Below are 72,089 nucleotides of genomic sequence, written 5' to 3'. Positions count from 1 at the left end.
TCTGAGATGGTGGATTCCAGTGGGGACGAATTAATAATCTGTGAGGAGGGGGATGTACACAGTGAAAGGGGTGAGGAATCGGAGGATGATGATGAGGTGGACATCTTGCCTCTGTAGAGCCAGTTTGTGCAAGGAGAGATTGATTGCTTCTTTTTTGGTGGGGGCCCAAACCAACCAGTCATTTCAGTCACAGTCGTGTGGCAGACCCTGTCGCTGAAATGATGGGTTCGTTAGAGTGTGCATGTCCTGTTTATACAACATAAGGGTGGGTGGGAGGGCCCAAGGACAATTCCATCTTGCACCTCTTTTTTCTATCATTTTTCTTTGCATCATGTGCTGTTTGTGGACTATTTTTTTAAGTGCCATCCTGTCTGACACTGCAGTGCCACTCCTAGATGGGCCAGGTGTTTGTGTCGGCCACTTGTGTCGCTTACCTTAGTCACACAGCGACCTTGGTGCGCCTCTTTTTTTCTTTGCATCATGTGCTGTTTGGGGACAATTTTTTTGAAGTGCCATCCTGTCTAACACTGCAGTGCCACTCCTAGATGGGCCAGGTGTTTGTGTCGGCCACTTGTGTCGCTTAGCTTTGTCACACAGCGACCTTGGTGCGCCTCTTTTTTTCTTTGCATCATGTGCTGTTTGGGGACTATTTTTTTGAAGTGCCATCCTGTCTGACACTGCAGTGCCACTCCTAGTTGGGCCAGGTGTTTGTATCGGCCACTTGTGTCGCTTAGCTTAGTCACACAGCGACCTTGGTGCGCCTCTTTTTTTCTTTGCATCATGTGCTGTTTGGGGACTATTTTTTTGAAGTGCCATCCTGCCTGACACTGCAGTGCCACTCCTAGATGGGCCAGGTGTTTGTGTCGGCCACTTGTGTCGCTTAGCTTAGCCATCCAGCGACCTCGGTTCAAATTTTAGGACTAAAAATAATATTGTGAGGTATGAGGTGTTCAGAATAGACTGAAAATGAGTGTAAATTATGGTTATTGACTTTAATAATACTATGGGATCAAAGTGACCCCCAAATTCTATGATTTAAGCTGTTTTTGAGGGTTTTTTGTAAAAAAAACACCCGAATCCAAAACACACCCGAATCCGACAAAAAAATTTCAGGGAGGTTTTGGCAAAACGCGTCCGAATCCAAAACACGGCCGCGGAACCGAATCCAAAACCAAAACACAAAACCCGAAAAATTTCCGGTGCACATCTGTAGTGGTAACCAATGGGGAAGCCCTCCCCATGCTCACCGCAAACTACCTCCACCACTGCCAGCCAGCCAGAGTCCAGCCCAGGTGCGGAGTTCAAATGCCAGCATCGAGTAAGACTGTTACTTATGACGGCGCAAAAGGCTTCATCAGCCCTCACTGCACCGCACATTTTCCCAGCGCTTCCTCCTCCACTTCCTTTACCGGGTGGTATTCATGTGACCGCCGGTCAGCTGACCGACAGTCACATGACCTCCTCCACCAGCCCGACGGGTCACTGTCCCGATGGTCGGCATGCCGACCAACAGGGACTATTTCCACTCGTGGGTGTCCACGACACCCATAGAGTGGGAATAGAACCCGTGGCGACCACAGGTCGCCACCGAGCCCGCAGCGTGGCGAGGCGCAGCGAGCCCGCAAGGGGCTTGTTGCACTCGCCCCTCCCCGCCGGGATCCCGGCGTCGGTAAGCTGCCGGGATCCCGGCGTCTGTAAGCTGATCGGCGGTCAGGAGACGCCGGTCAGCCGTACTACACCCCCTTTACCACCATGCTAGGTGCAGTCACACTCAGCCTCAGCTTTGAGAAGGCGGCCCGTGTGATTGTGACAGGGCTGTCCTGCAGATGTCTTATGCTGCTTGTTGGCGATCCAGCTGGCTGCTTCTGCTAATCATAGATGGATAGTTCGTGTCCTGCAGTCTGAGTCTCAGTGCAGTGCCCAAAACAAGGTATGCTGCACCTGCCACCACCAACTAAAAACTATAATAATTACCTTCCAGGCTCCCATACCTAAAGGAACAGGGTACCAATGAAACATTGGCAATAGACCAGGATGCACTCCTACAACCAATCATTACCTGATGGCGTATTCTGTGAGGCCACACCCCCTGTGATACCACACCCCATCTGGGAGCACACGTGCCTTAGGTGAATGTAAATATAACTATTACCGTTACCCTATCATGGTGCCCCCCCTTTCATTTTCTCCTGGATCCGCCCCTGCCCATGGCAATCAATATTTTATCTTCACTGACAAACCCACACTAGGTAGACCAAGTCAATTGCAGATTGGCCATTATGGTAAGGCTAGGGACCCACTTGGCCACAAGGAGACTGCAGAACAGGATCCGTGTGAACACAAAACCCCCCTCCCGGCCAAGTGGGTCCCTTTCAGTGGGACCCGCTTGGCCGCTACATGTGGCCCTAGCCTAAATCGTTCATTTGCTCATTGGGCCATGGGCCTAATTCAGACCTGATCGCAGCAGCAAAATTGTTCTCTAATGAGCAAAACCATGTGCACTGCAGGGGGGGCAGATGTAACATGTGCAGAGAGAGTTAGATTTTGGGTGGGTGTGTTCAAACTGAAATCTAAATTACAGTGTAACAATAAAGCAGCCAGTATTTACCCTGCACAGAAACAATATAACACACCCAAATCTAACTCTCTCTGCACATGTTATACGATCAGGTCTGAATTACGCCCCTTATTCAGAATTTAATTGTCCTCCGAGAACAATACACGTCAGGACCCATTCTGCGCATGTGCAGGATAGGTCCTGCATCGTCACACGCAGTGCTCCCTAATTCGCAGCCAGATTGACAGGCTGTGACCGTTTGGGGGCGGGGAGGGGGTGGTTCCAGGAGTGCCGAGGCCAGTGTCGGCATCTTCAACTTCAACGCAGATTTACTGGCTTCGGCTACAGATTTGTGATGCCCACATGAGTAACCTGAGAGTTACTCAGATGGCCGATGTTCTTGCAGATGATGCGACTCTTCATCCTTGGGTGTATCTGTGAATCACAGATGCTGGAATGAGGTGTTTATAAACACAAGACACCTCCTGCACCATTAGCATATATACACAAAGTCCATCTCTGAGTCAGGCACATTGTTAGTAAAATAAAACTCCTACTGTTGCTAAATCCTAAAGTTGCATTGCTCTATCTATGTATAAGTAACTTATGCTGCAATCCAGGCACTACTGCCTTGGTTGCTCTGTACAGGGACAGGGAACTACAATATCTACCACAAAAGATGTCTCTTGCTTGGATACCTTACTCGTATGGGCACAGTACGAGAGCAAAAGGGAACAGAGATACACAGCGTGATTTGCAGGCATGCTAACCGTAACAACACAATATACAAGCTGATTCAGAGGTGGACGCAGGGTCGGACTGGCCCACAGGGGTACCAGGGAAACCACCGGTAGGCCCCTCTGCCTGAGGGCCCACTCCTTCCTCTAGGGATGCACTTGTATTATACATGGTAGATATGTTGCATTACACTGCTCTAGACTATTGTGTATTTCAAGCCTCTTTGTAGGCTGGCCACACCCCTAAGTATGGGCCCCTATAACTGCATTCTCCCGGTGGGCCCTTCATGTCCCAGTCCAACACTGGGTGGATGCAAGTAAAACATCAGACACAAGCGCCCAATATTTTACTTCTGCACATGTGTCCCGATGGTTACCTCCGGGACACACATATCGAAAATTTTAAAGGATATTTCTGGGCAGTGACTGGGAGGGTGGATATAAGCAGCGGGCATGTCTGGGGTGTGTTGGTATCAGAATGGAAAGATTAAGTTTCACAGGCACCGGTGGCCATGTGCCTTCAGACATTCTAAGCATTCATAGGATCTAGAGTGAGCAACCTAGTGCAGGGGCAACACACAGATGACTGAATGGTACAATCTCCTATGGATTAGCAGAAATGGGGTAAATTTAGATGTGGTCGGAGTGGCTATTGCTGCTGCTTCCTTGGAAGAAGCAGCGATAATGTAGTTCTGTGTGTTAAATGCACTAGGAGGCGTCTATTGCAAGCAGATGTTTCCTGCTGTAGTAGTGATCTGAGCTGCGTCCTAGCACCCAGGCATCTAATCACTGGCTAACTTATCATAGGGCAGTTTGTAGAACCTATCACAGATGCCAGGAAATCTCTGTCCAATGACGGGGATCCTTGGCCTCTTACCTCCACCTAAACGGCGGCGAAACACCTCCATTTTCACAAATGGAGGACATCCAACCGCACCCTCCCCATTCCCAAAACGGCACCAGACTGTCAATCATTGACAGTCTGATGTTGGTCTGCTTCCTACATCCCAGGACCGGTTCTCGCACGAACATCCGTGCTTTGCGTACCAACAAGCAGATCCAACGAGATCTGAATGAAGACAATGGTGCCGGGGTTGCAATACAGAAAAAAGACGCATGACTCCGAAACTAAGGACTAGTGCCCAGTACTAGAGACCGCAGTTCTATTTGCTGAGATTGTGGCAGGTGCACAGACAAGGCATGGAACGGGCAGATTCACTTGGTCCATGAAAAAAAAATTGGGAGTTGCCACAGAAATACTTGTTCACCACTGCTAACTAGTTAAATGATCACCCACTGCCAGGCATCTCTCCACATTGCGTATTTGGGGGTCATTCTGAGTTGATCGCTAGCTGAAAATGTTCGCTACGCAGCGATGATGCAAAAAACCGGCACATCTGCGCATGCGCATGCGGCACAATGCGCATGCGCGACGTACTTTCACAATGGCCGATGTAGTTTTACACAAGGTCTAGTGATGCATTTCAGTCGCACTGCTGACTGCAGAGTGATTGACATGAAGTGGGCGTTTCTGGGTGTCAACTGACCGTTTTCAGGGAGTGTCCGAAAAAAACGCAGGCGTGCCAGGAAAAACGCAGGCGTGCCAGGAAAAACGCAGGGCGTGTTTGTGACGTCAAATCCGGAACTGAATGGTCTGAAGTGATCACAAGCGCTGAGTAGGTCTGGAGCTACTCAGAAACTGCACTATATTTTTTTGTAGCCGCTCTGCGATACTTTCGGTCGCACTTCTGCTAAGCTAAGATACACTCCCAGAGGGCGGCGGCTTAGCGTTTGCACGGCTGCTAAAACCTGCTAGCGAGCGATCAACTCGGAATGACCCCCTTTATTTGAAAAGAAAAAAAGAAAATACTTACATCTCTCCCAGCAGGTCTATATTGCCTCCTATAAAATTTAAAAAATTAAAAACTATACAAAAAATGAATAAAGAAGATACATGCCTTTTTCATATAGTTTGTAGAGATGTGCACTTGAAATTTTTCGGGTTTTGTGTTTTGGTTTTGGGTTCGGTTCCGCGGCCGTGTTTTGGGTTCGACCGCGTTTTGGCAAAACCTCACCGAATTTTTTTTGTCAGATTCGGGTGTGTTTTGGATTCGGGTGTTTTTTTCAAAAAACACTAAAAAACAGCTTAAATCATAGAATTTGGGGGTCATTTTGATCCCAAAGTATTATTAACCTCAAAAACCATAATTTCCACTCATTTTCAGTCTATTCTGAACACCTCACACCTCACAATATTATTTTTAGTCCTAAAATTTGCACCGAGGTCGCTGGATGACTAAGCTAAGCGACCCTAGTGGCCGACACAAACACCTGGCCCATCTAGGAGTGGCACTGCAGTGTCACGCAGGATGGCCCTTCCAAAAAACACTCCCCAAACAGCACATGACGCAAAGAAAAAAAGAGGCGCAATGAGGTAGCTGTGTGAGTAAGCTAAGCGACCCTAGTGGCCGACACAAACACCTGGCCCATCTAGGAGTTGCACTGCAGTGTCACGCAGGATGGCCCTTCCAAAAAACACTCCCCAAACAGCACATGATGCAAAGAAAAAAAGAGGCGCAATGAGGTAGCTGTGTGAGTAAGCTAAGCGACCCTAGTGGCCGACACAAACACCTGGCCCATCTAGGAGTGTCACTGCAGTGTCACGCAGGATGGCCCTTCCAAAAAACACTCCCCAAACAGCACATGACACAAAGAAAAAAAGAGGCGCAATGAGGTAGCTGTGTGAGTAAGCTAAGCGACCCTAGTGGCCGACACAAACACCTGGCCCATCTAGGAGTGGCACTGCAGTGTCACGCAGGATGGCCCTTCCAAAAAACACTCCCCAAACAGCACATGACGCAAAGAAAAAAAGAGGCGCAATGAGGTAGCTGTGTGAGTAAGATAAGCGACCCTAGTGGCCGACACAAACACCTGGCCCATCTAGGAGTGGCACTGCAGTGTCACGCAGGATGGCCCTTCCAAAAAACACTCCCCAAACAGCACATGACGCAAAGAAAAAAAGAGGCGCAATGAGGTAGCTGTGTGAGTAAGATAAGCGACCCTAGTGGCCGACACAAACACCTGGCCCATCTAGGAGTGGCACTGCAGTGTCACGCAGGATGGTCCTTCCAAAAAACACTCCCCAAACAGCACATGACGCAAAGAAAAAAAGAGGCGCAATGAGGTAGCTGTGTGAGTAAGCTAAGCGACCCTAGTGGCCGACACAAACACCTGGCCCATCTAGGAGTGTCACTGCAGTGTCACGCAGGATGGCCCTTCCAAAAAACACTCCCCAAACAGCACATGACGCAAAGAAAAAAAGAGGCGCAATGAGGTAGCTGTGTGAGTAAGCTAAGCGACCCTAGTGGCCGACACAAACACCTGGCCCATCTAGGAGTGGCACTGCAGTGTCACGCAGGATGGCCCTTCCAAAAAACACTCCCCAAACAGCACATGACGCAAAGAAAAAAAGAGGCGCAATGAGGTAGCTGTGTGAGTAAGCTAAGCGACCCTAGTGGCCGACACAAACACCTGGCCCATCTAGGAGTGGCACTGCAGTGTCACGCAGGATGGCCCTTCCAAAAAACACTCCCCAAACAGCACATGACGCAAAGAAAAAAAGAGGCGCAATGAGGTAGCTGTGTGAGTAAGCTAAGCGACCCTAGTGGCCGACACAAACACCTGGCCCATCTAGGAGTGGCACTGCAGTGTCACGCAGGATGGCCCTTCCAAAAAACACTCCCCAAACAGCACATGACGCAAAGAAAAAAAGAGGCGCAATGAGGTAGCTGTGTGAGTAAGATAAGCGACCCTAGTGGCCGACACAAACACCTGGCCCATCTAGGAGTGGCACTGCAGTGTCACGCAGGATGGCCCTTCCAAAAAACACTCCCCAAACAGCACATGACGCAAAGAAAAAAAGAGGCGCAATGAGGTAGCTGTGTGAGTAAGCTAAGCGACCCTAGTGGCCGACACAAACACCTGGCCCATCTAGGAGTGGCACTGCAGTGTCACGCAGGATGGCCCTTCCAAAAAACACTCCCCAAACAGCACATGACGCAAAGAAAAATGAAAGAAAAAAGAGGTGCAAGATGGAATTGTCCTTGGGCCCTCCCACCCACCCTTATGTTGTATAAACAGGACATGCACACTTTAACCAACCCATCATTTCAGTGACAGGGTCTGCCACACGACTGTGACTGAAATGACGGGTTGGTTTGGACCCCCACCAAAAAAGAAGCAATTAATCTCTCCTTGCACAAACTGGCTCTACAGAGGCAAGATGTCCACCTCATCATCATCCTCCGATATATCACCGTGTACATCCCCCTCCTCACAGATTATCAATTCGACCCCACTGGAATCCACCATCTCAGCTCCCTGTGTACTTTGTGGAGGCAATTGCTGCTGGTCAATGTCTCCACGGAGGAATTGATTATAATTCATTTTAATGAACATCATCTTCTCCACATTTTCTGGAAGTAACCTCGTACGCCGATTGCTGACAAGGTGAGCGGCGGCACTAAACACTCTTTCGGAGTACACACTTGTTGGAGGGCAACTTAGGTAGAATAAAGCCAGTTTGTGCAAGGGCCTCCAAATTGCCTCTTTTTCCTGCCAGTATAAGTACGGACTGTCTGACGTGCCTACTTGGATGCGGTCACTCATATAATCCTCCACCATTCTTTCAATAGGGAGAGAATCATATGCAGTGACAGTAGACGACATGTCCGTAATCGTTGTCAGGTCCTTCAGTCCGGACCAGATGTCAGCATCAGCAGTCGCTCCAGACTGCCCTGCATCACCGCCAGCGGGTGGGCTCGGAATTCTGAGCCTTTTCCTCGCACCCCCAGTTGCGGGAGAATGTGAAGGAGGAGATGTTGACAGGTCGCGTTCCGCTTGACTTGACAATTTTCTCACCAGCAGGTCTTTGAACCCCAGCAGACTTGTGTCTGCCGGAAAGAGAGATCCAAGGTAGGTTTTAAATCTAGGATCGAGCACGGTGGCCAAAATGTAGTGATCTGATTTCAACAGATTGACCACCCGTGAATCCTTGTTAAGCGAATTAAGGGCTCCATCCACAAGTCCCACATGCCTAGCGGAATCGCTCCGTGTTAGCTCCTCCTTCAATGTCTCCAGCTTCTTCTGCAAAAGCCTGATGAGGGGAATGACCTGACTCAGGCTGGCAGTGTCTGAACTGACTTCACGTGTGGCAAGTTCAAAGGGCAGCAGAACCTTGCACAACGTTGAAATCATTCTCCACTGCGCTTGAGACAGGTGCATTCCACCTCCTATATCGTGCTCAATTGTATAGGCTTGAATGGCCTTTTGCTGCTCCTCCAACCTCTGAAGCATATATAGGGTTGAATTCCACCTCGTTACCACTTCTTGCTTCAGATGATGGCAGGGCAGGTTCAGGCGTTTTTGGTGTTGCTCCAGTCTTCTGTACGTGGTGCCTGTACGCCGAAAGTGTCCCGCAATTCTTCTGGCCACCGACAGCATCTCTTGCACGCCCCTGTCGTTTTTTTAAAAATTCTGCACCACCAAATTCAAGGTATGTGCAAAACATGGGACGTGCTGGAATTTGCCCATATTTAATGCACACACAATATTGCTGGTGTTGTCCCATGCCACAAATCCACAGGAGAGTCCAATTGGGGTAAGCCATTCCGCGATGATCTTCCTCAGTTGCCGTAAGAGGTTTTCAGCTGTGTGCGTATTCTGGAAACCGGTGATACAAAGCGTAGCCTGCCTAGGAAAGAGTTGGCGTTTGCGAGATGCTGCTACTGGTGCCGCCGCTGCTGTTCTTCCGGCGGGAGTCCATACATCTACCCAGTGGGCTGTCACAGTCATATAGTCCTGACCCTGCCCTGCTCCACTTGTCCACATGTCCGTGGTTAAGTGGACATTGGGTACAACTGCATTTTTTAGGACACTGGTGAGTCTTTTTCTGACGTCCGTGTACATTCTCGGTATCGCCTGCCTAGAGAAGTGGAACCTAGATGGTATTTGGTAACGGGGGCACACTACCTCAAGAAATTGTCTAGTTCCCTGTGAACTAACGGCGGATACCGGACGCACGTCTAACACCAACATAGTTGTCAAGGCCTCAGTTATCCGCTTTGCAACAGGATGACTGCTGTGATATTTCATCTTCCTCGCAAAGGACTGTTGGACAGTCAATTGCTTGGTGGAAGTAGTAAAAGTGGGCTTACAACTTCCCCTCTGGGATGACCATCGACTCCCAGCAGCAACAACAGCAGCGCCAGCAGCAGTAGGCGTTACACGCAAGGATGCATCAGAGGAATCCCAGGCAGGAGAGGACTCGTCAGAATTGCCAGTGACATGGCCTGCAGGACTATTGGCATTCCTGGGGAAGGAGGAAATTGACACTGAGGGAGTTGGTGGGGTGGTTTGCGTGAGCTTGGTTACAAGAGGAAGGGATTTACTGGTCAGTGTACTGCTTCCGCTGTCGCCCAAAGTTTTTGAACTTGTCACTGACTTATTATGAATGCGCTGCAGGTGACGTATAAGGGAGGATGTTCCGAGGTGGTTAACGTCCTTACCCCTACTTATTACAGCTTGACAAAGGCAACACACGGCTTGACAAATGTTGTCCGCATTTCTGTTGAAATACTTCCACACCGAAGAGCTGATTTTTTTGGTATTTTCACCAGGCATGTCAATGGCCATATTCCTCCCACGGACAACAGGTGTCTCCCCGGGTGCCTGACTTAAACAAACCACCCCACCATCAGAATCCTCCTTGTCAATTTCCTCCCCAGCGCCAGCAACACCCATATCCTCCTCATCCTGGTGTACTTCAACACTGACATCTTCAATCTGACTATCAGGAACTGGACTGCGGGTGCTCCTTCCAGCACTTGCAGGGGGCGTGCAAATGGTGGAAGGCGCATGCTCTTCACGTCCAGTGTTGGGAAGGTCAGGCATCGCAACCGACACAATTGGACTCTCCTTGTGGATTTGGGATTTCGAAGAACGCACAGTTCTTTGCGGTGCTTTTGCCAGCTTGAGTCTTTTCATTTTTCTAGCGAGAGGCTGAGTGCTTCCATCCTCATGTGAAGCTGAACCACTAGCCATGAACATAGGCCAGGGCCTCAGCCGTTCCTTGCCACTCCGTGTGGTAAATGGCATATTGGCAAGTTTACGCTTCTCCTCCGACAATTTTATTTTAGATTTTGGAGTCCTTTTTTTACTGATATTTGGTGTTTTGGATTTTACATGCTCTGTACTATGACATTGGGCATCGGCCTTGGCAGACGACGTTGCTGGCATTTCATCGTCTCGGCCATGACTAGTGGCAGCAGCTTCAGCACGAGGTGGAAGTCGATCTTGATCTTTCCCTAATTTTGGAACCTCAACATTTTTGTTCTCCATATTTTAATAGGCACAACTAAAAGGCACCTCAGGTAAACAATGGAGATGGATGGATACTAGTATACTTATGGATGGACGAGCGACTGCCGACACAGAGGTAGCTACAGCCGTGGACTACCGTACTGTGTCTGCTGCTAATATAGACTGGATGATAATGAGAAAAAATTAAAATATATATATATATCACACTAGTACTGCAGCCGGACAGGTATATATATTATGTAATGACGGACCTGCTGGACACTGTCTGTCAGACTCAGCACTGCAGACTCCTAAAGTAAGCTACTAGTATCAAGAAGATAGAAAAAAAAAACCACGGGTAGGTGGTATACAATTATGGATGGACGAGCGACTGCCGACACAGAGGTAGCTACAGCCGTGGACTACCGTACTGTGTCTGCTGCTAATATAGACTGGATGATAATGAGATAAAATTAAAATATATATATATATCACACTAGTACTGCAGCAGGACAGGTATATATATTATGTAATGACGGACCTGCTGGACACTGTCTGTCAGACTCAGCACTGCAGACTCCTAAAGTAAGCTACTAGTATCAAGAAGATAGAAAGAAAAAAAAACACGGGTAGGTGATATACAATTATGGATGGTTGAGCGACTGCCGACACAGAGGTAGCTACAGCCGTGGACTACCGTACTGTGTCTGCTGCTAATATAGACTGGATGATAATGAGATAAAATTAAAATATATATATATATCACACTAGTACTGCAGCCGGACAGGTATATATTATGTAATGACGGACCTGCTGGACACTGTCTGTCAGACTCAGCACTGCAGACTCCTAAAGTAAGCTACTAGTATCAAGAAGATAGAAAAAAAAAACCACGGGTAGGTGGTATACAATTATGGATGGACGAGCGGCTGCCGACACAGAGGTAGCTACAGCCGTGGACTACCGTACTGTGTCTGCTGCTAATATAGACTGGATGATAATGAGATAAAATTAAAATATATATATATATATCACACTAGTACTGCAGCCGGACAGGTATATATATTATGTAATGACGGACCTGCTGGACACTGTCTGTCAGACTCAGCACTGCAGACTCCTAAAGTAAGCTACTAGTATCAAGAAGATAGAAAGATTAAAAAAAACACGGGTAGGTGGTATACAATTATGGATGGACGAGCGACTGCCGACACAGAGGTAGCTACAGCCGTGGACTACCGTACTGTGTCTGCTGCTAATATAGACTAGATGATAATGAGATAAAATTAAAATATATATATATATCACACTAGTACTGCAGCCGGACAGGTATATATATTATGTAATGACGGACCTGCTGGACACTGTCTGTCAGACTCAGCACTGCAGACTCCTAAAGTAAGCTACTAGTATCAAGAAGATAGAAAGATTAAAAAAAAACACGGGTAGGTGGTATACAATTATGGATGGACGAGCGACTGCCGACACAGAGGTAGCTACAGCCGTGGACTACCGTACTGTGTCTGCTGCTAATATAGACTGGATGATAATGAGATAAAATTAAAATATATATATATATATATCACACTAGTACTGCAGCCGGACAGGTATATATATTATGTAATGACGGACCTGCTGGACACTGTCTGTCAGACTCAGCACTGCAGACTCCTAAAGTAAGCTACTAGTATCAAGAAGATAGAAAAAAAAAAAAACACGGGTAGGTGGTATACAATTATGGATGGACGAGCGACTGCCGACACAGAGGTAGCTACAGCCGTGGACTACCGTACTGTGTCTGCTGCTAATATAGACTGGATGATAATGAGATAAAATTAAAATATATATATATATCACACTAGTACTGCAGCCGGACAGGTATATATATTATGTAATGACGGACCTGCTGGACACTGTCTGTCAGACTCAGCACTGCAGACTCCTAAAGTAAGCTACTAGTATCAAGAAGATAGAAAAAAAAAACCACGGGTAGGTGGTATACAATTATGGATGGACGAGCGACTGCCGACACAGAGGTAGCTACAGCCGTGGACTACCGTACTGTGTCTGCTGCTAATATAGACTGGATGATAATGAGATAAAATTAAAATATATATATATATCACACTAGTACTGCAGCCGGACAGGTATATATATTATGTAATGACGGACCTGCTGGACACTGTCTGTCAGACTCAGCACTGCAGACTCCTAAAGTAAGCTACTAGTATCAAGAAGATAGAAAGAAAAAAAAACCACGGGTAGGTGGTATACAATTATGGATGGACGAGCGACTGCCGACACAGAGGTAGCTACAGCCGTGGACTACCGTACTGTGTCTGCTGCTAATATAGACTGGATGATAATGAGATAAAATTAAAATATATATATATATATCACACTAGTACTGCAGCCGGACAGGTATATATTATGTAATGACGGACCTGCTGGACACTGTCTGCAGAATGCATTTATAAAAACACCACACGACGAGTGTTTAACTTTTTCAGGCAGACAATCACAATATACTGGTGGTCAGCAGACAATCACAATACTGGTGGTCAGTGGTCACTGGTCAGTCACACTGGCAGTGGCACTCTGGCAGCAAAAGTGTGCACTGTACTTAAGTGCAGTCAGATAATGATATACAGTATATGATGCAGCACACTGGGCTGAGCACAGATATGGTATGTGTGACTGTGTCACACTGTGTATCGTTTTTTTTCAGGCAGAGAACGGATTAATTAAACTGGTGGCACTGGTCACTGGTCACACTATCAGCAGCAAGTAGTACTCCTCCTATATGCTCCCCAAAATTTGTGTCTCTCTCTAGTACTCTAGTCACTCTAAACGGAGAGGACGCCAGCCACGTCCTCTCCCTATCAATCTCAATGCACGTGTGAAAATGGCGGCGACGCGCGGCTCCTTATATAGAATCCGAGTCTCGCGATAGAATCCGAGCCTCGCGAGAATCCGACAGCGGGATGATGACGTTCGGGCGCGCTCGGGTTAACCGAGCAAGGCGGGAAGATCCGAGTCGCTCGGCCCCGTGTAAAAAAAACTGAAGTTCGGGCGGGTTCGGATTCCGAGGAACCGAACCCGCTCATCTCTAATAGTTTGTCCAAATTTTTTTAGAACAAAAATATTTACTTTGCTGTTCTAAAAACAATAAATTCTTGTAAAAGTATTTTTAACTGTAGTTTAACTGTCCCCAAGAAAAAAAGACATCTAAAAACCGTAAAATGATGTAGAGGAGGAGGGAACAATTTAGTTTTGAATTAGATTTTTCTGTAGCAATGTCAAATCTATTTTTTTTTCTAAAGAAAAAGTAGAAGAACTCTAGAACACTTCATTGAAGTAAAATAAAAAAAACATACTGTACATACTGCACTATTGCAAATCATTATCACAGTTTAACCCCTGAGACCCTCTTCATGCAGAGATTGAAAAGCACTGCCTGTTAAAAAGCAAAGGCAGAACCATTGGGCTTTGTCCTCACTATAAACAGACTGTACAGAGTGGGTTCTCAAAGCCTCCGAGCTGCAGCATAGCGTACTATACACTTAATGAGCTTTCCCATAGATTTCCATTGTACAGAGTAATAATGCTTTTGAATGCTGCAGGCATAACTGAAATTGACTCAAAGTGAACGATTGTCAGAAAATATGTGTGCGCAGGTCCATTCACTTCATCTCTTGAGCTGTCGGCATTAAAGGACGCCTAATAGGCTTTAAGAATGAGCCAGAGTATCAAAGGCTTTTTCAATATACAGTATGTGAATATTGAAGTTAAATGATCATGCTAAATTCCGTTCTGAAATTCATTGCAGATATTTAATAGAGTTGTTACTGGGGAATGGAAAACCAAATTATTCTTGTTCGCTGCTTATCGCAGCAAAAGGAAATCACATATAGACATGATTTATCAATAAGGCAGCACTGAAGCAGCTGGCGATACTAGTCTAGAGTAGTAAGAGATAGCTTATCGCTTTATGGGTCAGCCACAGGGGATAAGTGACCTGTATGTCGCCTCAGATGTAGAGATGAGCGGGTTCGGTTCCTCGGAATCCGAACCCGCCCGAACTTCAGTTTTTTTTACAGGGGTCCGAGCGACTCGGATCTTCCCGCCTTGCTCGGTTAACCCGAGCGCGCCCGAACGTCATCATCACGCTGTCGGATTCTCGCGAGGCTCGGATTCTATCGCGAGACTCGGATTCTATATAAGGAGCCGCGCGTCGCCGCCATTTTCACACGTGCATTGAGATTCATAGGGAGAGGACGTGGCTGGCGTCCTCTCCGTTTATAGAGATTCGAGAAGAGAGTGAGACAGAGAGAGACACAGTAGTAATTTTGGGGAGCATTAGGAGGAGTACTACTACTACTAGTACTTGCTGAAGTGATAGAGATAGTGTGACTGTATTATCTGACTTGTGGGGGAGACACTGACAGTGGGGAGCAGTTAGAGTCTGAGAGCAGGACTCAGGACTCAGGAGTACATATAACGTACAGTGCACACTTTTGCTGCCAGAGTGCCACACTGCCATTGTTTGTGACCACACTGACCACCAGTATAATATATATTGTGATTGTCTGCTTAGGACTCAGGAGTACTACTTGCAAGTTGCTGATAGTGTGACCAGTGACCTGACCACCAGTTTAATAATCACCACCAGTTTATGAGTTTAATATATATATATATATATATATAATTGTATATAATATATATATAATATTGTATACCACCTAGCACCTACCCGTGTTTTTTTCTTTTTTTTCTTTCTTCTTTATACATACTACTATAGTAGCTTACTGTAGCAGTCTGCGGTGCTGCTGAGCTGACAGTGTCCAGCAGGTCCGTCATTAGTCATTACATAATAAATATATATACCTGTCCGGCTGCAGTACTAGTGATATTATATAATTATATATATATATATATATATATATATTGATTTCATCTCATTATCATCCAGTCTATATTATCAGCAGACACAGTACGTTAGTCCACGGCTGTAGCTACCTCTGTGTCGGCACTCGGCAGTCCATCCATAATTGTATACCACCTACCCGTGGTTTTTTTTTTCTTTCTTCTTTATACATACTACTATAGTAGCTTACTGTAGCAGTCTGCGGTGCTGCTGAGTTGACAGTGTCCAACAGGTCCGTCATCAGTCATTACATACTAAATATATATACCTGTCCGGCTGCAGTACTAGTGATATTATATACACATATATATTGATTTCATCTCATTATCATCCAGTCTATATTAGCAGCAGACACAGTACGGTAGTCCACGGCTGTAGCTACCTCTGTGTCGGCACTCGGCAGTCCATCCATAAGTATACTAGTATCCATCCATCTCCATTGTTTACCTGAGGTGCCTTTTAGTTGTGCCTATTAAAATATGGAGAACAAAAATGTTGAGGTTCCAAAATTAGGGAAAGATCAAGATCCACTTCCACCTCGTGCTGAAGCTGCTGCCACTAGTCATGGCCGAGACGATGAAATGCCAGCAACGTCGTCTGCCAAGGCCGATGCCCAATGTCATAGTACAGAGCATGTCAAATCCAAAACACCAAATATCAGTAAAAAAAGGACTCCAAAACCTAAAATAAAATTGTCGGAGGAGAAGCGTAAACTTGCCAATATGCCATTTACCACACGGAGTGGCAAGGAACGGCTGAGGCCCTGGCCTATGTTCATGGCTAGTGGTTCAGCTTCGCATGAGGATGGAAGCACTCAGCCTCTCGCTAGAAAAATGAAAAGACTCAAGATGGCAAAAGCAGTAGCACCGCAAAGAACTGTGCGTTCTTCGAAATCCCAAATCCACAAGGAGAGTCCGACTCCAATTGTGTCGGTTGCGATGCCTGACCTTCCCAACACTGGACGTGAAGAGCATGCGCCTTCCACCATTTGCACGCCCCCTGCAAGTGCTGGAAGGAGCACCCGCAGTCCAGTTCCTGATAGTCAGATTGAAGATGTCACTGTTGAAGTACACCAGGATGAGGAGGATATGGGTGTTGCTGGCGCTGGGGAGGAAATTGACCAGGAGGATTCTGATGGTGAGGTGGTTTGTTTAAGTCAGGCACCCGGGGAGACACCTGTTGTCCGTGGGAGGAATATGGCCATTGACATGCCTGGTGAAAATACCAAAAAAATCAGCTCTTCGGTGTGGAAGTATTTCAACAGAAATGCGGACAACAGGTGTCAAGCCATGTGTTGCCTTTGTCAAGCTGTAATAAGTAGGGGTAAGGACGTTAACCACCTCGGAACATCCTCCCTTATACGTCACCTGCAGCGCATTCATAATAAGTCAGTGACAAGTTCAAAAACTTTGGGTGACAGCGGAAGCAGTCCACTGACCAGTAAATCCCTTCCTCTTGTAACCAAGCTCACGCAAACCACCCCACCAACTCCCTCAGTGTCAATTTCCTCCTTCCCCAGGAATGCCAATAGTCCTGCAGGCCATGTCACTGGCAATTCTGACGAGTCCTCTCCTGCCTGGGATTCCTCCGATGCATCCTTGAGTGTAATGCCTACTGCTGCTGGCGCTGCTGTTGTTGCTGCTGGGAGTCGATCGTCATCCCAGAGGGGAAGTCGTAAGCCCACTTGTACTACTTCCAGTAAGCAATTGACTGTCCAACAGTCCTTTGCGAGGAAGATGAAATATCACAGCAGTCATCCTGCTGCAAAGCGGATAACTGAGGCCTTGACAACTATGTTGGTGTTAGACGTGCGTCCGGTATCCGCCGTTAGTTCACAGGGAACTAGACAATTTCTTGAGGTAGTGTGCCCCCGTTACCAAATACCATCTAGGTTCCACTTCTCTAGGCAGGCGATACCGAGAATGTACACGGACGTCAAAAAAAGACTCACCAGTGTCCTAAAAAATGCAGTTGTACCCAATGTCCACTTAACCACGGACATGTGGACAAGTGGAGCAGGGCAGGGTCAGGACTATATGACTGTGACAGCCCACTGGGTAGATGTATGGACTCCCGCCGCAAGAACAGCAGCGGCGGCACCAGTAGCAGCATCTCGCAAACGCCAACTCTTTCCTAGGCAGGCTACGCTTTGTATCACCGCTTTCCAGAATACGCACACAGCTGAAAACCTCTTACGGCAACTGAGGAAGATCATCGCGGAATGGCTTACCCCAATTGGACTCTCCTGTGGATTTGTGGCATCGGACAACGCCAGCAATATTGTGTGTGCATTAAATATGGGCAAATTCCAGCACGTCCCATGTTTTGCACATACCTTGAATTTGGTGGTGCAGAATTTTTAAAAAAACGACAGTGGTGTGCAAGAGATGCTGTCGGTGGCCAGAAGAATTGCGGGACACTTTCGGCGTACAGGCACCACGTACGCCGAAAGACTGGAGCACCACCAAAAACAACTGAACCTGCCCTGCCATCATCTGAAGCAAGAAGTGGTAACGAGGTGGAATTCAACCCTCTATATGCTTCAGAGGTTGGAGGAGCAGCAAAAGGCCATTCAAGCCTATACAATTCAGCACGATATAGGAGGTGGAATGCACCTGTCTCAAGCGCAGTGGAGAATGATTTCAACATTGTGCAAGGTTCTGATGCCCTTTGAACTTGCCACACGTGAAGTCAGTTCAGACACTGCCAGCCTGAGTCAGGTCATTCCCCTCATCAGGCTTTTGCAGAAGAAGCTGGAGACATTGAAGGAGGAGCTAACACGGAGCGATTCCGCTAGGCATGTGGGACTTGTGGATGGAGCCCTTAATTCGCTTAACAAGGATTCACGGGTGGTCAATCTGTTGAAATCAGAGCACTACATTTTGGCCACCATGCTCGATCCTAGATTTAAAGCCTACCTTGGATCTCTCTTTCCGGCAGACACAAGTCTGCTGGGGTTCAAAGACCTGCTGGTGACAAAATTGTCAAGTCAAGCGGAACGCGACCTGTCAACATCTCCTCCTTCACATTCTCCCGCAACTGGGGGTGCGAGGAAAAGGCTCAGAATTCCGAGCCCACCCGCTGGCGGTGATGCAGGGCAGTCTGGAGCGACTGCTGATGCTGACATCTGGTCCGGACTGAAGGACCTGACAACGATTACGGACATGTCGTCTACTGTCACTGCATATGATTCTCTCACCATTGAAAGAATGGTGGAGGATTATATGAGTGACCGCATCCAAGTAGGCACGTCACACAGTCCGTACTTATACTGGCAGGAAAAAGAGGCAATGTGGAGGCCCATGCACAAACTGGCTTTATTCTACCTAAGTTGCCCTCCCACAAGTGTGTACTCCGAAAGAGTGTTTAGTGCCGCCGCTCACCTTGTCAGCAATCGGCGTACGAGGTTACATCCAGAAAATGTGGAGAAGATGATGTTCATTAAAATGAATTATAATCAATTCCTCCGTGGAGACATTGACCAGCAGCAATTGCCTCCACAAAGTACACAGGGAGCTGAGATGGTGGATTCCAGTGGGGACGAATTGATAATCTGTGAGGAGGGGGAAGTACACGGTGATATATCGGAGGATGATGATGAGGTGGACATCTTGCCTCTGTAGAGCCAGTTTGTGCAAGGAGAGATTAATTGCTTCTTTTTTGGTGGGGGTCCAAACCAACCCGTCATTTCAGTCACAGTCATGTGGCAGACCCTGTCACTGAAATGATGGGTTGGTTAAAGTGTGCATGTCCTGTTTATACAACATAAGGGTGGGTGGGAGGGCCCAAGGACAATTCCATCTTGCACCTCTTTTTTCTTTAATTTTTCTTTGCGTCATGTGCTGTTTGGGGAGTATTTTTTGGAAGGGCCATCCTGCGTGACACTGCAGTGCCACTCCTAGATGGGCCCGGTGTTTGTGTCGGCCACTAGGGTCGCTTATCTTACTCACACAGCTACCTCATTGCGCCTCTTTTTTTCTTTGCGTCATGTGCTGTTTGGGGAGGGTTTTTTGGAAGGGCCATCCTGCGTGACACTGCAGTGCCACTCCTAGATGGGCCCGGTGTTTGTGTCGGCCACTAGGGTCGCTTATCTTACTCACACAGCTACCTCATTGCGCCTCTTTTTTTCTTTGCGTCATGTGCTGTTTGGGGAGGGTTTTTTGGAAGGGCCATCCTGCGTGACACTGCAGTGCCACTCCTAGATGAGCCCGGTGTTTGTGTCGGCCACTAGGGTCGCTTATCTTACTCACACAGCTACCTCATTGCGCCTCTTTTTTTCTTTGCGTCATGTGCTGTTTGGGGAGGGTTTTTTGGAAGGGACATCCTGCGTGACACTGCAGTGCCACTCCTAGATGGGCCCGGTGTTTGTGTCGGCCACTAGGGTCGCTTATCTTACTCACACAGCTACCTCATTGCGCCTCTTTTTTTCTTTGCGTCATGTGCTGTTTGGGGAGGGTTTTTTGGAAGGGCCATCCTGCGTGACACTGCAGTGCCACTCCTAGATGGGCCAGGTGTTTGTGTCGGCCACTAGGGTCGCTTATCTTACTCACACAGCTACCTCATTGCGCCTCTTTTTTTCTTTGCGTCATGTGCTGTTTGGGGAGTATTTTTTGGAAGGGCCATCCTGCGTGACACTGCAGTGCCACTCCTAGATGGGCCCGGTGTTTGTGTCGGCCACTAGGGTCGCTTATCTTACTCACACAGCTACCTCATTGCGCCTCTTTTTTTCTTTGCGTCATGTGCTGTTTGGGGAGGGTTTTTTGGAAGGGACATCCTGCGTGACACTGCAGTGCCACTCCTAGATGGGCCCGGTGTTTGTGTCGGCCACTAGGGTCGCTTATCTTACTCACACAGCTACCTCATTGCGCCTCTTTTTTTCTTTGCGTCATGTGCTGTTTGGGGACGGTTTTTTGGAAGGGACATCCTGCGTGACACTGCAGTGCCACTCCTAGATGGGCCCGGTGTTTGTGTCGGCCACTAGGGTAGCTTATCTTACTCACACAGCTACCTCATTGCGCCTCTTTTTTTCTTTGCGTCATGTGCTGTTTGGGGAGGGTTTTTTGGAAGGGACATCCTGCGTGACACTGCAGTGCCACTCCTAGATGGGCCCGGTGTTTGTGTCGGCCACTAGGGTCGCTTATCTTACTCACACAGCTACCTCATTGCGCCTCTTTTTTTCTTTGCGTCATGTGCTGTTTGGGGAGGGTTTTTTGGAAGGGACATCCTGCGTGACACTGCAGTGCCACTCCTAGATGGGCCCGGTGTTTGTGTCGGCCACTAGGGTCGCTTATCTTACTCACACAGCTACCTCATTGCGCCTCTTTTTTTCTTTGCGTCATGTGCTGTTTGGGGAGGGTTTTTTGGAAGGGACATCCTGCGTGACACTGCAGTGCCACTCCTAGATGGGCCAGGTGTTTGTGTCGGCCACTAGGGTCGCTTATCTTACTCACACAGCTACCTCATTGCGCCTCTTTTTTTCTTTGCGTCATGTACTGTTTGGGGAGGGTTTTTTGGAAGGGCCATCCTGCGTGACACTGCAGTGCCACTCCTAGATGGGCCAGGTGTTTGTGTCGGCCACTAGGGTCGCTTATCTTACTCACACAGCTACTCATTGCGCCTCTTTTTTTCTTTGCGTCATGTGCTGTTTGGGGAGGGTTTTTTGGAAGTGCCATCCTGCGTGACACTGCAGTGCCACTCCTAGATGGGCCAGGTGTTTGTGTCGGCCACTAGGGTCGCTTAGCTTAGTCATCCAGCGACCTCGGTGCAAATTTTAGGACTAAAAATAATATTGTGAGGTGTGAGGTATTCAGAATAGACTGAAAATGAGTGGAAATTATGGTTTTTGAGGTTAATAATACTTTGGGATCAAAATGACCCCCAAATTCTATGATTTAAGCTGTTTTTTAGTGTTTTTTGATAAAAACACCCGAATACAAAACACACCCGAATCCGACAAAAAAAATTCGGTGAGGTTTTGCCAAAACGCGGTCGAACCCAAAACACGGCCGCGGAACCGAACCCAAAACCAAAACACAAAACCCGAAAAATTTCAAGTGCACATCTCTACTCAGATGTAGCTACAAAGGTAGGTCTGTCTCATAATAAAGCTGGGAAAGAGTATCCAGTCTATGGGGGTCATTCCGAGTTGTTCGCTCGCAAGTGAATTTTAGCAGATTTGCTCATGCTAAGCCGCCGCCTACTGGGAGTGAATCTTAGCATCTTAAAATTGCGAACGATGTATTCGCAATATTGCGATTACACACCTCGTAGTAGTTTCTGAGTAGCTTCAGACTTACTCGGCATCTGCGATCATTTCACTGCTTGTCGTTCCTGGTTTGACGTCACAAACACACCCAGCGTTCGCCCAGACACTCCCCCGTTTCTCCAGCCACTCCTGCGTTTTTTCCGGAAACGGTAGCGTTTTTTCCCACACGCCCATAAAACGGCCTGTTTCCGCCCAGTAACACCCATTTCCTGTCAATCACATTACGATCGCCAGAACGATGAAAATGCCGTGAGTAAAATTCCTAAGTGCATAGCAAATTTACTTGGCGCAGTCGCAGTGCGGACATTGCGCATGCGCATTAAGCGGAAAATTGCTGCGATGCGAAGATTTTTACCGAGCGAACAACACGGAATGACCCCCTATGGGCGTAATTCCAAGTTGATCTCAGCAGGAAATTTTTTAGCAGTTGGGCAAAACCATGTGCACTGCAGGGGAGGCAGATTTAACATGTGCAGAGAGAGTTAAATTTGGGTGTGGTGTGTTCAATCTGCAATCTAATTTGCAGTGTAAAAATAAAGCAGCCAGTATTTACCCTGCACAGAAACAAAATAACCCACCAAAATCTAACTCTTTCTGCACGTTATATCTGCCTTCCCTGCAGTGCACATGGGGGGTAATTCCAAGTTGATCGCAGAAGGAATTTTTTTAGCAATTGGGCAAAACCATGTGCACTGCAGGGGAGACAGATTTAACATGTGCAGAAAGAGTTAGATTTGGGTGGGTTATTTTGTTTCTGTGCAGGGTAAATACTGGCTGCTTTATTTTTACACTACAAATTAGATTGCAGATTGAACACACCCCACCCAAATCTAACTCTCTCTGCACATGTTAAATCTGTCTCCCCTGCAGTGCACATGGTTTTGCCCAATTGCTAAAAAAATTCCTGCTGCGATCAACTTGGAATTACCCCCATGGTTTTGCCCAACTGCTAAAAAATTTCCTGCTGCGATCAACTTGGAATTACCCCCTATATGAGCAGAAAATGGAATGGCCACTAGAAGAAATATAGTATCATAGAAAAAAAGTTTGGCAATTAAGTAGGTATTAGAAATACTCATAGGCTACCTCTTTGGTAGACAGTTTAAGCTAATTACTGGACATGATATTTCGAGATGGATGTGTTGAAAGAGTAGTGCGCTTTAGAACAGTCTTCCTGTTCTAAAGGCACGCTTCATGCCCTGTCCCAAGATGGCCATTGAGATCTCTACTTAGCATGTGCAGGGGCCATCTTTTCTTTTCAGTGTGACATGGTGGGAGACAGAAGACTCCTACCTAGCTCCAGAAAGACCTGCGATTACATGTTTCCTGTTTCGACTGGTGAGCTATATGACTCTCCGCTCCGCTCCGCTGAAACTTTGATCCATGAGAACCAGTGTGTAACAGTGAGTACAGCTGTGCCTGCAATCTATCAATAAACTAAGGGGGTCATTCCGACCTGATCGCACACTAGGTTTTTTCGCTGCGATCAGGTCAGAACTGCGCATGCACCGCAATGCGCAGGCGCGTTGTACAGGTGCAAAGCGGATCGCTGTTGAGCGATGGATTTTACGAAGAATCCATTTGCACAGCCAATCGCAAGGAGATTGACAGGAAGAGGGCATTTGTGGGTGGCAACTGACAGTTTTCTGGGAATGTTTGGAAAAACTCAGGCGTGTCGAAGCGTTTGCAGGGCGGGCGTCTGACGTCAATTCCGGGCACGGACAGGCTGAAGTGATCGCAGCGACTGAGTAAGTTCTGAGCTACTCAGAAACTGCACAAAACTTTTTGTACAACTCGATTGCACATGCGATCGCACACTTGCAAAGCAAACATACACTCCCCTATAGGCGGCGACTATCTGTTCGCAGCGCTGCAAAAAATAGCTAGCGAGCGGTCGACTCGGAATGACCCCCTAACACCACTGGTTAAGTAACTGGGCTGTAAGTAGGTGAACAAGGGGTCACTGCACTTGTAGGTTTGATAACATAGGGGGCGATTCAGCATGAATTGCAATAGTGCTGAAATCGCTATTGAGCGGGGTCAGCACCTGTACTCATGCACACTAAAGAGAACGCAGTCTAAGACCTGGTGGGGGGGGCGGGGCGTTAACGGGGCGTGGAAGCACTGTTTGGGGGCACGGTCTGCACAACGCAGGCATGTCCGGACCATTTGCGGATGCAACCCAAAAGATGGCTGGTAGGCGTCTGCCTTTGCAACTAGGCTCCGCAGGTAGAGGGCTACCCTTATCATGCGAGCATTCCCCCGCATGTCAGTGTACAGGGTTGTAGTTGTGCAATATTTCGCACAACTGCAACCCATGTTGAATTAGGCCCTTAGTCATTTAAAGATATGCACAGAAGTGTTCCCACAGGAACATGTTAATGCGGGATGCAGTGAGGATACTGATGGATGGGATCCTGGCGCTCTAAATTACCACTGCCAGAATCCCATCCGCAGCTGGAATACCAGCATCGACATCCAGACAGGACTCAGGATCCCGGCATCTAAATACCAATGCCCAGAATACCGATCCTTCTCCCAGCCGAACGCGATCATGTCCCACCATGCGGGGGAGGGGAGGTTAGGTTTAGCCATCAAAAGGGGGGGTTAGGGTTCAGGAATGGGCAGGTTAGGATTAGGTACTGGGCAGGGAGGGTTGGGGTTAGGTACTTAGCAGGGGAGGTTCGGGTTAGGCACCTAGCGGGGAGGGTTAGGTTTAGTCAGTGGGGAAGGGAGGGTTAGGGTTAGGCACCAAGCGGGGAGGTTAGGGTTAGGCATCACCGGGGAGGGTTAGGGTTAGGCACCCACAAGGGAGGGTTAGGGTAGGAAGGTGAGGGTTAGGGGGCTTAACAGTGCTGCAAGTATGGCGGTACGGGGCGATACTGCGCACCTGTAAGAAATGGCCAGCAGGCCTGACCACCGTGGTTGCAGCCGCTGCTGTGTGTGAGGCTGGGAAGGAGAGCACAGCGCATGCCTCTCCTGTGTCCCACAGTGCTCATCCTGCCTCCGGCGGAGGCATGTCTCTCAAATGAGGCACCGGTTCGTGAGCCAATCAGAGCTCATGGACTGGCAGCTGCAGCTTCTGATTGGCTCAGGAACCGGCACCTCATTTGAGAGACACGCCACCGCTAGAGACCAGATGAGCACTGAGGGGCAGGAGAGGCACGGGCTGCGGTCTTCTCCCCTCACACAGTAGCAGTGAGCGGTGGGGGGGGCAGTGTATCTGGCACTGTGGGGACATATCTGGCACTTTGGGGGCATATGTGTACCTTGCACTGGGGGGGCATATGTGTATCTGGCACTGTGGGGACATATCTGGCACTGTGGGGGCAAATGTGGCACTGGGGGCATATGTGTACCTTGCGCTGGGGGGGATATATGTATATGAAACTGTGGGGGCATATCTGGTACTGTGGGGGCATATCTGGCACTGTTGGGGCATATGTGTATCTGGCACTCCACTATAGGGGGCATATGTGTATCTGCCACTATTGGGGGCATATGTGTATCTGGCACTGCACTATTGGGGTCAAATGTGTATTTGGCCCCCCATATGTGTATCACGCCCCTATTTTCATTGGCCACGCCCCATGTGGCATGCGGCCACACCAATTTTTTGGCGTGTGCACACAGTACCACTAAGATTTTTTTTCTACTTGCACCACTGGGGATTAATGGGGGCTGTTGGGATTCTGATGGACGGAATGCCGTTGTCAGTATAGTGGCACCCAGCATCCCGTCCATCGGCAAATCATATTGAACCCGTTGATACAGTGCAGTACAATTGATGTATGTCACGTACTGTATGTAAAAGATGTTTTACAGCTTTTTACTTACAAAATAATAGTGAACAATCTGCACACAGCTCCAACATCTCCTCCATCAGTAGTAGCAGTTCACCCAAAGGATGAGGAGGCACTTCTGCTACTAAGTATTTTTTGCTGTTGCTGAAAATTTGTTATAAAAAAAAATCCATATTTTTTAAATTGGTTAAAAATGGGAGAATTAGCTCTGAAGAATTGACTTTGATTGAGAATTGGGTAAAAACATGTGATAAACCTTTTCAGAAACACAACTCTGATACTTTTTAAAATAGACCCTGTCATGATTCACATATGATCAGGGGTTAATAAACTCATAAAATATCACTAGTGACATAAATACTTTTTAATTGGTAAACTCACTGCGTGCCAGTAAGCCCCAGATGGCAATTACATCAAAGGCCTTCAATGGCAATATTTGAAGACATTTGTTGCCACCTATGCTGTATGTGCCACATACAGTACAGCTGGATTTCCTATTTACAGATGTGTCCTCATACATCATTCTGCAGTCGTGCCTAACAGCCCCTCTCGGTGCACCAGTGTAGGGCATCTTGTTTATCTGTGTGCAACTGACGGTGCCAATACACTTGTGAGATGTCTGGTACAATCCTTCAATTTCGACTGCATAGGTGTGATAAATTGCAGGATTGTATGCATATCGAATGTGTCCCCCGATGCGATGCGCGGTCGCACGCTGGTCGAATCTCGCATCTCAAGATATTATGTGCTGCACTTAATATTTATCGGATCGCACGTGTGATCGCATGCTGTTTTTACCACATTCTATTTATCGCACTGCGATGTGCGATCTGTGAGGTATTTAGCTTACTTCCTGGACACTCCCCTCCACCCATTTGTGCATCGCATTCGATGACCTGATTTCTGGTCGCGAGGGGTATGTGATAAATCACTTAAAGCACTTTCGATGCGATTTATCTCACGGGTAGTTTAAGGGAAATCGAAGCGCTCAATCGCATCGCGCTCAATCGCACAAGTGTATGGGAACCATGAGTCTTGAATCTGTATACGAAGTGCTACATTGTGGCAGTCACAGCCTTTTTCCAATACATATTCCATTGTGCTCCGTATACAGACTCAGTCACACACTGTATACAAGTGTCGCATATCAAATGAAGCAGCACAGTCTCCTGGTGCACCCTAGTCACATCGTGATGCGACTAAAGGTGGGTACACACTGGCCGATATATCAGCCATTCTCTTGAACGGCCGATATATCGCAGGTCCGTCAGCCAGTGTGTACGGGCGATACGTCTGTGAACGATGGAGTTCACAGACGGATCGCGTTGGCCCCGCAGCACAGCCGACGACCAATATATCTACCGATATATTGGTGCGTCGCTGTGTGTGTAAGGGCGGTCATTTAGGGACATGTATGTAGCGATCACCAGTTGCTTTGCAGAGCGGGACACTGCGACCCACAGGAGGGACAGCGGGACAGTGTCTGAATAGCGGGACTGTTCCGCTGGAATCGGGACAGTTGGGAGGTATGCAAATATATGCTATTTATTATATGTCACCCAAGATGTAATTTATACATAGAGGAATAGACACAATAAATAAGCTTTAGCTGAAGTATAAACAGGCTTTGTGTCAGTCTTTTCCATTGAAATATAAAGGCAGAAGTGCTTGAAGGACAAGTACTTGTCACTGAAGAAACCAGAAGACTGATGTTTTTCGAGAGGATAAAACTGCAACTAAAAGTGAACAGTGTAGTTGAATTAAAGACAATGAAAATAAAGAACACAAAAACAAAAGCAAAAAAGGTTATACAGTAGAGTATCAGCACCACTGACGGGGACTCAATGCCACCATATCCAAATCAGTGAGTAAACATTGGGTAGAGACTGCAATCAACAAATGGACTAGCGTCACTGTACATTTAAAATGTGGACTATAAACAACACTCCAATCATCCAAATGCCAATTATTCAAAATGCCAATAACTGGAACATGATATATCGGAAACAAAATATTTTTAGTTGTAATTTAATAGTGTTTTGTCTAGAGATGTGCACCGGAAATTTTTCGGGTTTTGTGTTTTGGTTTTGGATCCTGTTCCGCGGCCGTGTTTTGGATTCGGACACGTTTTGGCAAAACCTCCCTTAAAATTTTTTGTTGGATTTGGGTGTTTTTTTCAAAAACCCCTCAAAAACAGCTTAAATCATAGAATTTGGGGTAATTTTGATCCTATAGTATTATTAACTTCAATAACCATAATTTCCTATTATTTCCAGTCTATTCTGAACACTGAACACCTCACAATATTATTTTTAGTCATAAAATTTGCACCAAGGTTGCTGGATGACTAAGCTAAGCGACCCAAGAGGGCGGCACAAACACCTGGCCCATCTAGGAGTGGCACTGCAGTGGCAGACAGGATGGCACTTATAAAAATTGGCCCCAAACATCACATGATGCAAAGATAAATAAATAAAAAAAGAGGTGCAAGATGGAATTGTCCTTGGGCCCTCCCACCCACCCTTATGTTGTATAAACAGGACATGCACACTTTAACAAACCCATCATTTCAGTGACAGGGTCTGCCACACGACTGTGACTGAAATGACGGGTTGGTTTGGACCCCCACCAAAAAAAGAAGCAATCAATTTCTCCTTGCACAAACTGGCTCTACAGAGGCAAGATGTCGACCTCATCATCATCCTCCGATTCCTCACTCCTTTCACTGTGTACATCCTTCTCCTCACAGAGTATTAATTTGTCCCCACTGGAATCCACCATCTCAGGTCCCTGTGTACTTTCTGGAGGCAATTGCTGGTGAATGTCTCCACGGAGGAATTGATTATAATTCATTTTGATGAACATCATCTTCTCCATATTTTGTAGAAGTTACCTCGTACGCCGATTGCTGACAAGGTGAGCGGCTGCACTAAACACTCTTTCGGAGTACACACTGTAGGGGGGGCAACTTAGGTAAAATAAAGCCAGTTTGTGCAAGGGCCTCCAAATTGCCTCTTTTTCCTGCCAGTATACGTACGGACTGTCTGACGTGCCTACTTGGATGCTGTCACTCATATAATCCTCCACCATTCTTTCAATGGTGACAGAATCATATGCAGTGACAGTAGGCGACATGTCAGTAATTGTTGGCAGGTCCTTCAGTCCGGACCAGATGTCAGTCCTGACTGCCCTGCATCACCGCTAGCGGGTGGTTTTGGAAATCTGATCCTTTTCCTGGCAGCTCCAGTGGTGGGAGAAAATGAAGGAGGAACTGTTGGCGGGTCACGTTCCGCTTGACTTGACAAGTGTCTCACCAGCAGGTCTTTGAACATGTGCAGACTTGTGTCTGCCGGAAAGAGAGATACAACGTAGGCTTTAAACCTAGGATCGAGCATGGTGGACAAAATGTAATGCTCTGATTTCAACAGATTGACGACCCATGAATCCTGGTTAAGCGAATTAAGGTCTCCATCCACAAGTCCCACATGCCTAGCCCACATGGAATCGCTCTGTTTTAGCTCCTCCTTCAATCTCTCCAGCTGCTTCTGCAAAAGCCTGATGAGGGGAATGACCTGACTCAGGCTGGCAGTGTCTGAACTGACTTCATGTGTGGCAAGTTCAAAGGGTTGCAGAACCTTGCACAATGTTGAAATCATTCTCCACTGCGCTTGAGTCAGGTGCATTCCCCCTCCTTGTATAGGCTTGAATGGCCTTTTGCTACTCCTCCATCCTCTGAAGCATATAGAGGGTTGAATTCCACCTCGTTACCACCTCTTGCTTCAGCTGATGGCGGGGCAGGTTCAGGAGTGTTTGCAGGTGCTCCAGTCTTCGGCATGCGGTGGCTGAAAGCCGAAAGTGGCCCGCAATTCTTCAGGCCACCGACAGCATCTCTTGCACGCCCTTGTCATTTTAAAAAAAATTCTGCACCACCAAATTAATTGTATGTGCAAAACATGGGACGTGCTGGAATTTGCCCACATGTAATGCACGCACAATATTGGTGGCGTTGTCCAATGTCACAAATCCCCAGGACAGTCCAATTGGGGTAAGCCATTCTGCGATGATGTTCCTCAGTTGCCGTAAGAGGTTTTCAGCTGTGTGCCTCTTATGGAAAGCGGTGATACAAAGCGTAGCCTGCCTAGGAACGAGTTGGCGTTTGCGAGATGCTGCTACTGGTGCCGCCGCTGCTATTGTTGATGCGGGAGGCAATACATCTACCCAGTGGGCTGTCACAGTCATATAGTCCTGAGTCTGCCCTGCTCCACTTGTCCACATGTCCGTGGTTAAGTGGACATTGGGTACAACTGCATTTTTTAGGACACTGGTGACTCTTTTTCTGATGTCTGTGTACATTCTCGGTATCGCCTGCCTAGAGAAGTGGAACCTAGATGGCATTTGGTACCGGGGACACACTACCTCATGAAATTCTCTAAGTCCCTGTGAACTAACGCCAGATACTGGACGCACGTCTAGCACCAACACAGCTTTCAAGGCCTGAGTTATCCGCTTTGCAACAGGATGACTGCTGTGATATTTCATCTTCCTCGCAAATGACTGTTGGACAGTCAATTGCTTACTGGAAGTAGTACAAGTGGTCTTCCGACTTCCCCTCTGGGATGATGATTGACTCCCAGCAGCGCCAGCAGCAGTAGACGTTACACTCAAGGATCCATCGGAGGAATCCCAGTCAGGAGAGGACTCGTCAAACTTACCAGTGACATGGCCTGCAGGACTATTGGCTTTCCAGTCTAAGGAGGAAATTGACACTGAGGGAGTTGGTGGTGTGGTTTGCAGGAGCTTGGGTACAAGAGGAAGGGATTTAGTTGTCAGTGGACTGCTTCCACTGTCACCCAAAGTTTTTGAACTTGTCAATGACTTCTGATGAATGCACTCCAAGTGACGTATAAGGGAGGATGTTCCTAGGTGGTTAACGTCCTTACCCCTACTTATTACAGCTTGACAAAGGCAACACATGGCTTGACACCAGTAGTCCGCATTTCTGTTGAAATAATTCCACACCGAAGAGGTGATTTTTTTTGTATTTTGACCAGGCATGTCAATGGCCTTATTCATCCCATGGACAACAGGTGTCTCCCCGGGTGCCTGACTTAAACAAACCACCTCACCATCAGATTCCTCCTTGTCAATTTCCTCCTCAGCGCTAGCAACACCCATATACTCATCCTGGTGTACTTCAACAGTGACATTTTCAATTTGACTATCAGGAACTGGACTGTGGGTACGCCTTCCAGCACTTGCAGGGGGCGTGCAAATGGTGGAAGGAGCCACCTCTTCCCGTCCAGTGTTGGGAAGGTCAGGCATCGCAACCGACACAATTGGACTCTCCTTCGGGATTTGTGATTTAGAAGAATGCACAGTTCTTTGCTGTACTTTTGCCAGCTTAACTCTTTTCATTTTTCTAGCGGGAGGATGAGTGCTTCCATCCTCATGTGAAGCTGAATCACTAGCCATGAACGCATGCCAGGGCCTCAGCCGTTCCTTGCCACTCCGTGTCGTAAATGGCACATTGGCAAGTTTTACGCTTCTCCTCAGACGCTTTTAATTTAGCTTTTTGGGTTATTTTACTGAACTTTTTTGGGGGGGATTTTACACGCTCTCTACTATGACATTGGGCATCGGCCTTGGCAGACGACGTTGATGGCATTTAATCGTCTCTGCTATGACTAGTGGCAGCTTGATCTTTCCCTATTTTACCCTCCACATTTTTGTTCTCCATTTTTAATGTGTGGAATTATATACCAGTAATATTATTATATCACTAGCAATGGCCTATTGCACTGTACTACTATATACTGCTCACAACAATACAGCACAGATATGGATACTTGAAGTGACACAGAGCTGCAAGATACAGCAATGGCCTACTGTACTGTACAACTATATACTGTTGGTCACCAAAATGCTGCACTGTACTACTATATATACTGGTGGTCACCAAAATGCTGCACTGTACTACTATATATACTGGTGGTCACCAAAATGCTGCACTGTACTACTATATATACTGCTCACAACAATGCAGCACAGATATGGATACTTGAAGTGACACGGAGCTGCAAGATACAGCAATGGCCTACTGTACTGTACAACTATATACTGTTGGTCACCAAAATGCTGTACTGTACTACTATATATACTGCTCACAACAATGCAGCACAGATATGGATACTTGAAGTGACACGAAACTGCAAGATACAGCAATGGCCTACTGTACTGTACAACTATATACTGTTGGTCACCAAAATGCTGCACTGTACTACTATATATACTGGTGGTCACCAAAATGCTGCACTGTACTACTATACTGCTCACAACAATGCAGCACAGATATGGATACTTGAAGTGACATGGAGCTGCAACATACAGCAATGGCTTGCTGTACTGTACAACATATAGTGTTGGTCACCAAAATGCTGCACTGTACTACTATAATTATATACTGGTGGTCCCCACAATGCAGCACACTGAGCACAGATATTTGCAGCACACTGAGCACAGATATGGAGCTTTTCAGGCAGAGAACGTAGATATTTGCATCACACTGAGCACAGATATGGAGCTTTTCAGGCAGAGAACGTAGATATTTTCAGCACACTGAGCACAGATATTTGCAGCACACTGAGCACAGATATGGAGCTTTTCAGGCAGAGAACATAGCCAAAGCCTCTCCGTTCAATCTCCAATGCATGAATGAAAATGGCGGCGACGCGTGGCTCTTTATATGGAATAAGAATCTTGCGAGAATCCGACAGCGCGATGATGACGTTCAGGTTAACCGAGCAAGGCGGGAAGATCCGAGGCTGCCTCGGACCCATGTAAAATAGGTGAAGTTCAGGGGGTTCGGATCTCGACGAACCTAACCCGCTCATCTCTAGTTTTGTCTGTATTGTTCAGTTTCATGTTTGTTTCTTTTTTTCTGTTTGATCGATTGATGAAATTATTTATTTGATGGTGCATTAGCCCAACTGTATTATTAAATTGCAAAAAACCCAACATAGACACATAATTACCCAAACAAATCCATAGGGCCGGATATAATGAAGTCTGAGTTGACCAGAGGAGCAGGACCCTGGCCATTTTTTAAAGCGTCACTCATGCCTTGCATATAATTGTCGCTTTTAAAAAAAATGTCCCTTTATCTAAACCCAGTTACCTTGGATTACACAGTGTATACATACAGTGAATCCAGGAAGTATTCACAGCGCTTCACTTTTTCCAAATTTTGTTATTTTACAGCCTTATTCCAAACTGGAATAAAAAAAAAAAAAATTCCTCAAAATTCTACACACTATACCCCATAATAAAAATGTGAAAAAAGTTTTTGTTTTTTTTTGCAAATTTATTAAAAATAAAAAACTAAGAAATAACATGTACATAAGTATTCACAGCCTTTGCTCAATACTTTGTTGATGCACCTTTGGCAGCAATTACAGCCTCAAGTCTTTTTGAATATGATTCCACAAGCTTGGCACACCTATCTTTGGGCAGTTTCACCCATTCCTCTTTGCAGCACCTCTCAAGTTCCATTAGGTTGGATGGGAAGAGTCTGTGAACAGCCATTTTCAGATCTCTCCAGAGATGTTCAATCGGATTCAAGTCTGGGCTCTGACTGGTCCACTTAAGGACATTCACAGAGTTGTCCTGAAGCCACTCCTTTGATATCTTGGCTGTGTGCTTAGGGTCGTTGAACCGTCGCCCCGGTTTGAGGTCAAGAGCGCTCTGGAGCAGGTTATCATACAGGATGTCTCTGTGCATTGCTGCATTCATCTTTCCCTCTATCCTGACTAGAATCCCAGTACCTGCCACTGAAAAACATCCCCACAGCATGATGCTGCCACCACCATGCTTCACTGTAGGGATGGTATTGACCTGGTGATGAGCGGTGCCTGGTTTCCTACAAACGTGACACCTGGCATTCACACCAAAGTGTTCAATCTTTGTTTTATCAGACCAGAGGATTTTGTTTCTCATGGTCCGAGAGTCTTTCAGGTGCATTTTGGCAAACTCCAGACGGGCTGCCGTGTGCTTTATACTAAGGAGTGGCTTCCGTCTGGCCACTCTACCATACAGTCCTGATTGGTGGATTGCTGCAGAGATGGTTGTCCTTCTGGAAGGTTCTCCTTTCTTCACAGAGGAATGCTGTAGCTCTGACAGAGTGACTATTTGGTTCTTGGTCACCTTCCAGACTAGGGCCCTTCTCCCCCGATCGCTCAGTTTAGACGGCCGGCCAGCTCTAGGAAGAGTCCTTGTGGTTCCGAACTTCTTCCATTTACGGATGATGGATGCCACTGTGCTCATTGGGACCTTCAAAGCAGCAGATATTTTTCTGTACCTTTCCTCAGATTTGTGCATCGAGACAATCCTGTCTCAGAGGTCTACAGACAATTCCTTTGACTTCGTGCTTGGTCTGTGCTTGGACATGCACTGTCAAGTGTGGGACCTTATATAGACATCAACTGAATTTACCCCAGGTGGACTCCAATTAAGCTGTAGGAACATCTCAATGATGATCAGTGGAAACAGGATGCACCTGAGCTCAATTTTGAGCTTTGTGACAAATTGCAAAAATCTCAAAAAATGTTTTCCTGTTGTCATTATGGGGTATTGTGTTTAGAATTTTGAGTGAAAAATTAATTTATTCCATTTTGGAATAAGGCTGTAACATAGCAAAATATATTTTTTTATTCTTGTACATTGCTCTCCTGTTGTACTGGAACTGCATACAATGTCTCTGCACAATGATTTTTGATTGGCTGAAGCTCTCTACCAAACAAAGTAAATTAAGCTGTAAGAGAGATGGCAAGGTACCAAAGCTTGGCCTCCTGGCTCCAGACTTGTCTTAGAGGCCAGCTATGGAGAAATGTTGCCCTCTGCAGCAGGGCCATGCCATCCAGATTTTGCCATGCTCCCCTGCTGTATCCGATGGTCCTGCATATATCTCCATGACCCGTTCCGGTCCACCCCTGATATGGAGACACTGCACCAAATACCAAAGCGAGAACTCATTTATTGACACACCTATAAGCATAAACCACCAACCCAAGACTTTGTATGTCCCAAGTTTTAAATATCATGCCATGTTAACCAGTAAAGTGCTATAAACATTATCCAGTAGATAATATTGGAACAGTCAAACAAAAAGGGAATGAATTGGGTGCATTTTTAATGGGGGTGGGGGGGGGGGTGAAGAGTAAACCATGGCTAAAGGAATCTGCAAGTTTTTCCTCTTGATCATATTAACCCATCAATCCTGGCATATCATGATTGTAGGTTGGAGAATTTTTTGCCAACAGCGATGTAGGAATGTTTTATTTAGTTCTAATATATGTTTACTCTACTGTAGTACAGTATAGGGCCAGCTATAAAAGATGGACCAGGACATCAAACTTCACAGCGGTAGGCTTTTTTATTTTGTAATGTCCTTAGCTGATGCTCATAGCTTGGTAGAAGGGGCTCTCAAGACCTGCAATGATCTCTAGTATAATTTGGTATGAAAGACATGGCTTTGATGCATTCTTGTCATTTGTATTCACATAGAAATCCATCAATGTTAATCAAGTATTTTTCCACAAATTAACCCTAATTTGTTAAGAGAGACGTGGGCATTCTGATGTTCTCTCTCTCTCTCTCTCTTCCTCCTCTCCCTTTCATCTCTCTCTCTCTCTCTCTCTCTCTCAATCTCTCACTCCCTCTCTTCTTTTCTCTCTCCCTCTCTATCTCTCTTCTCCCTTTCTCTCTCTCTCTTCCCCTTCCCCTTACTCACTCTATCTCTCGCCATCTCTCTCTCTCTTGTCCCTCTCCCTTTCTCTCTCTCTTCCCCTTTCCCTTTCTCTATCTCTCTCCCTCTCTCTCTCTGTCACAAAACACAAAAGAGCGTTCATATGAATTTTTTAGTCATAGTGGAGTATTATCAAGCTTTGCAATAATTACATTTTTCTTCCTTATTGCCCATGTATCTGTATGACTCCTGTGTAAGGTCTTACATCAGAACAATGTTTCTGCATTCTGTAAGCAAATAACAATGGCAGGGACTATGCACCCTCCCATGTTTTGTGTGTTGATAAGCCCTTGATGTAAACCAATCTTAGACATTGCATGATTGCTTTTGTCAGGAAGGTTCCTCGCTCTCTGTCTTCAACGAGGAAGCTGAACCTTAACCCCAAACATCTTGTTAATTTTTTTTCAAATCCATGTTTGGTGAATGAAAAGAGGACATGAAACCGCTGGACTTGTTCTCTCCTTGAATTCAATCGCCGCCCTCACAGAGTGGTGAACACTGGCTTTGATCTGTTAATTGGATGGAAGTGAAGTGTTAGCCTGTCACGTCTTGAGTCTCCCATCAAATACCTTAAGAGGTATAGAGCAGACACCAGAGTTCTCACACCAGTGAATGGGACATAAAGAGAGGGGCTGTTGTTTATTAGAAAGCCTAATCGGAGCTTCCGTGCAGCAGCAAATGCACTAATGTCCTCTCCTATTGTTGTCCCACCTCCTTTGTGTTCACTCACCTATCCTTCCCAGTGCACTCTAAATAGACCTGAGCTGTAGTAATTCATTTTTGTGAAATTTTAGATGGCAAGCAATGGGAAATAAAGGATGGCTACCTAATTCGTCCACTTAATTAATTCCTCTTACCATAATAAAAAAAAAATGGTGCACATAATGGAAGAAGTGTTTGCCACAGCACATCATTACTTCTTATATAGAGACAAAACATTACGCAGCATTTTACAGAGAATGTTTATTCACTAATTTGTGTGGGGGAGATTTATTTAAGCTTGGAGCGAGATAAAGTGGAGAGAGATAAATTGGCAGATTTAACAACAAGTGATATTTCTGTTAGTGCTCGTTATGAAGGATAAATGGTGCTCCAGCCAATCGGTTCCTAATTGTCATGTGTTTGAAAAATGACAGTTAGGAGCTGATTGGCTGGAGCACCATTTAGCATTCGTGATGAGTGATAATCTGAATATTGGCCCTCATTCCGAGTTGTTCGCTCGGTAAAAATCTTCGCATCGCAGCGATTTTCCGCTTAATGCGCATGCGCAATGTCCGCACTGCGACTGCGCCAAGTAAATTTGCTATGCACTTAGTAATTTTACTCACGGCTTTTTCATCGGTCTGGCGATCGTAATGTGATTGACAGGAAATGGGTGTTACTGGGCGGAAACAGGCCGTTTTATGGGCGTGTGGGAAAAAACGCTACCGTTTCCGGAAAAAACGCAGGAGTGGCCGGAGAAACGGAGGAGTGTCTGGGCGAACGCTGGGTGTGTTTGTGACGTCAAACCAGGAACGACAAGCACTGAACTGATCGCAGATGCCAAGTAAGTCTGAAGCTACTCAGAAACTGCTACGAGGTGTGTAATCGCAATATTGCGATTACTTCGTTCGCAATTTTAAGATGCTAAGATTCACTCCCAGTAGGCGGCGGCTTAGCGTGAGTAACTCTGCTAAAATCGCCTTGCAAGCGAACAACTCGGAATGACCTCCATTACTCGTTGAATCAGCCCCAAAGTAGTAACCAATCAACTCCTAACTGTCAGTTTTCAAACACAGCCTGTGAAATGACAGTTATGGCTCCCAGACATCAACAATTTATTGCTGCTTATTGTTCCTGATCCCCCTACAGTTGGGTTGGGAAATCGGAATGTTTAAAAACCCTGATTCCCCGATCCCAATTGTTTTCTGTTGGGATCAGGCATTTTTAACTTGTTTCATTTCCCTGATTCCCCAACGGATCGCTAGTCAGGTATAAATCAGGTCGGGGAATTGCAGCCACAGATGTATGGGGGCCTTTAAATTGGGTATATATCTATGTGATCTCCAGCTGATTGTGTTATATGCTCTCAATAAGCAGAGCAGTGTATTCCCAGCTTGACCTGCTGCCAGCCCCCTGCGAGCTGCATACACTCTGTACTAAAGTAGCTCAGTGTATATGGGCTTCTATGGGTTCGAGAGATCGGGTCGACAAATATTAAACAGTACATAAGTTGCAACCTACCAAACCAAAAAGCGTTTAGCAGCTAACGTTCCTGCAGCAGTACAGCATACACATCTACTGTATACCATCATCGGCTGTTCACCAGATATCAGCTGATCAGGTCATGGATTGTATAAGTGTGTACCCAGCTTTATCATCTGATTGGTTGGTACTTTAGCTTTCTCCACTTTATCTCTCTTCAAGCTTTGATAAATCTAGCCCTGTATCATCTCCATTTAGTATTCAATTAATACTTCTTCTACACCAAATTCCTGGGTCTGACCCAGGACTTGGAACATGGTTCCAAGCTGGGTTAGACCTGGGACTCCCCCCTTTTATACCGCAGTGCCAATCCGGGATATTCCCAGGTGCAGTGTCTTGTGGGCTGGCGCTTAATGATGACATCATCTCCAAGCAATGGGAAACCCTGCAGAACGGTGCTCCGAAGCGTCACGCTGGGGCAAGCCCAGCAATCTAGAAGCTGCTGTACTGCCCCCAGCCTCTGGCGCTGTGTTTTCCGGATGTGGGGTGGAGCTTGATGATGTCACAGCCCGGCCCTGCCCACTGAAGTCTCCTGCAGCGTCTCCTCTCTGGGCTTCTCCCGGAGAGGAGACATTCAAAGTAGGTAATTATGACTAATATTCATTCAGTTTATCACCACTAGCTCTCATGCAGCACCCCTATAACAGTATGTAAGCTAAAAACGTATAGCTTGCTATCATACAGTAGATGTTCGAACGGGGTGTGCTGGGTGTGCCAATCAGGGCCGGACTAAAGGCCTGGCGTTAGCGCAGGAGGCCAGTGACATGTGGGTGTGGCCTGTGACATGTGGGTGTGGCCAGTGACATGTAGGTGTGTACACCACCTAAACAATACCCCCCAATCTCTCCCTAAATAAGTAAAAGTACAGTATAAAAAAAAAAATTGTGAGGGAAAATAGAAAAATAATACGTATGATTTTACGGCCGACTGTGTGGCCAGTTGGGCAGATGATTTACGGCCAGTCATGTGGCCCTCGGGTCAGATGATTTACGTCCGACCGTGTATCCACTGGGGCAGATAAGTTATGTCAATGTGGCCAGTGGGGCCCATACTGATGAGCCTATGTTTATCTGGAGGCCAGAAGCTCCATTGAAATCTGTTCCTGTGTGTCCAGACACACCCTGATGTCAGCAAATTTGCCTCTGCGCATGCGCTGTATGCTAAAACTGGCTTTTTGCATCCGTGCACAGAGAAGGTCCAGATCAGCCCCTTAATGTGCATCTTGTTGAGTGGACCCTCCAAATGTGCAAGGCGTTTTGTGCTGGTTGTCAAATGAGCTTCTTAAGTGGCCCGCATGGTATATTGTGAAGTACTCAAGGTTTCTAGTCACACTGTGAAAGTAGCTTCCTCACTTACACCTCAAGAGATACAAACTCCAATATAAATCACACTTACAATTTTTCTTTTGTTAAACACCTAAAGAAAATACACAACAGTAAGTTGAAAGTTTAAAAAAAAAAATTCTATCACAGTTTCCATTGATGAATGATCAAACACATCATGGATGGATGCCTGGCAACAATAAAGGCATTTATTTTATGGCTTAAAAGTCAGGCAATCAACCTGTCTTCTCATCAGACTCTGTTACCCGGAACTAGTCATGTGATGAAGTGAAAATGGTGACACGCTGCCGTGATTGACAGCTAAAGAATTACAAGGCACAGAAAAGGAGAAGCCAACAAGCTATTTGAACAAATCTAATTACATATAATTTTGCATATCCCTCTTTTTTTTGTTAACTGTGACATATACATAAAAGTAGGTGCCCAGGCATCCAGCCCTCCCCCTATTCTTTTCCCACACTACAAACTCAGTTTCGAAATAAGAGCATTTTGATGCATTTTTAATTTTATGTCACTGTCACCTTATCTGTATTATCTTTTTTAGAGATGATAACTTTTATCACATTAAAGAAGCGCTACAGCCAAATTACACTTTGCTCCGGCATAAAAGAATTAGTTGTGTTATCATTTTTTTCTAGAGATGGGTCGGTTCAGATTTACTCGGTTTTACTCAGATTTCAAAAACGGCATCTGATTGGCTATTGGCTCTCACGTGTTTTGGACAGCCAATAAGATGAATTTGAGTAAATCCGAACCCGCTCCTCTCTAGTTTTTCAATATATGGAAATTAAACCATACTATGGAAGATCATGGTATATTTTTGTCCTTTAACACACACAGTGCGCCTCTACATTTTATCTCCTGGGCAGGCTGTGTAGCCCATCCCGCACCCTGGATTCTCTCTGTAACCTCCAATAAATCCTATAGCTGGTACTCTCTGTCACACCCACAATTCCTGTTCTTCCCCAGGTCTTTCGCCTTCACATCCAATACTTATGGGCTCAGCTCCACTTGGGTACTGTTCTTCTTTCTTGCTCCTCTCTGATAGAAACATAGAATTTGATGGCAGATAAGAACCACTTTTTTTTTTTTTTTTTACCATATTTCTTATCTCAAACCTTATTTGATTCTTATTTCTTTGTAAGGATATCCTTATGTCTATCCCATGCATGTTTAAATTGCTCTACCGTCTTAGCCTCTACCACCACTGATGGGAGGCTATTCCACTTGTCCACTACTCTTTCTGTGAAGTAATTTTTCCTCAAATTTCCCCTGAACCTCCCCCCCTCCAGTCTCAGTGCATGTCCTTGTATCCTATTGCTTCTCTTCATTTGGAGAATGTTTCCCTCCTGGACTTTGTTAAAACCCTTGATATATTTGAAAGTTTCTATCATGTCCCTCCTTTAACTTCTCTGCTCCAAACTATACATATTGAGATTTCTTAGTCTTTTTGGGTATGTTTTGTGATGTAGGCCATGCACCATTTTAGTTGTCCTTCTTTTTTCAGTCTCTAATGTATTAATATTCTTTTGAAGAGATGTAATCCAGAATTGAACACAGTATTCTAGATGAGGCCGTACCAATGACCTATATAGTGGCATTATTACTTCTTTCTTTCTGCTACTGATTCCTCTCGCAATGCAGCCAGGCATCTGACTAGCCTTCCTCACTGCTTTGTTACATTGCTTACCTGCCTTTAAGTCACCTGAAATAGTGACTCCAAGATCCCTTTCCTCCTCAGTAGTTTCTAGTGTGGTGCCATTAATAGTATATTTAGCCTTTGGATTTTTGAGACCCAAGATTTTGCATTTTTTGGCATTAAACTGTAATTGCCACACTCTTGACCATTCCTCTAGTCTACCTAGATACTCAATCATTTGTTTTACCCCTCCTGGTGTGTCTACCCTGTTGCATACCTTTGTGTCATCTGCAAAATTTGCAATGTCACCAGTAAAGATATTGAAAAGCACTAGTCCAACTACAGATCCCTGGGGTACTCCACTGGTAACATTTCCCTCCTGTGAATGCACTCCACTTACCACAACTTTCTGTTTTCTATCCTGCAACCAAGATTTTATCAATTCAATAATCCTAGCATCTAATCCCACATTTCAAAGTTTATTCGCAGTCTGCGATGTGGAAGAGTGTCAAAAGCCTTACTAAAGTCTAGATAAGCTATATCCACGGCTCCACCTCTAGCCATCACTTTAGTCACACAGTCAAAAAAGTCAATAAGATTTGTTTGACATGATCCCCCCCCATTGAATCCATGCTGTTTGGGATCCTGTAAATTGCTGGATTTGAGATAATCTACAAATCTTTCTTTTAAGAGTGTTTCCATCAATTTCCCTACTACTGATGTAAGACTCACTGGTCTGTAGTTGTTTGCCTCTTCCTTGCTTCCACTTTTGTGCAGTGGGACTACTAGCACACCTGGTGGGAGCTGAGAACCAAGTGAAGGGAACTTCCTTGGCCTGGGACCATGAATGGGCATAAGGGCCAGTACCACCACCCTGCAAATAGCTTGATGTAGGCAGAACCAGGTGCAGCCCAAGAACCCAGTAACAAACATCACTGAATCAACTGCACAAATAATGATGTGCAATGTAAGTAACACTCTATGTGAATGAGCCCTAATGACCAGAACTATAATCACATTATGGCAATGAGTCAATTTTACTTGGAATATTTTTATTTATTAATATAGCTCTTGAAATACAACACAATAAAAACATTTTCCAGTGTTAGAACAGTTACTGACAATGGAAATGAGTAGCTGTCTTATTAACAAAAGTATCAATGCAAGCTTTAAGGTGTGGGGGAGTTTATAGAAAACATCTAACATTCAAGCAAGAAATGTATTTATTGACTTTCAAAAAAATATCACAGAGTGTAGCGAGTAACACTTCTTAAGTACATTTTTAAGGCAATGCAACGCAACCTAGTTTGATTACTTTACGTTTGGTATTACATATACAGGTATATAGACTATTCAGTCATATTGAACCCAATGAAGCATCTCTTTCTCTCTTCCCCCTACACTTACCCTGGTTTCACTTTCCTGCTGCCCCTTCACTCTATCTTCTGCAGTGATACCTTTCCACTTCATCCGCAACTACTCAAATTTATGTCTATAGCTTACCAAAACCAACTGAATTCTCACCTGTACCAATGTTATCTGTCTTTTTACACTATGAAAAGACATCCCCAAGCGGATCACTACAGCTCTCTCTTATGCAAACTTATGTATGTTTTTTGATGTAATGATTGGCTTGTAATTGGCATTGCATGTGTGGGGAAGTTGCACAGTGAAACAGTTTATTATTGCATGCTCTCTGGTGTTTACCTCCTTTGATCATTTGGTCATTGTGGTCAGGTGTACTATATCTTTACATTTAGGGAGGTGTATTCATGGTGTAAAGGACACAGTGTGATTCCTGATTATTAAAAAAATAAATTGATATTATATATATATATATATATATATATATATATATATCTATATCAAACACTGAGCAACATCCCCAAACAGGTAATTTCAACTTTAAAGTTGTCATTTATTTTATACAGTCTGGACATGGCTACTAATAACAAATGCACAGACAAAATTCTTAAAGCTATTGTGCAAATGCTAGGAGCTTAGGAGACAAAATTCCAGAGCTAATTGCGATAATGACAACGGATAACTTGGATTTTGTGGCAATTACAGAGTCATGGTGCAATGAAAATCATAACTGGGACATAGCTATACCAGGATACAATTTATTTAGGAAGGATAGAATAGGAAGAATAGGAGGAGGGGTAGCAATGTATGTGAGAAAAGCATAAATGCTACATTAATACAAAATATTGAAGACAAAACTGAGGCCCTTTGGGTCACCATAGAAATCGGGGAGAAGGATGTTATTCGCATTGGGGTGATCTATAGACCACCAGGCCAGGGGCAGGATTTGGACAGGAACCTATTGTTGGACATCACTAAAATGGCTTTAAAGGGAGAAGTCATAATCATGGGAGACTTTAATTTACCTGATGTAAATTGAGAGCGGTCTTTTGCAAGTTCAGCTACAAGTGGCAAATTTCTACATTCCTTACAGGGAGCATCTCTCAAGCAATTGGTGATGGAGCCCACTCGCAAAGATTCAATATTAGATTTAATTCTCACAAATGGTGATAGGATATCCAACATATTTGTGGGTGAGCACCTGGGATCCAGTGATCATCAAGCAGTATGGTTTAGTATAAAGACAGGATCCAACTCCTGTCACACAAAAACAAAGGTGTTGGATTTTAGAAATGCTAACTTTGCAAAAATGGGGGGATGTTTAAGTGATTCATTGGCGGACTGGTGGAACTTGGAAGGAGTGCAGGAGAGGTGGGAAAAACTGAAAAGTACAATACTAAGTGCAACTGATCTTTGTATCAAAACGGTTAGGAAAAGCACCAGGAAAGGGAAGCCAGTGTGGTTCACAAAAAAAGTATCAACTAGTGTGAAAGCAAAAAAGATGGCTTTTAGGAAATACAAACAGACTCAAAATAATAATGACAAAGAGGTGTATCTTGACAGACGGAAGGATTCTAAGAAAGTGATCAGACGTGCAAAGGCAGAAGCTGAGGAGAAAATGGCCCAGTCAGTAGATAAAGGGGGCAAATTTTTTTTTAAGTATATAAGTTAAAGGAGAAAATCAAATGGAGGAATAATAAGACTTAAGACAGAGAGTGAGCATTTGGTGGAGGGTGACAAGGCAATAGCAGATCACCTAAATAATTAATTTTGCTCAGTATTTACTACAGAAGAAGGGATGGGGCCACAGTTAAGTTGTAAGGACATTCATAAAAATATGGTAGATGAAAGTACATTTACAGAGGAGAAGGTCCTAACAGAACTTTCACAACTAAAAGTGAATAAATCAATGGGACCAGATGGGATACACCCATGGATACTCAAAAAGCTAAAAGATGTGCTGGTTACACCTTTAACAGAATTATTTAACCAGTCACTAAATACAGGTGCTATTCCAGAGGACTGGAAAAGTGCAAATGTAGTTCCACTGCACAAAAGTGGAAGCAAGGAAGAAGCAAGTAACTACAGACCAGTAAGCCTTACAGTAGTAGGGAAAGTAATGGAAAAACTATTAAAAGAAAGAGTTGTGGAATATCTTAAATCAATCCACTAACAGGATCCAAAACAGCATAGATTTACTGGTGGGAGATCATGCCAAACAAATCTTATTGACTTTTTTGACTCTGTGATGAAAAAAATAGATCAAGGGGGAGCTGTAGATGTAGCATATCTAGACTTTAGTAAGGTATTTGACACTGTCCCACATCACAGACTGCTAAATAAACTTGAAAGCGTGGGGGTGGATTATAAAACAGTTAAATGGATAAGAACCTGGTTGCAGGATAGGAAACAGACAGTTGTAGTTAAGAAGTGCAATCTATGGAGGGAAATGTTATCAGTGGAGTACCCCAGGGATCTGTACTTGGTCCAGTTCTCTTTAATATCTTTGTTGGTGACATTGCAGATGGTATTGAAGGGAAGGTATGCCTTTTTGTAGATGATACAAAGATATGCAACAGGGTAGACACACCGGGAGGGGTAAAACAAATGATTGATTACCTAGGTAGGCTTGAGAAATGGTCAAGAACGTGGCAACTACAGTTTAATGCTAAAAAATGCAAAATCATGCACTTGGGTCTCAAAAACCCAAAGGCTAAATATAGTATCAAGGGTACTATAATGGAAACTGCTGAGGAGGAAAGGGATTTAGGAGTCACTATTTCAAGTGACTTGAAGGCAGGAAAGCAATGCAACAAAGCAATGAGAAAGGCAAGTCAGATGCTTGTTTGCATAGGGAGAGGAATCAGTAGTAGGAAAAAAGAAGTGATAATGCCACTGTATAGGTCATTGGTGCAGCCCCATCTGGAATACTGTGTCCAGTTCTGGAGACCATATCTCCAGAAGGATATAAATACATTAGAGAGTGTACAAAGAAGGGCAACTAAAATGGTGCATGGCCTACATCACAAAACGTACCAGGATAGGCTAAAAGATCTTAACATGTATAGTTTGGAGGAGAGAAGGAAAAGGGGGGACATGATAGAAACTTTCGAATATATCAAGGGTCTTAACAAAGTTCAGGAGGGAAACATTCTTCAAAGGAAGAGAAATATTAGAACTCGAGGACATACACTGAGACTGGAGGGGGGGAGGTTTAGGGGAAATTTAAGGAAAAATTACTACACAGAAAGGGCAGTGGATAAGTGGAATAGTCTCCCATCAGAGGTGGTAGAGGCTAAGACTGTAGAGCAATTCAAACATGCTTGGGATAGGCATATGAATATCCTTACAAATAATTAAGGTTCAAAAAGGGTTGAGATTGCCTAAAGGATAAAAAAAAAGGGGCAGACTAGATGGGCCAAGTGGTTCTTATCTGCCGTCAAATTCTATGTTTCTATGATAGCCATAAGCCAGGAGGCGCCCACTGAGCATATCATAGACGGGACAGATCGGCTACAATTATTATATACATGTACTGTTTGTGTATTCACTTGAGAAAGGGCTTTTGATGTTCTTGATACATTGTTTTTATGCTAAATAAACTTTCATTTCAGCAACTGTTCTTAGAGGAATGGGCGCAATGCACTATACAATCATTACTATAAATTGATATATCTATATAATTAAATACTGTATACTAGGTTTGTTTGCAAATAATTGGCCAATTATATAGGCTTGCCCACTGTGTCCAGGTCACCTCTGTCAAGCAAGTCCCTAACACTCTGGGGTTCACATCCGGGGCACAGGGCACCCTCAAACCAGCCCAGCCATAAAAAACTCCCAGGGCATCACACTAGTGAAAGACAGCAGTGAAGTATATACAAAGTATAGGGTAAGCAAAGGTAGTTACTCAGTGTAGATAGTGTTATAAGAATAAAGAGTTAGGGGTCTATTCATGAAGCAGTGAAAAGTGTGGAGAAGTGAGCCAATGGAGAAGTTGCCCATGGCAACCAATCATTATTGAAGTAACATTTATAATTTGCATAATATACAATTGTACGGAGCAGCTGATTGGATGCCATAGGCAACTTCTCCACTGGCTCACTTCTCCACACTTTTCATGAATAGACCCCTTAGTGACTTGCTTGACAGAGGTGAACTGGAGGCGGTGGGCAAGCCCATATCATCAACCAAGTATTTGCAAACAAACCTCATGTCACTGACCTGGGTTGGGAGTGTTGAGAACTCGGGGGTTCTTCCGATGATCGGGAAGAGGAACCATAGTTGGGCCGGAGCAGGGATGGCCGGATGCAGGTTTTCCTCATGCAGAACTTAGCCGTTGTGACCGACGTGTAATGCTAAAGAATTAGTTGTGGCCAAGGCTTGGGGGCGATGCTGAAGTACACAGAAGAATGAAGAACTTGTGAGCGATGTTGAAGAAATGAATGAAGATTTGAGAACGATGTTGAAGCACACAGAAGAATGAAGAACTTGTGAGCGATGCTGAAGAGATGAATGAAGATATGAGAACGATGTTGAAGCACACAGAAGAATGAAGAACTTGTGAGCGATGCTGAAGAGATGAATGAAGATTTGAGAACGATGTTGAAGCACACAGAAGAATGAAGAACTTGTGAGTGATGCTGAAGAAATAAATGAGGATTTAAGATTCAGTGTAACTCTGGAAGTTTGGGAGGCGTTCCACTTAGGGATACCCTGTAATACTGGAAGCACAGGAGGTGTCCCTCTGAGAGATACACTGTAACGCTGGTAACGCAGAGAATGTCCCACTGAGTGATACACTATAAACAAAAAGGGAGGTAATCTGCGCACTGGGGTGGTTTTACTGTATGGGATGTGCTGCTAGTCAAAAGGGTGTCCTTGCCCTTTGGTTCAATATGGATATCTGGTTTTCACCTGACTGCGCTCATCCCCTACAGTTTGAGTACTCGTGAAATGATGCAAATGGATACTTATATAAAGGTGTGTTTTACTTTCATATGTATCAAATATGACACTCAATATAATGAAACAGTGCAGATAAATATTGTTGAACATGAAAAAGGTGGTAATCACAATGTGTGCTCCACGGGGAGCACCTGTTTAACTCAGTCCTTTAATCACTCAAATTGGTGATTAAATCCTTTAGGTTCTTGGCGTGTGTGTTCTGACACAAAGGCCAATGGGCTGGAAAAAAATATATAAATGTAATGATTAAATCTGGCTGTGTTGCTTTAAAAGTCAAATGTAGATTTTCCAGTGGAAATGTCTCTAGTCCTGACCGGACTGTGTGGGCTTTAAAAATCTGTCTTTAGTAATTGGATTCATATAGTTGCAGAGGACGGCGTCCCGTACCTCTGCGTGTGGAAGTCAGGTATTCGTGCACTATCGTTGCGGCCGTACTTGTAAGATGTACAGGTGCGGGGGGCAGCGGGAACCTCCTGGCAGCTCCGGACAGACTCGTCCCTCAGCTCGCGCACCCGCTCTCCGGTTCGTCCTGTTAGGGATCTCCCCGTGTGCCTGCGCCGCTCGCTGGGTTGGTCGTGTTCGCGTGGGGGGGAGCTCAGCCGCAGGATCTAAACAGAGCCTGTGGCAGTGTTGCACCTCCCCACAACGGAGTACTCACCTGTGTGGTCCTCCTGCTGCCCGTCCGTCTGTACTGCTTACCGATGTCTGCACCGTAGGTCCGAGGGTCTCACAGCACTCTCCTGTCCTCCAATGGTTTGATGTCTCTTAGTCGTCTCCTCCAACGCGTTTCAACCGGATCGGTCTTCCTCTGGGAGTTTTTGCAGTGTTCTGATAGTGGTGGATGTTAAAATGGCTTGCGGGCGGGACCAGCATCAGTTCCTCCTTTGTTCCACTGATTTGATTGGTCAATCAAATCAGTGGAACAAAGGAGGAACTGATGCTGGTCCCGCCCGCAAGCCATTTTAACATCCACCACTATCAGAACACTGCAAAAACTCCCAGAGGAAGACCGATCCGGTTGAAACGCGTTGGAGGAGACGACTAAGAGACATCAAACCATTGGAGGACAGGAGAGTGCTGTGAGACCCTCGGACCTACGGTGCAGACATCGGTAAGCAGTACAGACGGACGGGCAGCAGGAGGACCACACAGGTGAGTACTCCGTTGTGGGGAGGTGCAACACTGCCACAGGCTCTGTTTAGATCCTGCGGCTGAGCTCCCCCCCACGCGAACACGACCAACCCAGCGAGCGGCGCAGGCACACGGGGAGATCCCTAACAGGACGAACCGGAGAGCGGGTGCGCGAGCTGAGGGACGAGTCTGTCCGGAGCTGCCAGGAGGTTCCCGCTGCCCCCCGCACCTGTACATCTTACAAGTACGGCCGCAACGATAGTGCACGAATACCTGACTTCCACACGCAGAGGTACGGGACGCCGTCCTCTGCAACTATATGAATCCAATTACTAAAGACAGATTTTTAAAGCCCACACAGTCCGGTCAGGACTAGAGACATTTCCACTGGAAAATCTACATTTGACTTTTAAAGCAACACAGCCAGATTTAATCATTACATTTATATATTTTTTTCCAGCCCATTGGCCTTTGTGTCAGAACACACACGCCAAGAACCTAAAGGATTTAATCACCAATTTGAGTGATTAAAGGACTGAGTTAAACAGGTGCTCCCCGTGGAGCACACATTGTGATTACCACCTTTTTCATGTTCAACAATATTTATCTGCACTGTTTCATTATATTGAGTGTCATATTTGATACATATGAAAGTAAAACACACCTTTATATAAGTATCCATTTGCATCATTTCACGAGTACTCAAACTGTAGGGGATGAGCGCAGTCAGGTGAAAACCAGATATCCATAGTGATACACTATAACGCTGGTAGCACAGGGAATGTCCCATTGAAAGATACACTGTAACGCTGGTAGCACAGGGAAGGTTCCACTGAGTGATACACTGTAACACTGGTAGCACAGGAAAGGTTCCACTGAGTGATACACTGTAACGCTGGTAGCACAGGGAAGGTTCCACTGAGTGATACACTGTAACGCTGGTAGCACAGGGAATGTCCCACTGAAAGATACTCTGTAACGCTGGTAGCACAGGGAATGTCCCACTGAAAGATACTCTGTAACGCTGGTAGCACAGGGAATGTCCCACTGAAAGATACTCTGTAACGCTGGTAGCACAGGGAATGTCCCACTGAAAGATACTCTGTAATGCTGGAACACAGGAGACGTTCAGCTTGAGAACACGCTGAACGCTGCTAGCACTGATGATCATAGGAAAGACGATACTCAGGAGCCGGGGCTCTGTACGGCGTCTGCCTTTGAACTTCCCGCCCTCTCCCGATTGGCGGAAGGGGCCGATGACGTCACCCGCTCACCACGCTCTTGTGGATGCCGGGCGCAATGGCGGCACCCACACCCCAGGAACCCGCCGGAGGCAGCACCAGCAAGACGCAATGACCCAGAGCCCACCGGGTGCGACGACCGCCGGGAGACCCAGCGCACCCGGAGCAGTAAGCGCGGCAGCCGCAGCGCCGCGAGTGTGACACCTCATATGATATTTAATTATATTAAATATTTCAATTTATAGTAAGGTTTGTATAGTGCATCTGCACCCATTCCTCTATGTGTAGTTCTATTAATCTCAGCAGATAGCATCTCTCATTCCCGACCGCCGAGATTCTGACCGGATCCCGTATTAAGAAAGGATGTAGAATTATCAGTGGGCAGTGATGATGTGAAAGGTGTTAGAGGATGTGGTGCAGATACAGAAATTGACAAAGGTGAATGCAATTAAATGGGTGAAATCATAAAGCAAGGTATAAATAGGATAATACTCAGTATCAAAATAAGTGACGTAAGTGTGAACATACAAGTGATTACACCGTCTTTACGGTGCACGGCAATAACAATAATCAAATCCAACATTACAGTATATTAAAAACCTCTTTGTTACAAAGTAGCAGAACACTGTAGACTTGTAGACTGAATAAAAGTTACGAGCTGTGTTTGAAATACGGACTGCAAAGTATTCCTTAATACTTGAAATTGCAGAGTCCAATAAACATGTACAGTGGTGGGAAAACATTTTTATCCCCTTCCTGATTTTGTTCTATTTTTGCATATTTGTCACACTTAGGGGGGGAATTCAATTAGCCGTGGTCCCTGGTAATCAGCCCTAATCAGCCCTGTTTTCGCAGCCGCAGTCGCAAAAACAGATAGGGCCTAATTCAGAGTTGATCACAGCAGCAAATTTTGTTAGCAGTTGGGCAAAACCATGTGCACTGCGGGGGGGGGGGGCAGATATAAGAGAGAGTTAGATTTGGGTGGGGTGTGTTTAAACTGAAATTTAAATTGCAGTGTAAAAATAAAGCAGCCAGTATTTCCCCTGCACAGAAACAAAATAACCCACCCAAGTCTAACTCTCTCTGCAAATGTTATATCTGCCCCCCCCCCCCCCCTGCAGTGCACACGGTTTTGCCCAACTGCTAACAAATTTGCTGCTGCGATCAGATCTGAATTACCCCCATAGGTCTGTGAAATTATTGCGGATACTATGTGTTTTCGCCTGGAGGGGTAAGTATAATTATATAGGTGCAGGTTGTGCAATGTGGGATCCCCTGGAATCCCCTGGGATCTATGTGCACTGCGCACCCTGTTCAAATTATAGATACGCCACTGGTAAGTGCAATAATTGTAGCTTGTTACTGGGAAGCCTTTCTCAGATCCATCTTAACAGCAGTGTAGGCCCCTGGGCAGAGCAATGCACTGGGCTACCTACCCATCCTACAGCGGTAGGGATGGTGGGTGATATCAGCGGCAGCTTTGATATCCTGCGAGTGGTAGGGGGGTGTTTAATATATAGGGGAGGGGTGGATAGTGGAGTGGGCTTAATATTCAGCATTTTCCAGCGGGAGGGCAGCTTGCTTGACTGCAGATATCTCATGTTCCTGAAAAGATATTTATTAGCTCTGAATGGGATACAAAATTAGGGAGCCCCACCTTTCAGGAGGTTCTGGGGACTTGGGGATCAGAGTTCAGGAGCCAAAGCAATCCACCAATGAAAATCTAAAACTGAATATTAGGCGTGTGGAACTGGAGCAGGGACCAGCTGCTTGAAGGCTGATATATCTGGTTCTGGGCATAGTAGAGACAAGCTGCCAAGTCCACCGAAAGGGGAGAGTACCATCTTTTGGATTATATCCTCAGTAAAACTCTAAGTCAGACAGAACCCGAGATATCTGGCTGGGAAGAGCAAGTAACAGGCTTGGATGGGGACCACTGCTTTCATGTCAGATATCTCCGGTTCCCCAGGGCCGATTTTCAAAAATCTGGTACCCCTGGAATGAGGGGACTCTCAGCTATCAGCCTTGGGCCCTTATACTCCTGGGGCCCTTGGGCAAGAGCCCATTGAGCCCATACAAAAAGACGGCCCTGGCCTTTCTATACAGTGAATACATCCATACTCATTCTGATTGAGACACAGTTTGGACCTATGACTCCTTGCGCTAAGGGTGATAGAACAAAGGTTGTACGAAGCGTCCAGACCATAAGATAAAAGCAGATGCTCCTGTTTGGAGGCAGGTCACTTGTGGTTGCTGGAACCCTTGGTGTAAGCTAGTATGAATTAATGATGTTGGTGACCAGCGGACACTTTGATTGGCTGAATGGGTCTGATTCACTCCCATTTATGCTAATCCTTCAGCAATGTCGATGCTGCATTCTATTCATACGTTCCATTGAGATCAGCAATCATTACGCAGCAATATGGGATATTTGCAAGATACCCTCTAAAAGGGAAGGTGGCAGATGTGATCAAAATAAAAATGAATAATGCATTTGTACAATTCCCAATTCATGTTGCAAATGTGACTTGATTATTAGGTATTTCAAATACTTCTTATAAAACACAGCGCTTACTAAACCACCAAGCAAACCATAAAATTGTCAATTAATGACCACTATTTAGTTAATATCTGGTTTTTGCAGCTCCTAATGGTGGTACTGTTCCACCAAATAAAACAGACAATTATACAATAAACAAACAAGGAGCGCTGAAACCAGATATAAAAAATATATTTTGCACAGCTTTATTAAAATATAATCCACATATATGACCACATTTAAAATAAATATAAGAATTACTTAAATCCTGTGCCTCTGACTCAATATAAATGTCCGTTAAGATTTTTATATAAATCCATCCATATATGTACTGAGGTAAGTCTATATCAACTTCTCATGAGGATATATTTGGCATCCAAATTATATAGTCTCTGTGACCCAGTTTCTTATAACCACATATGCATGTGTGTCCACGGGGGAGAGCGCTGTGATGTTTAGATTTCTCCAGCGGTATGCTACGACCCCGAATTAGCAGTGTGAGCTGATGGATACTCACGGCAGCCGCAGCTGTGATAGTAAGATGTCTCCAGCGGTATACTGCGACCCCGGAATGATATAGCTGCAATGTGAGCTGATGGATACTCACAACTGCCGCAGCTTGTGATGAGCGGGGAGCGTGCCTCTTTAGCCAGGTCACGCTTCAGCAAAAACCCCGATTAGCGGCTCGCCGGCCAATGATGCAGCCACAGAGAGAAGTGAGGTGTCGTCAGACAACAGGATTCAGGTGATAAGTGCCCTCCTTAAGCGTTTCTCCGCCAGTAGGGCAAGTGGTTTCGTCTGACAAGTGGGTCGCAGTATACCGCTGGAGACATCTTACTATCACAGCTGCGGCTGCCGTGAGTATCCATCAGCTCACACTGCTAATTCGGGGTCGTAGCATACCGCTGGAGACATCTAAACATCACAGCGCTCTCCCCCGTGGACACACATGCATATGTGGTTATAAGAAACTGGGTCACAGAGACTATATAATTTGGATGCCAAATATATCCTCATGAGAAGTTGATATAGACTTACCTCAGTACATATATGGATGGATTTATATAAAAATCTTAACGGACATTTATATTGAGTCAGAGGCACAGGATTTAAGTAATTCTTATATTTATTTTAAATGTGGTCATATATGTGGATTATATTTTAATAAAGCTGTACAAAATATATTTTTTATATCTGGTTTCAGCGCTCCTTGTTTGTTTATTGTATAATTGTCTATTTCAAATACTGTCTGGTCATGTACTATATAGTATATGAATTATGTATGGCACTGTGTTTTTTTATTGCTAACATTGTTAAGCCGTATCTCTATATCTTTGTTGGATAAGATACATTACTGTTAATTTGATTAGTATTGTCCTTATATTGTCGCCATTATTTCAGCTTAAAAAAAAAATATTGAAAAAAAACTTTGCCTGCAAACTCCAATGATCTATGAAGACTAGAATCCAGATTACATAATAGCATGGGACTGCTTCCAAGCAGAAGACAGCATTGTGTTTTTTTTCTTTCAAACTAGCCCAGCCAAGACATATAGCTGGAATCAGCGTTTTATACAAGTCTCACATTTCCTGATAATAGCATGCTGGCACCACGCAACGTCATGTCAGGCCTGACCTCGCAGAACAGGTGTTGATTCCCTAAGAGAAAACTGCTCAACAGCTGCTGAACCCAATGAATCAACTGGAGCTTTCTCCATGGTGCCCCCCCCCCCCCCCCCTCCTCACAAGTGTGTGTTCATGGGGAAAGGACTGTTTTGATTTTTCATGCACTCCGTCCCAGAGAACGTGGTAGGGGGACCATTATATTTCAACAGCGACTGAAGGCACAGCCTACAACAACGTATCATCCTGTGCCATAGGGACCCTTGCCAAATAATTTGAGACAGGCAACCTTTTGTGCATTCCTGCCAAATCAAGCAAGACACTTGGTCCCTCTCCATGGCAACCGTCAGTGCCAGGGTGATGACAGTGGGAACTGAAGTACCAGAAGTGAAACTGAAGCAGGTTCTCTGGATGGGGATTGGAATTCCTGGAATACCTGCAGGAGGGTTTTCTAGCTGCCTGAGACCTGTTTAACTACTTCAATTTTCATTTCATAGGTTTCACTTCATTTTCGCTGCTGGTGATGGATACCTTTTCCTACTCGTAATGGGAAATGCATTCTACAAACACATACGTTTTTTCCAGATTTATTGCCTGTGACCTCGGCCACGTTTAAAGAAAAATCCCATCGTTCACTTGTGCATATAAGAAAGGAATAAGCATTGTAATAACACTCAAACTAATCCGTGCATACGTAATTAAAGGTTAATGACACTCTTAACAAAAAAATATAATTTTGTATGGAGTTATGTAAAATCAGTTATAAAAGAAGATCTGACTTACCTGAGCTCCTTTACGTCTCGGATTTGGTGGGTAGTTGCATTGCCTTGGCTATCTGTGGCGGTCATGTCAGTGTCAGGTTACCGTCGGACAGTCTGAGCAACCATAGGGATGTTCTAAGGTCCGATGGTGTGGACAATGTCTGATCGATGGTATACCGCTTCCAGCGGGCATCTGAAAAGGAAGCCCATCAGCTGCAGCAATATGATATAGCTACTGTTGCGGAAGAAAGAGTGTGGCGCTGCACCTGTATAGATGCGGATGATGCGAGATTTCACAAGGTACATTGAGCCAGATGTGGAGAAGTGATAAAGCAGTGATAAGCGCAAGGTGATAACGCACCGGCCAATCATTATGGATTTGAAAAATGACAGTAAGGAGTAGAGATGAGCGGGTTCGGTTTCTCTGAATCCGAACCCGCCAGAACTTCATGTTTTTTTTCACGGGTCCGAGCGACTCGGATCTTCCCGCCTTGCTCGGTTAACCCGAGCGCGCCCGAACGTCATCATGACGCTGTCGGATTCTCGCGAGGCTCGGATTCTATCGCGAGACTCGGATTCTATATAAGGAGCCGCGCGTCGCCGCCATTTTCACACGTGCATTGAGATTGATAGGGAGAGGACGTGGCTGGCGTCCTCTCCATTTAGATTATAAGAGACTGAGAGAGATTTACTGGAGCTGACTAGGAGGAGTACTGTTACTGTAGAAGTGTAGAGACTGAGTGGAGAGAGTTTACTAGTGAGGACAGTGCAGTTTACTTTATAATCCGTTCTCTGCCTGAAAAAAGCGATACACAGCACACAGTGACTCAGTCACATACCATATCTGTGTGCACTGCTCAGGCTCAGGCCAGTGTGCTGCATCATCTATTATCTATATATAATATTATATATATCTGTCTGACTGCTCAGCTCACACAGCTTATAATTGTGGGGGAGACTGGGGAGCACTACTGCAGTGCCAGTTATAGGTTATAGCAGGAGCCAGGAGTACATAATATATTATATAGTGAGTGACCACCAGACACACAGTGCAGTTTATTTAATATATCCGTTCTCTGCCTGAAAAAAGCGATACACACAGTGACTCAGTCAGTCACATACCATATCTGTGTGCACTGCTCAGGCTCAGGCCAGTGTGCTGCATCATCTATTATCTATATATAATATTATATATATCTGTCTGACTGCTCAGCTCACACAGCTTATAATTGTGGGGGAGACTGGGGAGCACTACTGCAGTGCCAGTTATAGGTTATAGCAGGAGCCAGGAGTACATAATATATTATATAGTGAGTGACCACCAGACACACAGTGCAGTTTATTTAATATATCCGTTCTCTGCCTGAAAAAAGCGATACACACAGTGACTCAGTCAGTCACATACCATATCTGTGTGCACTGCTCAGGCTCAGGCCAGTGTGCTGCATCATCTATATATATTATATATCTGTCTGACTGCTCAGCTCACACAGCTTATAATTGTGGGGGAGACTGGGGAGCACTACTGCAGTGCCAGTTATAGGTTATAGCAGGAGCCAGGAGTACATATTATATTAAAATTAAACAGTGCACACTTTTGCTGCAGGAGTGCCACTGCCAGTGTGACTGACCAGTGACCTGACCACACTGACCACCAGTATAGTTAGTAGTATACTTATATTGTGATTGCCTGAAAAAGTTAAACACTCGTCGTGTGACTTCACTTGTGTGTTTTTTTTTTTTTTATTCTATAAAAATAAAACTCATTCTGCTGACAGACAGTGTCCAGCAGGTCCGTCATTATATAATATATAATATATACCTGTCCGGCTGCAGTAGTGATATATATATATTTTTTATATCATTTATCATCCAGTCGCAGCAGACACAGTACGGTAGTTCACGGCTGTGGCTACCTCTGTGTCTCTGCACTCGGCAGGCAGTCCGTCCATAATTGTAATACCACCTAACCGTGGATTTTTTTCATTCTTCTTTATACATACATAGTTACATAGACATCTTCTCTTTATCAACCAGTCTATATTAGCTGCAGACACAGTACAGTACGGTAGTTCACGGCTGTGGCTACCTCTGTGTCTGCACTCGGCAGGCAGTCCGTCCATAATTGTATACCACCTAACCGTGGGTTTTTTTCATTCTTCTTTATACATACATAGTTACATAGACATCTTCTCTTTATCAACCAGTCTATATTAGCTGCAGACACAGTACAGTACGGTAGTTCACGGCTGTGGCTACCTCTGTGTCTGCACTCGGCAGGCAGTCCGTCCATAATTGTATACCACCTAACCGTGGTTTTTTTTCATTCTTCTTTATACATACATAGTTACATAGACATCTTCTCTTTATCAACCAGTCTATATTAGCTGCAGACACAGTACAGTACGGTAGTTCACGGCTGTGGCTACCTCTGTGTCTGCACTCGGCAGGCAGTCCGTCCATAATTGTATACCACCTAACCGTGGATTTTTTTCAGTCTTCTTTATACATACATAGTTACATAGACATCTTCTCTTTATCAACCAGTCTATATTAGCTGCAGACACAGTACAGTACGGTAGTTCACGGCTGTGGCTACCTCTGTGTCTGCAGTCGGCAGGCAGTCCATAATTGTATACTAGTATCCATCTCCATTGTTTACCTGAGGTGCCTTTTAGTTGTGCCTATTAAAATATGGAGAACAAAAATGTTGAGGTTCCAAAATTAGGGAAAGATCAAGATCCACTTCCACCTCGTGCTGAAGCTGCTGCCACTAGTCATGACCGAGACGATGAAATGCCAGCAACGTCGTCTGCCAAGGCCGATGCCCAATGTCATAGTACAGAGCATGTCAAATCCAAAACACCAAATATCAGAAAAAAAAGGACTCCAAAACCTAAAATAAAATTGTCGGAGGAGAAGCGTAAACTTGCCAATATGCCATTTACCACACGGAGTGGCAAGGAACGGCTGAGGCCCTGGCCTATGTTCATGGCTAGTGGTTCAGCTTCACATGAGGATGGAAGCACTCAGCCTCTCGCTAGAAAAATGAAAAGACTCAAGCTGGCAAAAGCAGCACAGCAAAGAACTGTGCATTCTTCGAAATCCCAAATCCACAAGGAGAGTCCAATTGTGTCGGTTGCGATGCCTGACCTTCCCAACACTGGACGTGAAGAGCATGCGCCTTCCACCATTTGCACGCCCCCTGCAAGTGCTGGAAGGAGCACCCGCAGTCCAGTTCCTGATAGTCAGATTGAAGATGTCAGTGTTGAAGTACACCAGGATGAGGAGGATATGGGTGTTGCTGGCGCTGGGGAGGAAATTGACCAGGAGGATTCTGATGGTGAGGTGGTTTGTTTAAGTCAGGCACCCGGGGAGACACCTGTTGTCCGTGGGAGGAATATGGCCGTTGACATGCCAGGTGAAAATACCCAAAAAATCAGCTCTTCGGTGTGGAGGTATTTCACCAGAAATGCGGACAACAGGTGTCAAGCCGTGTGTTCCCTTTGTCAAGCTGTAATAAGTAGGGGTAAGGACGTTAACCACCTCGGAACATCCTCCCTTATACGTCACCTGCAGCGCATTCATAATAAGTCAGTGACAAGTTCAAAAACTTTGGGTGACAGCGGAAGCAGTCCACTGACCAGTAAATCCCTTCCTCTTGTAACCAAGCTCACGCAAACCACCCCACCAACTCCCTCAGTGTCAATTTCCTCCTTCCCCAGGAATGCCAATAGTCCTGCAGGCCATGTCACTGGCAATTCTGACGAGTCCTCTCCTGCCTGGGATTCCTCCGATGCATCCTTGCGTGTAACGCCTACTGCTGCTGGCGCTGCTGTTGTTGCCGCTGGGAGTCGATGGTCATCCCAGAGGGGAAGTCGTAAGCCCACTTGTACTACTTCCAGTAAGCAATTGACTGTTCAACAGTCCTTTGCGAGGAAGATGAAATATCACAGCAGTCATCCTACTGCAAAGCGGATAACTGAGGCCTTGACAACTATGTTGGTGTTAGACGTGCGTCCGGTATCCGCCGTTAGTTCACAGGGAACTAGACAATTTATTGAGGCAGTGTGCCCCCGTTACCAAATACCATCTAGGTTCCACTTCTCTAGGCAGGCGATACCGAGAATGTACACGGACGTCAGAAAAAGACTCACCAGTGTCCTAAAAAATGCAGTTGTACCCAATGTCCACTTAACCACGGACATGTGGACAAGTGGAGCAGGGCAGGGTCAGGACTATATGACTGTGACAGCCCACTGGGTAGATGTATGGACTCCCGCCGCAAGAACAGCAGCGGCGGCACCAGTAGCAGCATCTCGCAAACGCCAACTCTTTCCTAGGCAGGCTACGCTTTGTATCACCGCTTTCCAGAATACGCACACAGCTGAAAACCTCTTACGGCAACTGAGGAAGATCATCGCGGAATGGCTTACCCCAATTGGACTCTCCTGTGGATTTGTGGCATCGGACAACGCCAGCAATATTGTGTGTGCATTAAATATGGGCAAATTCCAGCACGTCCCATGTTTTGCACATACCTTGAATTTGGTGGTGCAGAATTTTTTAAAAAACGACAGGGGCGTGCAAGAGATGCTGTCGGTGGCCAGAAGAATTGCGGGACACTTTCGGCGTACAGGCACCACGTACAGAAGACTGGAGCACCACCAAAAACTACTGAACCTGCCCTGCCATCATCTGAAGCAAGAAGTGGTAACGAGGTGGAATTCAACCCTCTATATGCTTCAGAGGTTGGAGGAGCAGCAAAAGGCCATTCAAGCCTATACAATTGAGCACGATATAGGAGGTGGAATGCACCTGTCTCAAGTGCAGTGGAGAATGATTTCAACGTTGTGCAAGGTTCTGATGCCCTTTGAACTTGCCACACGTGAAGTCAGTTCAGACACTGCCAGCCTGAGTCAGGTCATTCCCCTCATCAGGCTTTTGCAGAAGAAGCTGGAGGCATTGAAGAAGGAGCTTAAAGGGAGCGATTCCGCTAGGCATGTGGGACTTGTGGATGCAGCCCTTAATTCGCTTAACAAGGATTCACGGGTGGTCAATCTGTTGAAATCAGAGCACTACATTTTGGCCACCGTGCTCGATCCTAGATTTAAAGCCTACCTTGGATCTCTCTTTCCGGCAGACACAAGTCTGCTGGGGTTGAAAGACCTGCTGGTGACAAAATTGTCAAGTCAAGCGGAACGCGACCTGTCAACATCTCCTCCTTCACATTCTCCCGCAACTGGGGGTGCGAGGAAAAGGCTCAGAATTCCGAGCCCACCCGCTGGCGGTGATGCAGGGCAGTCTGGAGCGACTGCTGATGCTGACATCTGGTCCGGACTGAAGGACCTGACAACGATTACGGACATGTCGTCTACTGTCACTGCATATGATTCTCTCAACATTGATAGAATGGTGGAGGATTATATGAGTGACCGCATCCAAGTAGGCACGTCACACAGTCCGTACTTATACTGGCAGGAAAAAGAGGCAATTTGGAGGCCCTTGCACAAACTGGCTTTATTCTACCTAAGTTGCCCTCCCACAAGTGTGTACTCCGAAAGAGTGTTTAGTGCCGCCGCTCACCTTGTCAGCAATCGGCGTACGAGGTTACATCCAGAAAATGTGGAGAAGATGATGTTCATTAAAATGAATTATAATCAATTCCTCCGCGGAGACATTGACCAGCAGCAATTGCCTCCACAAAGTACACAGGGAGCTGAGATGGTGGATTCCAGTGGGGACGAATTGATAATCTGTGAGGAGGGGGATGTACACGGTGATATATCGGAGGGTGAAGATGAGGTGGACATCTTGCCTCTGTAGAGCCAGTTTGTGCAAGGAGAGATTAATTGCTTCTTTTTTGGGGGGGGTCCAAACCAACCCGTCATATCAGTCACAGTCGTGTGGCAGACCCTGTCACTGAAATGATGGGTTGGTTAAAGTGTGCATGTCCTGTTTTGTTTATACAACATAAGGGTGGGTGGGAGGGCCCAAGGACAATTCCATCTTGCACCTCTTTTTTCTTTTCTTTTTCTTTGCATCATGTGCTGATTGGGGAGGGTTTTTTGGAAGGGACATCCTGCGTGACACTGCAGTGCCACTCCTAGATGGGCCCGGTGTTTGTGTCGGCCACTAGGGTCGCTAATCTTACTCACACAGTCAGCTACCTCATTGCGCCTCTTTTTTTCTTTGCGTCATGTGCTGTTTGGGGAGGGTTTTTTGGAAGGGACATCCTGCGTGACACTGCAGTGCCACTCCTAGATGGGCCCGGTGTTTGTGTCGGCCACTAGGGTCGCTAATCTTACTCACACAGCTACCTCATTGCGCCTCTTTTTTTCTTTGCGTCATGTGCTGTTTGGGGAGGGTTTTTTGGAAGGGACATCCTGCGTGACACTGCAGTGCCACTCCTAGATGGGCCCGGTGTTTGTGTCGGCCACTAGGGTCGCTAATCTTACTCACACAGCTACCTCATTGCGCCTCTTTTTTTCTTTGCGTCATGTGCTGTTTGGGGAGGGTTTTTTGGAAGGGCCATCCTGCGTGACACTGCAGTGCCACTCCTAGATGGGCCCGGTGTTTGTGTCGGCCACTAGGGTCGCTAATCTTACTCACACAGCTACCTCATTGCGCCTCTTTTTTTCTTTGCGTCATGTGCTGTTTGGGGAGGGTTTTTTGGAAGGGACATCCTGCGTGACACTGCAGTGCCACTCCTAGATGGGCCCGGTGTTTGTGTCGGCCACTAGGGTCGCTTATCTTACTCACACAGCGACCTCGGTGCAAATTTTAGGACTAAAAATAATATTGTGAGGTGTGAGGTATTCAGAATAGACTGAAAATGAGTGTAAATTATGGTTTTTGAGGTTAATAATACTTTGGGATCAAAATGACCCCCAAATTCTATGATTTAAGCTGTTTTTTAGTGTTTTTTGAAAAAAAACACCCGAATCCAAAACACACCCGAATCCGACAAAAAAAATTCGGTGAGGTTTTGCCAAAATGCGTTCGAACCCAAAACACGGCCGCGGAACCGAACCCAAAACCAAAACACAAAACCCGAAAAATTTCAGGCGCTCATCTCTAGTAAGGAGCTGACTGGCTGGTGCATTATCACCTTCCACTTATCGTTATCACTACTTTATCACTTATTTATCCCTTCTCCAGGCTTAATAAATCTGCCCCATTGTGCCTATAGCCGCATTAGCATTCCTTTTACATTTCATTCCCATTCTGTCACAGTGGGCATCCAGAGATTATTTAGTAGTAGGTAGTAAATGACAGTGTTGATCCCACCGGGTAAATGTGAGGGATCAGTACGAAATCCCGCCGGACGGGATCCCGGCAGTCGGAATACTGGCACTGGGATCCCGGTGGTCGGAATACTGACACTGGGAACCCGACTGGCACAATCCCGACAGGGGGGAGAGCGCAACGCAGCCCCTTGCGGGCACGGTGCCTCGCTACGCTTGACCGCATCCCAAATGTGAAACCTGTCTAACTTTCTACGATCTAACTGGACTGATAAAGAATCATTGAAGTAAAACTAAAGTCTGTCAAGTATTAAAGATGTCAGTTGACATCTTTCTTTGCCATATCATAGTAAGATAATATACTTTAAAGAATAAAAGAAACTAAGGACTGCCTTAAGCACACTCAGCGCCAGTGTTACGCATACACTGGTTACGCAGCTGAGTAAGGCGCAGCATAGAGGAGAGTGCCCTACTCAGCTGCACCAGCGATATGTGTAACACTGGCCATTCCTGATACGCCCTGATATGTAGCGCCTGCCCGGAGACTCACCAAGCAGGCAGTGATGTTGGTGCCGCCGCGCTATGTCAGGCAGCGCACCCCACTACAGTAATGTGAAAAAAGAAAAAAACTACTGCTCCCAGAATCCCTTGCTTCCAGACAGCAAGGGCTGCTGGGAGCGGTAGTTTATTTTGAGATTCTTCACATTACTGTACATACAAAATAAACTACTGTACCGCTCCCAGAAGCCCTTGCTGTCTGGCTACTATGAGCGGTAGTTTATTTTGAGATTCTTCTTCTTAGTAACATAGTAACATAGTAACATAGTATCTGAGGTTGAAAAAAGACAATTGTCCATCGAGTTCAACCTATTTGTGGTCTCCTATGCATGATGATTTGACTAAAATTTCTGACTGATGCTGCTGTCAGCCGTTGCATTTTATCCCTATTTATAGTAACTATAATGCATGACTATGCACCATACCCCTGGATATCCTTATCCATTAGGAATTTATCTAACCCATTCTTAAAGGTGTTGACAGATTCCGCCATTACAACTCCCTCGGGCAGGGAATTCCAAACACGTATTGTCCTTACCGTGAAAAAGCCTTTACGCCGTATTGTGCGGAATCTCCTCTCCTCTAACCTGAGCGAGTGTCCACGAGTCCTCTGTGTTGATCTAACCAAAAACAGGTCCCGCGCAAGCTCTGTGTATTGTCCCCTTATATATTTGTAGATGTTGATCATATCCCCTCTTAGTTTCCGCTTTTCCAATGTAAACATGCCTAGTCTTTCAAGCCTTTCCTTGTATTCCATCGTCTCCATGCCCTTAATTAGTTTGGTCGCCCTCCTCTGTACCTTTTCAAGCTCCAGGATATCCTTTTTGTAGTACGGTGCCCAGAATTGTACACAGTATTCAAGGTGTGGCCTCACTAGTGATTTATATAACGGGAGTATAATACTCTCGTCCCTAGCATCAATACCCCGTTTTATGCATGCTAATATCTTATTAGCCTTCTTTGCTGCAGTCCTACTTTGGGTACTACTGCTTAGCTTGCTATCTATGAGGACACCTAAGTCCTTTTCCAGTACAGAATCCCCTAATTTTACCCCATTTAGTAGGTAGGTGTAATTTTTGTTCTTGTTACCACAGTGCATTACCTTACACTTGTCTGTGTTGAAGCGCATTCTCCATTTGGCTGCCCATGCTTCTAATTTAACTAAGTCATTCTGAAGAGACTCGGCATCCTCCTCTGTATTTATAGCCTTACACAATTTGGTATCATCTGCAAAAATTGACACCATGCTCTCTAGACCTTCTGTTAGGTCGTTAATGAAAATATTGAACAATAGCGGTCCTAATACTGAGCCTCGCGGCACACTACTTAGCACTTCAGTCCAAGTTGAAAAAGATCCATTAACCACAACGCGCTGCTCCCTGTTATCTAACCAGTTTTTGACCCAAGTGCATATTGTGCTTCCTAGCCCTGATTCTTGTAGCTTGTAGATAAGTCTCATGTGTGGTACAGTATCGAACGCTTTGGCAAAGTCTAAAAAGATTACATCCACGTCTTTACCCTGATCTAGGTTTGCGCTTACTGTTTCATAAAAGCCAAGTAAGTTGGTTTGACAGGATCTGTCCTTCATAAACCCATGTTGATTCCTTTTAATGACCTTATTGACTTCAAGGAACTTCTGAATACTATCTCTTAGAATACCTTCCAATACTTTCCCCACTATAGATGTAAGACTAACTGGTCTATAATTACCTGGTTCAGCTTTACTTCCCTTTTTGAATATAGGCACTACTTCCGCTATACGCCAGTCTTTGGGAACCATACCTGATATAACTGAATCCTTAAAGTTCAAAGATAGCGGTTTTGCCAGTTCAGAGTGAAGCTCCATTAGAACCCTTGGGTGAATACCATCGGGCCCTGGTGATTTATTAATCTTTAAATGTTTTAATCGGTCACAGACTACTTCCTCGCTTAAATAAGTACCTGTCAGTGGGATATTCTCATTATTGAGATTGTGTGTCAGTCTCTGAAATGGGTCCTCTCTAGTGAATACTGTTGAAAAAAACTAATTTAGTGTGTCCGCTATGTCATTATCATTTTTGCTTAAGACTCCCAACTTGTCTTTTAAAGGGCCCATACTCTCCTTCTTTAATCTCTTGCTATTAATGTATTTAAAGATTTTTTTTGGGATTCGCTTTGCTTTCCTTTGCTACTAGTTTTTCAGTTTCTACTTTAGCCGCTCTTATTTCCTTTTTGCAAATTTTGTTACATTCCTTATAGTGCTGAAATGACTCTGCTTCCCCGTCAGATTTGTATTTTTTAAATGCTCGCCTTTTCTTGCCCATAAGTTCCTTAATCTTTTTGTTAAGTCACATCGGTTTATGATTTTTATTTCTTTTATTTGCTACTCATAGGAATAAATTTGAGTGTATTTTTAGCTAGCAGGAATTTTAGTACCTCCCATTTCTCCGTAGTATTTTTTCCTAAAAACAAACCTTCCCATTCAATATCCCTGAAAAATACCCTCATCTTTTCAAAATTTGCTTTGCTAAAGTTTAGAGTCCTAGTTGAGCCAGTATAGGGCTGTTTATGGAAACTGATATTGAATGTGACCATATTGTGGTCGCTGTTTCCTATGGGTTCCCCTACTATAATACCTGATACCAAATCCCCATTGTTTGTTAATACCAGGTCTAAGATTGCATTGTACCTAGTTGGTTCCTCAATTAGTTGGACTAAGTAGTTATCATTAAGTGTGTTTAAAAACATATTGCCCCTAGCAGTATCACATGAATCGTTTTTCCAGTTTATCTCTGGATAGTTAAAATCTCCCATCACTACTATGTCTCCTACTCCTGCTGCTCTTTCAATTTGCTTTAGTAACAATTCCTCATCAGATGCGTTGATACCAGGCGGCCTATAGCATACACCCAATACTAACTTTTTTATTCCTTTTTCCCCGCATGCAATTTCTACCCATAATGTCTCGACAGTGTCTACAGTCCCCTCCTGAATATCTTCCCGTATATCAGGTTTTAAAAACGGCTTTACGTAAAGACACACCCCTCCACCCTTTTTATTTAGTCTGTCTCTCCTAAACAGTGTATAGCCCTCTAGATTGACTGTCCAATCATGAGATTCATCCCACCAAGTTTCAGTAATGCCTATAATATCATACTGTTTGCTTGCTGCAAGTATTTCTAGTTCACCCTTTTTACCAGTAATGCTTCTGGCGTTTACATACATACAACTAAGATAAGTATTTTCCCTTGCGTTAGGGACATCTTTCAACTTATGTAGCAATGATGACCTGTAATCGTCATTGGTTAGTGCTTTGGTAAAATCTCTTTTAGTACCCATGTTAGTAACCTTACCGCCTGCTCTTACCCTCCCCCCAACTTCTCCCCCATTTCGTTTACTACCGCCATCCCCACTATTCTCACTGCATGACCCGTAGTTTCTAGCTAAACCCTCCCCCCAGGCTCCTAGTTTAAAATCTCCTCCAACCTTCTAACCATCCTTCCCCCCAGCACCACTGCCCCCTCCTCAGTCAGGTGCAATCCGTCACGACAAAAGAGATGGCGCCTGATTGAGAAGTCCGCCCAGTGTTCCAGGAACACAAACCCCTCTTTCCTGCACCAATCCCTAAGCCACACATTTACCTCCCTAATCTCCCTTTGCCTCCCAGGACTAGCGCGTGGCACGGGTAATAATTCAGAGAATATTACCTTAGATGTCCTTGCCTTCAGTTTCTTTCCTAATTCCCTATAGTCTTTCTTAAGGACATCCCACCTTCCGCTAACTTTGTCATTGGTGCCAACGTGCACCAAGACCGCTGGGTCTTTCCCAGCCCCTCCCAACAATCCCTCCCAACAATCTTCTAGTACTATAGTGCGGTGCCGGGCATGGCGGAGGCGCCAACACCACTGACTGCTTTGTGAGTCTCTGGGCACAGGGGGCATATCAGGTAATACAGTACTTTGATTAGATTAATATGTAAGGGGAAGTATTAAAGTGGGCAAAATATGTAAGGGGAACTTCAACAGTGGGCAAACGTGTCAGGAGCACGTATATCATGGGCAAATGTGTAAGGGGCACTTATATAGTATGCAAATGTGTAAGGGGCACTTATATAGTGTGCAAATGTGTAAGGGGCACTTATACAGTGGGCAAAAGTGTAAGGGGTACTTATACAGTGGGCAAATGTGTAAGGGGCACTACAACTGGGCTTTTACAAAGAGACCAAGCCTCCTTAATTTTTTTCAGCGTGTGCACACGCCAAAGTATTTATTCGCTTACCAAATATTTTGGCCTCGGGGAGGCCCTGAGCACACACGAACAGCACAGGCAGCAAAAACAGGTTTAATAACCTTCAATAAACAGAGGGTCAAGAGCACTCACCCTTGTGTACCATGTTCTATGAGATTGAGCTACTTCCCTCCCAAACTGTACCCAACAATAGACTTCTGTAAGCAGGGCCGGACTGCCCATATAGCACTTCTGGCACATGGTCTGGTGGGTCGGTCCGGTCCCGCAGAGAGCTGGGAAGGGTGCGCACAGCGCAGCCTCCGGCTCTTTGGTTTGGCCGTCCCCTGTCCAGGGATGTACCACAGTCCAAACCCCCTGACTCGCGGCACGCCCCGTGCGTCGTGTTCACACTCGCACCGCCTCATGCCCATAGTGTGCTTTTTAACAAAAATGGGGGTGTGCACCCCCCCTCTGCCATGTGTGTGCTCCCCCTGTGCCTTTCGGCGCATACACGTTACGAATTGTGGCCACAGTCTGTCCCTGCCTGTAAGGGTGGTATCCAGATGACCATGCACAGTTGTACAAGAGCAACAAATAAATAACAGGCCAAAATCTCTTGTGCCAAAAGCAGGCATTACTTTATGTTCTTTCCTGCCTACAAATCACAAATACTACAGAACTAAGTGAATGGCATCCACTACCGAACAGGAAGACGGGAATATCTGCATTCCCAAACGTATATAACCAAGCCTCAGGTCTCCAGCCTCTCAATTCCATTTGATTCTTAAATGCAGCATTAACACCATCCAAAACATTCACTGCTCAACTCTGGGACCTTCGGATTTGTAAGCAGACCCAATGGTTTATGTATAAAGCCAATTATTTGGGATCTGCACGTGCAGAACGGGTCCTACTTGATCGCTTGTAGCCACCCCTTAGCCACAGCGTGATTGACATTCTGTGGAATTTGGGAGGCGGGCCAGAGACGGCAATTGGGACTGCTCTGCAAAATGGTGGGGCATGTCGCCACCATTTTGTCACCATTTTGTCAGCGTGTCAAGCCCTGGGTCAGTGTTGTTGGACACAGGCTCCCTGGACCCGGCAGAGGGGTTCCGACAAACAGTCTAAGTAAGCCTTGGCTTACTCATACTGACCGAGGGCAGCGACAATCGTGAAAGATGGCTGCAATGGTGACGATGGTAATCTGACGCTGCATCGTCAGGCTTGGCACTCAGATCGCAGATTCTGGCAGGAAGTTTCCATGGGGTGAATCATTAGGTTAGATAGCTCCAAGATCTGATAAGACTTCACAGTCACACATTCATTTTTAATGATGTATAACATGAAAATCGTCCATGAGGTTTTTAGAGATGAGCGCCTGAAATTTTTCGGGTTTTGTGTTTTGGTTTTGGGTTCGGTTCCGCGGCCGTGTTTTGGGTTCGACCGCGTTTTGGCAAAACCTCACCGAATTTTTTTTGTCGGATTCGGGTGTGTTTTGGATTCGGGTGTTTTTTTCAAAAAACCCTAAAAAACAGCTTAAATCATAGAATTTGGGGGTCATTTTGATCCCATATTATTATTAACCTCAAAAACCATAATTTCCACTCATTTTCAGTCTATTCTGAATACCTCACACCTCACAATATTATTTTTAGTCCTAAAATTTGCACCGAGGTCGCTGGATGACTAAGCTAAGCGACCCTAGTGGCCGACACAAACACCTGGCCCATCTAGGAGTGGCACTGCAGTGTCACGCAGGATGTCCCTTCCAAAAAACCCTCCCCAAACAGCACATGACGCAAAGAAAAAAAGAGGCGCAATGAGGTAGCTGACTGTGTGAGTAAGATAAGCGACCCTAGTGGCCGACACAAACACCGGGCCCATTTAGGAGTGGCACTGCAGTGTCACGCAGGATGTCCCTTCCAAAAAACCCTCCCCAAACAGCACATGACGCAAAGAAAAAAAGAGGCGCAATGAGGTAGCTGACTGTGTGAGTAAGATAAGCGACCCTAGTGGCCGACACAAACACCGGGCCCATTTAGGAGTGGCACTGCAGTGTCACGCAGGATGTCCCTTCCAAAAAACCCTCCCCAAACAGCACATGACGCAAAGAAAAAAAGAGGCGCAATGAGGTAGCTGACTGTGTGAGTAAGATAAGCGACCCTAGTGGCCGACACAAACACCGGGCCCATTTAGGAGTGGCACTGCAGTGTCACGCAGGATGTCCCTTCCAAAAAACCCTCCCCAAACAGCACATGACGCAAAGAAAAAAAGAGGCGCAATGAGGTAGCTGACTGTGTGAGTAAGATAAGCGACCCTAGTGGCCGACACAAACACCGGGCCCATTTAGGAGTGGCACTGCAGTGTCACGCAGGATGTCCCTTCCAAAAAACCCTCCCCAATCAGCACATGACGCAAAGAAAAAAAGAGGCGCAATGAGGTAGCTGTGTGAGTAAGATTAGCGACCCTAGTGGCCGACACAAACACCGGGCCCATTTAGGAGTGGCACTGCAGTGTCACGCAGGATGTCCCTTCCAAAAAACCCTCCCCAATCAGCACATGACGCAAAGAAAAAAAGAGGCGCAATGAGGTAGCTGTGTGAGTAAGATTAGCGACCCTAGTGGCCGACACAAACACCGGGCCCATTTAGGAGTGGCACTGCAGTGTCACGCAGGATGTCCCTTCCAAAAAACCCTCCCCAATCAGCACATGACGCAAAGAAAAAAAGAGGCGCAATGAGGTAGCTGTGTGAGTAAGATTAGCGACCCTAGTGGCCGACACAAACACCGGGCCCATTTAGGAGTGGCACTGCAGTGTCACGCAGGATGTCCCTTCCAAAAAACCCTCCCCAATCAGCACATGACGCAAAGAAAAAAAGAGGCGCAATGAGGTAGCTGTGTGAGTAAGATTAGCGACCCTAGTGGCCGACACAAACACCGGGCCCATTTAGGAGTGGCACTGCAGTGTCACGCAGGATGTCCCTTCCAAAAAACCCTCCCCAATCAGCACATGACGCAAAGAAAAAAAGAGGCGCAATGAGGTAGCTGTGTGAGTAAGATTAGCGACCCTAGTGGCCGACACAAACACCGGGCCCATTTAGGAGTGGCACTGCAGTGTCACGCAGGATGTCCCTTCCAAAAAACCCTCCCCAATCAGCACATGACGCAAAGAAAAAAAGAGGCGCAATGAGGTAGCTGTGTGAGTAAGATTAGCGACCCTAGTGGCCGACACAAACACCGGGCCCATTTAGGAGTGGCACTGCAGTGTCACGCAGGATGTCCCTTCCAAAAAACCCTCCCCAAACAGCACATGACGCAAAGAAAAATAAAAGAAAAAAGAGGTGCAAGATGGAATTGTCCTTGGGCCCTCCCACCCACCCTTATGTTGTATAAACAGGACATGCACACTTTAACCAACCCATCATTTCAGTGACAGGGTCTGCCACACGACTGTGACTGAAATGACGGGATGGTTTGGACCCCCACCAAAAAAGAAGCAATTAATCTCTCCTTGCACAAACTGGCTCTACAGAGGCAAGATGTCCACCTCATCATCATCCTCCGATATATCACCGTGTACATCCCCCTCCTCACAGATTATCAATTCGTCCCCACTGGAATCCACCATCTCAGCTCCCTGTGTACTTTGTGGAGGCAATTGCTGCTGGTCAATGTCTCCGCGGAGGAATTGATTATAATTCATTTTAATGAACATCATCTTCTCCACATTTTCTGGATGTAACCTCGTACGCCGATTGCTGACAAGGTGAGCGGCGGCACTAAACACTCTTTCGGAGTACACACTTGTGGGAGGGCAACTTAGGTAGAATAAAGCCAGTTTGTGCAAGGGCCTCCAAATTGCCTCTTTTTCCTGCCAGTATAAGTACGGACTGTGTGACGTGCCTACTTGGATGCGGTCACTCATATAATCCTCCACCATTCTTTCAATGGGGAGAGAATCATATGCAGTGCCAGTAGACGACATGTCCGTATCCGTAATCGTTGTCAGGTCGTTCAGTCCGGACCAGATGTCAGCATCAGCAGTCGCTCCAGACTGCCCTGCATCACCGCCAGCGGGTGGGCTCGGAATTCTGAGCCTTTTCCTCGCACCCCCAGTTGCGGGAGAAAGTGAAGGAGGAGATGTTGACAGGTCGCGTTCCGCTTGACTTGATAATTTTCTCACCAGCAGGTCTTTCAACCCCAGCAGACTTGTTTCTGCCGGAAAGAGAGATCCAAGGTAGGCTTTAAATCTAGGATCGAGCACGGTGGCCAAAATGTAGTGCTCTGATTTCAACAGATTGACCACCCGTGAATCCTGGTTAAGCGAATTAAGGGCTCCATCCACAAGTCCCACATGCCTAGCGGAATCGCTCCGTGTTAGCTCCTCCTTCAATGTCTCCAGCTTCTTCTGCAAAAGCCTGATGAGGGGAATGACCTGACTCAGGCTGGCAGTGTCTGAACTGACTTCACGTGTGGCAAGTTCAAAGGGCATCAGAACCTTGCACAACGTTGAAATCATTCTCCACTGCGCTTGAGACAGGTGCATTCCACCTCCTATATCGCGCTCAATTGTATAGGCTTGAATGGCCTTTTGCTGCTCCTCCAACCTCTGAAGCATATAGAGGGTTGAATTCCACCTCGTTACCACTTCTTGCTTCAGATGATGGCAGGGCAGGTTCAGTAGTTTTTGGTGGTGCTCCAGTCTTCTGTACGTGGTGCCTGTACGCCGAAAGTGTCCCGCAATTCTTCTGGCCACCGACAGCATCTCTTGCACGCCCCTGTCGTTTTTTAAATAATTCTGCACCACCAAATTCAAGGTATGTGCAAAACATGGGACGTGCTGGAATTTGCCCATATTTAATGCACACACAATATTGCTGGCGTTGTCCGATGCCACAAATCCACAGGAGAGTCCAATTGGGGTAAGCCATTCCGCGATGATCTTCCTCAGTTGCCGTAAGAGGTTTTCAGCTGTGTGCGTATTCTGGAAAGCGGTGATACAAAGCGTAGCCTGCCTAGGAAAGAGTTGGCGTTTGCGAGATGCTGCTACTGGTGCCGCCGCTGCTGTTCTTGCGGCGGGAGTCCATACATCTACCCAGTGGGCTGTCACAGTCATATAGTCCTGACCCTGCCCTGCTCCACTTGTCCACATGTCCGTGGTTAAGTGGACATTGGGTACAGCTGCATTTTTTAGGACACTGGTGACTCTTTTTCTGAGGTCTGTGTAAATTTTCGGTATCGCCTGCCTAGAGAAATGGAACCTAGATGGTATTTGGTACCGGGGACACAGTACCTCCAACAAGTCTCTAGTTGGCTCTGCAGTAATGATGGATACCGGAACCACGGTTCTCACCACCCAGGATGCCAAGGCCTCAGTTATCCGCTTTGCAGTAGGATGACTGCTGTGATATTTCATCTTCCTCGCAAAGGACTGTTGGACAGTCAATTGCTTGGTGGAAGTAGTAAAAGTGGTCTTACGACTTCCCCTCTGGGATGACCATCGACTCCCAGCAGCAACAACAGCAGCGCCAGCAGCAGTAGGCGTTACACGCAAGGATGCATCGGAGGAATCCCAGGCAGGAGAGGAATCGTCAGAATTGCCAGTGACATGGCCTGCAGGACTATTGGCATTCCTGTGGAAGGAGGAAATTGACACTGAGGGAGTTGGTGGGGTGGTTTGCGTGAGCTTGGTTACAAGAGGAAGGGATTTACTGGTCAGTGGACTGCTTCCGCTGTCACCCAAAGTTTTTGAACTTGTCACTAACTTATTATGAATGCG

The sequence above is a fragment of the Pseudophryne corroboree genome, chromosome 4 (assembly GCF_028390025.1).
Source record: "Pseudophryne corroboree isolate aPseCor3 chromosome 4, aPseCor3.hap2, whole genome shotgun sequence".
In the NCBI taxonomy this organism is placed as follows: domain Eukaryota; kingdom Metazoa; phylum Chordata; class Amphibia; order Anura; family Myobatrachidae; genus Pseudophryne; species Pseudophryne corroboree.
Note: the sequence above shows the minus strand (reverse complement) of the source record.